Source organism: Chiloscyllium plagiosum, unplaced genomic scaffold, assembly GCF_037043375.1.
Source record: "Chiloscyllium plagiosum isolate Xiang-an unplaced genomic scaffold, Cpla_swu_hap1 HiC_scaffold_52, whole genome shotgun sequence".
In the NCBI taxonomy this organism is placed as follows: Eukaryota; Metazoa; Chordata; class Chondrichthyes; order Orectolobiformes; family Hemiscylliidae; genus Chiloscyllium; species Chiloscyllium plagiosum.
The window spans coordinates 14,915,878-14,987,966 of record NW_028270190.1 but is presented as its reverse complement, the minus strand read 5'-3'; the positions used below and the strand labels follow the sequence as shown (position 1 = coordinate 14,987,966).

General features: G+C 43.1%; 1 protein-coding gene across 1 annotated transcript; it reads right to left on the bottom strand.

Annotated features, from left to right (window-relative positions):
• Positions 1 to 24,200: 24,200 nt before the first annotated feature.
• On the bottom strand, positions 24,201 to 56,983 carry LOC148134807 (neuropeptides capa receptor-like). Its single transcript, XM_087985390.1, has 3 exons — positions 56,880 to 56,983; positions 26,804 to 26,958; positions 24,201 to 25,108 (listed from the first exon to the last, which is right to left on the bottom strand). Exons 1-3 carry the CDS (start codon positions 56,981 to 56,983, stop codon positions 24,201 to 24,203), a joined length of 1,167 nt encoding a protein of 388 aa, XP_087841516.1.
• Between the last annotated feature and the right edge of the window lie 15,106 nt (positions 56,984 to 72,089).

Here is a 72,089-nt window from a genome sequence, read left to right as displayed (position 1 = left end):
CGTGGGCCCCTCTTCACCTATTCTCAAAGGTTAGCTATACCCTGTAACTCCTGGAATAAACTCCAATCTTACCCATGGGAAACTTCTGCTTAATTTATGGGCAAGCACCACCCAGGCCGATAGAGAGACATTTTTTGTTTGCCAACATGTGTGTCCCTGTATCTCTTGCACCCGCTTGCCAATGCAATATGAATTGAACAAGTTGTTTTTCTCATCCATTTCAATTTTTTCTGTGTTTTTCGTATAGTACGGTTCAAGGATACTGACAAATCTCAAAATTCGGACACTCCCCCTGTTCCTGTTGGTGCTGCTCACAATCCCCATTTCAGATGCGGCTATCCAGAATAACAGTGCCTTGGCTCCCACTGTCATCGAGGAGGTGTCAGTGAAACAGATCTTTCCTGACCAGCTCTGTAAGCTGGGGGCTGTGATCAATGTTAGGTCAAATCGGAGCCTGGTTGCCTGGAGCAGTCTGCTAATAAATGGAGAGGACACGGCAGGTATCTGGAGTGCTCTGTAGCTGGAGGAAGTAAGTGTCAGCCCACGAACCAGAGCTCTCATTATTTCGTGAGGAACAGACGTTCAGGGAAACCCCAGATTTGCTGGGGTCACATTACAAAGAGTGAAATCGATAGCATCCGCTGACCACGAAATAAAGGAGAGAACTAAATACATCAGAGTGAGGTTTTGAAAGAAATGCCTAAATTCCACACACAGGCAATGTTACTGTTTGCTGAATCATCTCACTCACCACTCAGTTTCCCTTTGTCTCTCTCTTCCTCCTTCGCTTTTATTCCCACTTCCAGTCGGCCTGCAGTCTTTTTTTCTCTATGTCTCTTTCTCTGTTCCCTTGCTTTTTAGTTGCTCTACACATTGTCCCAATGCCCCAAACTTTTTCTGGTTTACAATTCTTTCAGGATTCTCTCTACCTGCAGCTCCCGCGGACTGTTTCTGAAGCTTTGATTCACTCTCTCTCTCCCTGTCTCTATCTATTTCTCCCCATCACTAATGGCAAAGGGCATCAGTCAAAGGACCTTAAAATAAAGTTACATTAAGTTATCAAGAAAGCTAGTGGCATTCTGTGATTCATTTCGGGAGGATTTGTAAAAATAAAAGTGACAATGTTCTGCTCTCTGTCACATTATCCTGATTCTCCCTTTAAACCTCTCGTTGATCCCATAATTTATTCTGATAGGGATAAAAAGTGAATAAACATTGACCTTTCCATGCATGAATTTGAAAGGTGAATTGTCGACTTTCACGATGTCTCTAATATGATGGGAATTCTTCCAAGTAACTCATCCCAAACTGGGCCCACTGACACTGCACAATGAAGGTTTAGCCCAAAGCCTGTCCCTTGACTTTACCCCTTTCAGTTTCCACAAGGAAGCTGGGCTTTGGGTGACTGATTACGGGAGAGAACATTTCATCTTACTGGTGGCTTTACCTGCTTCCCAGTGTGGAAATCCCAACTTACACGTAGTTTGAAACCAGCGATTCAACATGTCCTATTATAACCTCCAATGTGAACGCTTTTCGAAACTACCCAGGCTTAAGTTAACTCACTGTCTTCCTGAACAGCGGCAGTCGTTGCCCAGGAAGTAAATTGCCAAACCCCGCTCAGATCAATGGGAACCACACCGCGGCTCAGCTTTTTGAAACCCTGCTGAATAACAGAACCCCGCACAATAATCGGCCAGTGGGCTGTATTATTCTCTACATCACATATAGCCCATGCCTAGATCACTGTTTCAGTAACACGGGGTATTGTGAGATCATGTCTGTCTTGCCAAGTTCCCCATTTCAAGACATATGGACTGAACCAGACATTCACAAGTATTTTGCCTTTAGTAAAACACTTGCACATGATGCAGATGTGAGGTGACACTAGGCAATCTGGTTGTAGTGGAAACTACTGGGTTCCAACAGGAGGTGTGATATAGAGGCTCTAATCAGGTGTACAGAATGCTCTGTAACGGAATACTGCGTCATCCAAGTACCAAGGATTCAACAAATATATTATGGCATCTGCGAATTTCACTATCAGTGGGTCATGCCTATTCAAATACATCTCCCACATTTGAAATCAGAAGAAAAATCAGAATTTAACAATGATATTCTCTCTGCTTATAATTCAATTAATCAGACAAAATGTCATTGGAGAAAAATAGTAATTCATCAATTCAATAAATTCAGGAATCCCTCACAGTCAAAATCAATCTCATTCACAAAATATTTTACCAATCCATCAACACTTCTGCAAATGCAAACCAGCATTGGTCCCAGAGATGCTTGACAACAATGGGAAGCATATACAACAATGTTCAAACCCAGTGCTGGAGACGTGTGTAAAATAACTACACTGAGGCTAATGGCCACCTCACAGTCACCCTTTATTCATAGATAAACAATGCTTGACTTCACAACTGCCTGAAACAGCTATCAGATTTTCAGATTTTCTGACAGTCCCCCTTGTTATCTATCAGACAGAACTCCCTGATTGATTCACCTTCCTGATGGTTTTCCCTGATTCCCAGTCTCAATCAGGGAACTCATATTCTATGAGGTCCAGCTCGCTGATCTGGTCACAACCACTGCAGTATGTCCCATGGAAATAAAGGACACACGAAAAAGAAACAGTTCCATAACTGGGTAAAAGGAAGGGATAAGTCCATACTGGGGAGAGAAAGGGTGCTCAATGTTAAGGATGGCTCAGACAGTGGAAAAAAAATACTGAATGGGAAGGAGACCAATAAAGAATGAGGAAGATCTGTTTAATTGTCTAAAGGAAGCATTCCATTTATGAAATGGTTTAGGCGTTTGGGTACAGAGCATGCCTTCAGTTTCCCCGATCTTGATTTGTAATCCTCTTTAAGTCATTGAACGCTACTGTTTCTATATCATTTCCAAATGTTCTCTGTCAAATGCTGTGCTGTTGGAATTGGTTGAAAAGCTGAGATATCACTTCTTTGCACACTGGCATTCAGTGAAATGGATTGCATGCTTAACTACACATACTTTTTCCTGCTTCTTAAAAAACCCAGACACATTCGTAGACACGGGAGATAATACCGGCGCCACAGTGGAGGCTCAATGATGGTTTTACCTCACATGGTGATGTAACTTATGAGAACACATCGACCAGCTCAGAGAGAAACCTTACAATCTGCACCTCAACCTGAGCTAAAAATCTTCTCAAAAATCACATCTTCCTGCTTCTGTTATATACATATAAAATAAAGTTAATTCCACCGGTGAACACCAATCTGCATTCAGATGTATGATTTATCTAATTCACCTGTCACTTACTCCTGTTGACAAGTCATGTTTCTGTTTTGTGAGGAAATATGAACAACCTGGAGAAGTAATGGCAGTGCCCATGGTGGGGATTCTCCAACACTGCAGCTGGATTGTGGGGTCAGTGAGGGGATTGGGGTTCACCAGAACTATTCAGGATAGAAAGAGCGAGAGAGGTGGTGTACATGGGAGCACCAAAACACTGAAGAGTATAAAATGTGGCCTGGAGGGGAATCTGGCTACATTCCCAAAGGCAGGGTCTAAATGGAAGAGGACACAAATGATTCAATCACAGGAAGAGAAGATCAGGCCAGGCTGACTGTGAAACAGGCCACCGACATTGCGGAGTTACTGGTCGGAGTACAGGCTCACTGTGATACTGATTACAACCATTATATATTTACTGGGTGGTGTGCACATGCTGTCAGACTCATTGTGAAACTTGTTGCAGTCACTGATTAGATTTTGGGCGGTGTGTAGATGAGGCCAGGCTCATTTCGAGACAGTTTAATGTGAACTTACAGTTATTGGGAGGGTGTTTAGCTGAAGGCAGGCTGTTCACAGTTTCTTGTTAATTAGCGAGATGTGCGTACCTGAGGTCAGCGTCAATGTGAGACTGTTTAAAATTACTGTATCTTTACAGCAAGGTGTGTAATTGAGGCCAGGTACACGGTGAGCCTTTTTGCAATCACTGTGTCGATAAAGAGAGGTATATAAATTAGGTCAGAATCACTGATCACAGTAACTGAATAGTAGGAGGAGCATGGGTAAGGCTAGACTCACTGTGAGACATTTAACAGTTACCATATTATTATGAGGAACTGCATATATACCGCCAAGCTTATGTGTAAGCCCCAGTGATAAAGTGTGACCGGCTGGCAGTTTTGCAGCAGCTCCCACTGGGGAAATGCATGGTAACAGGAATAGGATGAGGGTGGGTCTGGGTGAGATGCTGTTTGGAGATGATGGGTCTAATGACCTCGTTTCACATTTCAGGGATCCCATGATTCTGACTGGCGAATTCAAAAGCATCTTCGATGTGGATGGTTGATCCAGAGGTGCTGACAGTGAACAAGACTCCACATCCAGATTCACACTGGAAAGGGTTAAAGTCGCCAAGCTCCACAACCTCTTCAGCATCCCCCTGCAGACGGAGTGTAGTGTAGGTACACCTGGTCCCAACCAGGCCAGTCTATCCATTCAAGGATAGATTTCCTGTTTATGTCCCGAAGATTCTCGGACAGATCCATCGATGCTAAGCCGATGTTATTCTCTGGCCACTGCCACCTGCTGGCCAGCTGTTTACAGGATGGCCAGCCTGCCAGCAAGGGAATATGGAAGCCGAATGTGAAATTGTTGAACCCAGAAAACACTGAGGAACTTAAAATGGATTATAGGTGTTGGAGAACCTTGAAACCTTTCTACGAGTCTCCACTGGCCTCGAGGAAAAGATTGAAAGGGAACAGGTCCTTTATCCTCACAGGTGTTCACAAGGCGAGAAAGAGAGAGAGAGCAGGGAAAAGTTGTTCAAACGCACAACGCCATGCAAAATCTATTCCTGCTGTAGACAATGGGGGCTGATGTGACAGACGATCTCCAGGAAGCGAAGAGGCAATGAGCCTCGCTCTCTGCCTCGGAGGCCAACAAGCTGCTTTTCCGGTCGAGGGTCCACACCGTGGAGGAAGATGAGACGTGCTTCTATCTGAAGGTGCACAAGTCGAGCCCTGTGCACAGCAGCCTGAAGGAAGAAGTTGGTTTGGTAACGCCATCTCAATCTGACATCCTGATGATCAGCAAATCCCTTTATGCCAGTCTGTATGACATGAAGCCCACAGACAATGCAGCCTCCCAGTTGTTCCTGTCATCTCTCATAGAGGTCTTAGTAGCACACTGGGGAGGCTGGATCACTTTTATCTCTGGCTGAGCTGACAATGGTCCTCGAATGCTTAGAAAAGATTAAAACTCCTGGAAGTGATAGCTTACCGGAAAAGGTTTATTTAGCTCTGTTGTATTCAAACTGGCCTTAGGAGCGAAGATAAATCAAGGGAACGAAAAGGCCATGTTCTTTGGGAACTTGACCGACTGATGCCCTATCCCCTTGATTGCTGGGTGGATAGAACAGCCTGCTTCTGGCAGGTATCATGTGCGAATCCCATGAGGAAAGAGATCATCACCCTCATCAATTAAGCAGAATGGGAGAGGAAGGAAATTAGAAATTGGCAAATCATATCATTGCTGAATGCAGTCCACAAATTCCTGTCTCAAGTCAGCCCCAACCGGGTCAGGTCTGCTCTGGGATTGGTGATCCACATCAACCACACCTATATTGTGCCAGGCAGGACTATCTCTCTGAGAGCCTTGTGCTCCTCAAGAATACAATCAGCTCACATCGAGCTTGGCTTCTTTTTATTTCAAAATTATACTTTATTCATAAAATATCACTTTGAATGCATTTTTACAAAAGCAAGTTTGGTTCTGTCCAGTTACATGTCAAACTCTGTTAGATTTAAATTGTGATTAAAAGGATAGATCGGACCTAAAAGTTAAAGTTCTAAATTGGAGGAAGTCCAATTTTTCTTGTACTATTTAAGAACTTTCAGAAGTTGTTTGGGGCCGGATTTTCAAGGTAAAGTGATGGCTACAAAATGGGAAGCCTTCAAAAATGAGATAACGAGAGTCCAGCAACACAATGTTCCTGTAAGGATGACGAGTAAGACTAGAAGGTGGAGGGAATGTTGGATGAGAAGAGAAATGAAGATTTTGATCAAGAATGAGGAGGTAGCATATGTCAGCTATAAACAGCAACAATCGAATGAATCCCGAGAAGAATATAAAGGCAGTCGGAGTATACTTAAGGGTGAAATCAGGAGGGCAAAAAGGGGACGTAAGATATCTTTGGCAAATATGGTTAAGGAAAATCCAAAGGGATGCTACAAACACATGAAAGGCAAAGGGGTAACTGGAGACAGAATACGACCCATTAAAGATCAGCAAGGCTACCTATGTGTGGAACCGCAGGAGATGGGTGAAAAAAACTAAATGTTTTGCGTTAGTGTTTACTGTGGAAAAGGACATCGAAGATACAGAACCTGTGGAAATAAATAGCGACATCCTGAAAATGTCCATATTTCATAAGTTGGACGTTGCAAAACGCATCAAGGGGGATACATCCCCGGGACCTGATCATGTGTACCCAGAACTCTGTGGCACGTTAGGGAAGTGCTGAACTATTTGTCTCATCAACAGACAGGCGTGAGGTGCCAGAGGTTGGCTAATATGATGTCATTACTGAAGAAGGGTGGGAAGGAAAAGCCAGGGAACTGTAGACTGGTGAGCCTGATATCAATGGTGAGCAAGTTGTTGGAGGGATTCCTGAGGGACAGGATTTATATGTACTCGAAAGGCAAGGACAGATGAGGGACAGGCAGCATGGCTTTCTGCATGGGAAATTGATTCTCGCGAACTTGATTGCAGTTTTTGAAGAAGTAGCAAAGATATTGATAATTGATGAGCTGTGCACGTGATCTATGTGGACGTCAGTATGGCATTCAACAAGGTTTCCCATTGTAGACTCGTTAACAATGTTAGATCACATGGAATAGAGGGAGAACTAGCAATTTGCATAGAGAACTGGCTTGAAGGCAGAAGACAAAGGATGGTAATGGACGTTTGTTTTTCCGACTGGAGGCCTGTGACCAGCGGTGTGCCACAGGTTCAGTGCTGAGTCCACTGTTATTTGTCATTCATATAAATGCTTCGAATGTGAAGGTACGACGTCCGGTTAGTAAGTTTGCAGATTACACCAGAATTGCAGGTGCTGCGGACAGTGAAGAAGTTTATTTCACAATCCTACAGGAACTTGATCTCATGGGGCAACAAGTCGAGGAGTAGCAGATGGAATTTAATTCAGAGAATTGTGAGGTGCTGCATTTTGGAAATGCAGATCAGGGCAGGGCTCTCCACTTAATGGTAAGGTCTGGGGAGTGCTGTTGAACCAAGAGATCTTGGAGTGCAGGTTCTTAGTTCATTTACAGTGTTGATGCAGGAAGACAGTACATTGAAGAAGCTATTTGGTATGCTTGCAAAGGCTTTTCAGGTCTGGAAGAAGCTCCTCAAATAGGGACAGCATAATGTCCTGGAGACTTATTCACAGGGAAGGAAGTTTGAAGAGCTGAGCACATTTAGGGAGGTTTGTATTGGAAGAAGTGTTTACAGGGATAGGGATGATTGTATCGACTGGAGAAAATTATTCTGAAACAGTACATTTGCGAGACTGAAGAAGCTTACAGGGATAGTACATGTGTATGAACTAAAGGAGGTTACGGACAGAGAAAGGTTTGTCGACTTGAGAAGTGGTTACAGCGGTAATCAGTGCTGGAGTGATGGGAAGACTTTACAGCGATCATGAGGGTTGTCGACACATGACAACATTGTTCGGATAAAGACTGTTGTAAGGACTGGAGCGAAGGCTGCAGCCAAAGGAAAGTGTAGACAAGCGAGATGGGCTTGCAGAGACAGGGACAGTTTTAGAGGCTGGTGGAGGTAACAGAGAATGGGGAGTGCTGTAATTAATGACAAGTATTCGAGTCACAATTGTTCCCCAGGATGGTAAGAGGTTACAGTCGTATGGAGGATGCAAGGACAGGAGAAGTTTATATTGACGAGAAGTATATTCGGAATTATACAATTTACAGAGGCAGAGAGGGTAGTAGGAACGAGGCAAAGTAAAAAACAAGAGAGGGATGACAGAACTAGGGGAAAAATTAATTTAATTGAGTTTTTGGAAAACATGTCTCAATATATTGATTAGGATAGTGCAGTTGATGTGGTTGACATGGACTTAAGTAAGACATTTGACAACATCCCACATGGTAAACTGGTACAAAGTGCCCAAGGCATCCAAAACAATTTGGAAAACTGGATTCAAACTTGGCTTACAAATACGGGACAAAGGGTGTTGGTACAGGGTTGTCTTAGCAACGCAAAGCCTATGACCAGCAGTATGCTACATTGTTCAGCGCTGGGATCATTGCTGTTTGTTCGTTGTGTTAATGACTTGGAAGACTGGTAAGAGTGTAAAGCAGATCTGAGGATGTTGCCTGGGCACATAGGCCTGAGGTGTAGGGATAAGTTGGTCAGTATAGAAATTTATTCCTTGGAATTTCAGAGAATGAGGGGTCACCTCACTGCGGTACATAAAATCATGAGGGGCATAGATAGAATGATTGCATATAGTTCTTTTCCCACGGATGTGGAACTGAAAACTAGCGAGCATTGGTTTAAGGTGAGAGGGTAAAGATTTAAGAAGGACCTGAGGGATAACTTCATCAGGCACAGGGTGGTGCACATATGGATTGAGCTGCCAGAGGAAGTGGTTGAGGCAGGTACAATAGCAATACTTAAAAAATAATTTTAATAGGCGCATGGATGGGAAGGGTGGAGACGGATATGGAAGAAATGTGGTCACTTGGAATAATCTTTGTGGGCGTCATAGTCAGCATTGCCCAGTTTGGAAGAAAGGACCTGTTCCATGCTATATCACTCTCTGACTCTACGTGAGTGTTGAAGCTGAAATAAGAAAATTTACAGATGACACTTTGAGGACGCTGTTGAAAGTGAGGAGGATAGTGGCAGTCTGTTCCTGATCAGCTGGTAAGTTGGAAAGAGAATGGCAAATGGAAATTAAGGAAATACCCAATAAATACTTAATTCCTAAGGGGTCGTGGCGTACACGTCTATAGATCCATGAAGGAATTAATGCAGGCAGACAGGTTGACAAAGCTGGCGTCTGGGATGCTTGTCTTTATTGTCAGGTGTCGGGACTGTTGTTCTGGAAAAGCAGAGCAGATCAGGCAGCGTCCGAGGATCAGGAAAATCGACGTTTCGAGCATGAGCTCTTCGTCAGGAATGACTGATAAAGTGAGACATTGGTGACACAACATCTGGAATATTGTGTGCGTTTCTGTTTGCCACACGGTCAGAAAAACATGATTGCATTGGAGAGGGTGAAAAAGTGACCCATCAGAATGTTGCATTGGATGCAAAAAGGTTCAGTTATGAGGGGTGACTGATAGGTTGAGATGGTTTTCGTTGGGGCAGAGAGGCTGAGTGAGGAATCTGACCAAAGTTTCCAAAATTATGGGAGATCCAAACAGAATAGATTATGAGACTTTCTTCCCCATTGCATACTGTCATACACAAGAGGGCACAAGATTGAGATGAAGAGTGGCTCGGTGGCTTAGTGGTTACCATTGCTATCTCACAGCGCCAGCAACTCGAGTTTGATTCCCACTTCGGGCGACTGTCTGTGTGGAGCTTGCATGTTCTCCTTGTGTCTGTGTGGGTTTCCTCTGGTTTCCTCCTAAAATCCGAAGATGGGCAGGTCAGGTGAATTGGCCATGCTGAATTGGCAATAAAAAGGGGAATGGGGTGAGTGGGTTACTCGTTGGATGACTGGTTGGGCCAAATGGCCTGTTTCCTCATCGTAGGTAATCTAATTTCAGCAGGTGAGTTGGAGGAAATTTGATACTTTTTTGTAACCCACAGGAACGCTTGCCTGAGAGCATAGTGGAGGTAGACAATCTCACAACATTGGAGAAGCACCTGAATGAGTAATTAAAATTCCAGAATATTGTAGCTTATCGACCAAGTGCAGGGAAATGAGATTAGTGTAGTTTGCTGCTGGTTGTCTGCAGACATATTATGCGCTGAAGGGTATGTTACTATGCAGTATGACAATAAGATACAAAGATACAGACTGGATAAGGTTACAGAGTTCATAAAGGTTGCAGGGACAGTAGGAGGAAGCAGATGTAGTATGTAGTGCAGAAAGAGGTTAATCAATTAGAAGGATGGAAGAATGTTAGAACAATAGGAAGGTTGCAATCGATTAGATATGGGGTCGGTGTCAAGTCTGGGTGAGGATAATGACATGGAGAGCTGTAGACAATGTATAAGGCTACAGAGTTTGCAACGTTTCTTCAGACTGAAGGAGGTAAGGAAGGAAAGAAGGACAGCAGTAGGGACTGGAGGTGATTACCAAAATCAAGAGAATGTTGCAGGAACATGGATAGCTTTAGCGGCTGCAGGAGATTACAGCTTTAGGAGGCTAGTCGTGACTGGAAGAAGTGGAGATGGGGAGCAGTGTATCAACAGGAGTAGGTCAGAGACAGAGAAGATTGTAGAGACTGAATGAGTTGACAGACATGGGGAGGGTCAAGGTGGCTACAGATGTTGACTCGAATACTGAGTGTACTGGAGACTGGAGCAAGTTTCACGTGGAGGGAAGGATGTAATGTTTGGAGAAGATTAAGCAGTTCAGGAGATTTCTATTAACGGTAGGAGATTACAGAAGTAGTGAGTTTCTGTGGGATGGGTGGAAAGAGTGTTGCAGGGACGGGAGGAGGGAGCACAAATGAGGAAGGTTGTAGGATTTTACAGAGATTGGAGGCAATGGGAAAGATAGTGACTACTGCAGTGTCTAGAGGACGAGATTGCTGAGATAGGGCATGTTTTAGATATCGGAGCAAGTTACAGAGATATGGAAAGTAGCCGGGACTGGAGGAGGTTACAGAGATTAGGACTGTTATAGAAGCTGGAAAGATGAAACACGGAGGATTATAAGACGTGGCATAAATACTGTGTTGAGGACAGAGAACGGAATAGAATAAAAAAGATATCAAACTTTATTACCAGCCTCTCATAAGAGGCTTGCTTTCACCTGTTGAACTGAGCTACGTTAAAACAGCATGTGACAGCATGTCATGTTGTTAAAAAAAAGCCGACCCTCAAACAAACAGGCAGAACCTCAGTACTGACTCTCTGATAGACCTGCAGTTACCCAGTACTGAACATCAAATTATGAGGCATATCCTTATTTGTGACTCCCTTACAAAGATGCACTCCCTTGACTGGAATGCTGATAATGAGTCCCTCCATCAGTCCGACCCTCTGACAGTGCTGAAATACCTTGGTCATTAACCCTCTGATCAGAAAGCATTCCCTTTTTTCTAACCCCATTGCATTGAGGCACTGCCTCAGAATAGATCCTCTTCAAAGTGGCATACATTCAAAACTGAAATTGGCAATAACACAACTTCTCAATATTTCCTCTCTGATCATAAGGCACTTTCCCTTGTACTGATCCTCCCACAGTGCAGCACAAGCTCAGTGCTGGCCTCCTGGCAGAACTGCACTACCTCTAGATGTGTGACGCATCCTCAATTCTGACTATCTTACAATGAGGCATTGCCTCATTGTTTACCCTCAGACAAGGAGGCACTTATTCAGAATTGACATTTTGATAATGAGCAACTCCCTCAGAACTGACCATCGGACAATGAGGAACTCCCTTAGAACTGTCCCTCAGATGGAGATGAAGCACTCCCTTACCACGAAGCATATAATTGTGATGTACGTTCTGAGCTCTGACAATGAGAAACTGCCTCAGTACTGACACGCTGGCTATGAGATCCTCCCTCAAAAGCAATCTTCTGAGAGTACTGCAATTCCTTGTTACTTATAATCTAACAATCCTGATGTCATTACAAAGAGGACCAGGCTGAATGTTGACTCATTGTTACCAATGCAATGCCTCAGTTCTGACCCACTGATAGCGACAAGCTCCCCAAGTACTGACTCTTTCATAAACAGGGGCTGCCTCACATTGACCCGATGACAATGAGGCATTCCTTCACTACTGACCCTCGAGAAAAAGAACCTCCAGCGACTGTATGTGTGGAGAATCTCTTCAAATCTACGTAGGTTTGCTCCGGGTGCTACATTTGCTTCCCACAATGCAACAATGTGAAGGTCACGTCAATTGGCTGTGAGAAATGGCCCATGGTTTTCAGCGACGTGTGGCTTAGGTACATTAGTCAGAGGTAAATGGAGAGCAATAGGATAGGAGAATGTGTCTGGGTGGGTTAAGCTTCGAAGGGATGGTGCTGATTTGCAGTCCATAAACAACAATTACCTCCTCCAAATTTCATTTCTGCCTGTCTCTGTAACATCCTGCAGATTATAAACAACTATTACCTGTCAAAGATTCCAATCCTGCTTTGCGCCAACATCCAGCAGATCGTAAACAACTGTTGCCTCTTCCAGATTTCATTCCTGATTCCCTCTGTAGCATCCTGCAGACCATAAACAAGTATTACATCTTCAAGACTTGACTCCTGCCTTCTCCGTAACATCCTGCATTCTATTAACAATTATTACCTCTTCAAGATTTCACTCCTACTTGTTTCTGTAACATTATGCAGATCATAAACAGCCATTATGTCTTCCAGATTTCATTCCTGCTTCTCTCTGTAGCATCCTGCAAATTATAAACTACAATTACCTCTTCAAGATTTCACTCCAGCTTGTCTCTGTAACATCCTGCAGACCGTAAACAATTTTACCTCTACCAGATGTCACTTTTCCTTGTCTCTTTAACACCTTGCTGTTCATAAACATCGATTATTTCTTCCAGATTCCATTCCTGCTTGTCTCTGCAACATCCTGCAGGTCATAAACATCAAGTAACTCTTCAGGATTTCACTCCTGCTTGTCTCTGTACCATCCTGCAGTTCATAAACAAATATTACCTCTTCCAGATTTCATGTCTGCTTGTCTCTACAGCATCGAAAGAATTTAAGCAACTATTACCACTTCCACATTTCAGTCCTGTGTTCTCTGTCTGTGCCATAATGTTTAGACTGATTCTAATCTAAAAAGTGAGAAAACTGAGTCTTACATGAATTCATGCAGTTTTTGAGCAAAGTACAACGTAACTCTGCAAGTACAGTTTCACCCCACAAACGTATATGTTGTATATGTGTGCATGTGGGTCTTTGTTTGTGTGTGTATGTATGTATGTAGGACTGCGTGTGTAGTAGTGTCTGTGTGTAAAGAGTGCAATGTGGTCACGTGCAGATGTCATTAACCGAAGGTCCCTGTTAAGGCCATTCCTATGGTTATGGAACTTAGCTCTCAGCCACTGCTTGGCTACATTTCGCTGCTGCCTGTCCAGAAGTCAGCCTTGGAGAATGGTCACCCGAAGTTCCGAGGGCGAATATCCTGGACAGTTGAAATGTTCCCCAAGCGGGAGGGAACACATCTGTCTGTTGACTGTTGTGCGGTGCACATTCATCCATTGCCGTAGCCTTTGCTCGGTTTCCCCAAAGTGCCCTGCCTCAGGGCATCCTTGGCTGCAACCTTGGCTGAGTCACATGAGTACCTGCCATGTACATGGTGGGAGGTGTTCCCACGTGTAATGATGGCATCCATGTCTATACTCGGACACTTCTTGCAGCGCCTACCGTGACAGGGTTGTATGGAGTTGTCCTGAAAGTCGGGCAGCTTGCTACGATCAATGATCTGTTTGTGGTTTGGCGGTTGTTTCAAGGCAAGCAGTGGAGGTGTGGGAGACTTCTTGGTGATGTACTCATCCTCACTGATAATGTGTTGCAGGTCACGAAGAACATGGCATAATTCTTTTCAGTTCCCTGGGAAGGACTAAACAATGAAGTGTACCCTGTCGGTTGCCGCACGTGTCTGTCTCCTGAGGATGTCATTACGGTTCCTTGCTGTAGCATGTCGAAACTGGCGGTCGATGAGTTGAGCATCGTACCCCGTTCTTATGAGGGAATCCCTGAGTATTTCCAGGTGCCCAGCACATTCCTCCTCATTTGAACAGACCCAGTGTACGCATAAGGCTTGTCCATAGGGGATCGATCTTTTAAAATGTTTTAGATGGAAGCTGGAGGAGTGTAGTATTGTGAGGTTGTCTGTGGGTTTGTGGTAGAGTGTGGTGCTGAGGGGTCCATTCTTGATGTAGATGCATGTGTTCAAGAATTAGACAGACAGTTGAGAGAAGTCCATGATGAGTTTTATGGTGGGATGAAACTTGTTGATATCACAGTGTAGTTGTATCGGTGACTCCTCGCCATGAGTCCAGAGGAAGAAAATGTCGTCAATGTATTTGGTGTATAATGTTGGGTGGAGGTCCTGCGAAGAGAAGAAGTCTTGATCGAAACTGTGCATGAAGCTGTTGGCATACTGAGGTGGAAAGTTGGTCCCCATAGTTGTTCCATGTGCCTGGATGAAGAACGGGTTGTCAAAGGTGAAGACGTTGTGATCGAGGATAAAGCAGATGAGTTGTAAGAGCTGCAGTAGTGTCAACTTTCTTTGCAAGTCCTCCTGCTGTCTAGCCAGCTTCTTTTCATCTTTCGAACGCATGGACCACATGATCTCTGAATCCCTGGCGGGCCATGGGCATTAGACTCACTACTTCCTCTAAATTAGATTTGAATTGATAAGCAGTGCCTCGATAGTAGCACTCCAGAACCTTGTGGTTAACAGTTGGTTACCTCCCATATGTCGTTCTATCACAAGACTCGGGCTTTTTAGATTGTTTTCTGAATAGTATGCTGGGTTTTCAATATCGATGAGTGGATCCCTTCTCAAAGCTTCGGGATTGATCTTAGATGGGTAAAAGTCTAAGGCTCTAATCCACTTTCCCGCTTTATCATGTTAAACTGGGCAACATATTGCTCAGCCCTCCCAGATCCTGGATTCCCCAAGGAATGTATTGTGGCTGTCTTCCCCCTTTAATAAGCAATGGCAGTATCTTCCCCTGCTTGGGCTTCGTTCCCTTGTTTAAACTGCTACATGTTTTCCTCATCAGTTTCCACTTCAGACCCTGCCTCTTTCTCTTCTCATTCTTTTTCTACTTGTTCTGCTCTGGTCCATTTTCCTGTCAACATTATTGCTTCCTCTGCTTTCCTATCCCGAACACTTTCCCTATCTATTTCAGTATTACTGCCCAGTTGTTTCTGCCTAACATTTCTGCAATGATTTAAATATGCTTCATCATCCATCCGTTAACTTAATGTGTGTAGTCCCCGAATTTCACATTGCAATCTCTCTTTGTTGAGGGCAAGAGCTTCTAATTCTACTTGCATCCTCGCCTCTTCTGCCTCTCGTTTTATTCTTTAAACATTCTGTTCTGGGTCAGCTTCCTCCCAATTAAATTTCCCTCTGCCTCTACTGAACCCTTATTACAGGACAAAATGTTACATTATCTCCACGTAATTAGGCGGGGTGGGGGAGAGTTTGCAAGTCTTCCAACCTGGGATATATAAATGTTGTCCCCTGCTCGAACTCCATGCATGAAGGCTCTTTGTTCTGCACTGAGCAGGTGGAGATGTTCTCATCCCCAGTCTTTGTGTAGAGAAAACACTTACTCAGCTCTCTGGCATCTCCATCAATTGTGGTGCCTGGTGCCTGAAACACTTTCCGCAACTCCTCTCCTTCAACTCGAAAGAACTTAAAAATTTCCACCTCCTGTTCCCTCTTCAATATTGTCTTCTTTGATTTATCCTCAGGTGTGTAATGCTTAATTAACACATCCATTTCATTTCATCTATTCATTGCAAACGTATCGTCTTTTGGCCATTTAGTTAATACGTCCTTAAGTCTTCTTTCCCACTTTTCAGAATTTTAACGATATTATTTCTTGCTACTCGATATTTCTTACTCAGTGTTTCAACTGCACGTCCATTAATCATTCTGACTGATATTTCAATCCTGCTAATCTATTATCTCTGTTCTCACAGTTCACTGGAGTCCAGTAGCGCCTCGACAATTATTATAAGTATTCCCTAACTCTAAAACTTGCAATCGTCCCTTACCAATCTATCAGTTCCTGAACTGCTTTAGCTTCAGCTAATTAATAAAAACGATCTGTTCTCGTTCTTTCTGCTTAGATTATTGCATCTGTAGAATGCACAATCATTGAAAAACCTCTTATAAATAACTTTGTTAAGATATTACAATGCAAAATAAAATCAAAATACTTCTGGATCTCGAGCTCCCTGAAACAAAACACCAACATTTAACCACCAAATGTGATTGTGCATATGATCTGGATCACAATGTTGAAACTCGAGAGAGTCTCTCTCTGTCTCTCTCTCTCTCTCACACACACACACACACACACACACACACACACACACACACACACACACACACACACACACACACACACACACACACACACACACACACACACACACACACACACACACACACACACACACACACACACACACACACAAACATGCACGCGCACAAGCACAACCTTTCTGCAAGTCAGAACTACTCTGTCTCTCTCATGGACACATATGAAGCCTTTCTGCAAGCCAGCGCTTTCTCTCTCACACACAAACACACAGACACGCACAGCCTTTCTGCATCCAGAACTTCTCTCCCTCTCTTTCTTCCTCTCTGAAACAGACACAGAACTTTTCTGCAAGCTCAACACTGTACTAATTTCTCTTTCTCTGTCTTTCTCTCCCTCCCTCTCTGCCGTCCACATAGACCCTTGCCTAAACACTTTGTTCATTTCTAAAAGTACAGTCTAATTCTCATGCAGGCCTTCTCTTAAAAAATCAACAGTCTACTAGCAATTTAACACTATGACTACTGTCTACTATTTTACTTTTAATTATCAACTACCAATCTGACGGCTTTCAAATGCATCCAAAATCATTAATACAAACAACAAAGCAATCCTGACCTGTTTCTGCCCATTCATTCCCCTATACTTTCTAAAGATATAGTGATATCCATACAAACTTAAACACACCACATCGAATTTTGTCTCAGTCTCTTTACTCTGGACCTACTCATCCCCTGCACAGTTTTCCTGAACAATCTTCTGCGTTTCCTCAAACTTTAATTTATCAAAAACCTTTTGATTCTTCGGATTTGTGTGTTCCACCAGCAGGTTTCTTTGTACTTACGCATTTTCGAGAACCTCCTTATTTCAGAGAATATGGTCCAAATTAGCAGCAAAACGTTAACTCTTTCTTTTGTGGGTGGCCAACTCTTTTATTCTGTCTGCCTCAAGAGAGCCTCAGTTCAACAGGGAAATGTCCTGCAGCTGCACCCTCTTTTCAGAGGAAAAGGTCTCTTCCCGGTCCAATCTGATGTGCAAAACTTGTTGTGAATGAATCACTCAATGCTCTATAAAATATTACCAGGACACACAGTTGATCCTTCATGAAATTAAACTTTAATATTGGAAAATTAAATATGGGTAGACAGAAAAGTATCTTCCTTGACTGCCCACAAGCTCTTTGTTCCTCTGCGGTTTATACAGTTGTTGTTCCCACACTTATCATTTAACATTAGCTTCACCAATCATGCTGGTTTGCTTTCTCTTTCTCAACTATTCATCGTCTGCCACACTGGTCCCCTACATTACATTTAATCTATCGCATTACATCACCATCCTCTTCAGTATTAGCTCATCTATCAGTGATTTAACTAGCCTATCACAGTGCACTACCATTATCTGTTACTGGAGCCAAATAATATGATCCTGCGCATGCAATAAACCACTAAGTTAACTATCTGTCATTCTCTCTGTCTTCCTCTGTCTGTCTGAATCTCTGAACCTGAGTCTAGCTGTGTGTGTCTCTGTCTATCTGTCTGTCTGTCTGTCTGTCTCTCTCTCTCTCTCTATATATATATATATATATGTATACATACCGTGCCTGTCTCTCTGCATACCGAAATATATCACTGACAGTCATGGTCTCCCTCTGTTTATCTCTAACTGTATCTCACTCTGCCCAATCTAAATTTGTGATTTTCGCTTTCCTTCTCCCGATTTCACTGGGCTGTGAGTGTCTATGCTGTGAATTTGCAAAGAACAAAACTGGTTTAGGATTACGTCATGGAAGTAAGAGTATTTTGGCCTTTCATACGAATCAGTGCAACTCACCATAGTCCTCGATATAACCAGGACCTGGTTTATATTTACATTCTTTACGATCTAATTTCTGTTGTTTATGATCCCTGTGTGCATGTGAATACTCCAGCCTGGATTGTAGTGCTATTTTCGTATGATCAGTTCTATTTTCCCAGAATGTTCTAGATCAGCCCTGACTGCACAGTTCATGATTGTACATGTTAATGTCTCTCAGAATATTGCAACATTTTCCCAGAGTCAATGACATCACATACAACACTTTATTCGGTGTGTGTACCTCTGATTCACTACCAGTACCTTTCATGTGGAGGATATTTCTCAGAAGAGATTGAAGAAGTGCCTAGGACTGTATTGTCCCAGTCTCAGCGACCGACGAGCGGTGCAGAAGAAAGGCTGATGTTAGCGAGTAATGTAGGAGCATCCAAAAAGAGGGCGAGATTGAGGAGTGAATGAGGTGGGTTCGGGGACAGGTCGGTTCAGTCACCGGTGACACCAAGGAGTGAATAAACGAAGCCAAACTCGAGAGGAGCGGCCAGGTTACAGGAGGTTGAAGTCAAGATGGGAGTACAAACTGGGCTTCAGTGAGGCGGGCGATCAGCAGTGTGATAAGGAGGAGGAGCGAACTATTTCTGTTGCTGAAGGTAGCAGAGCAAAGTAGAAGAAAGAGGACATTTACTCGTGAAGTCACAGGCATCAGGTAAGTGAATGGTAAGATTCCTACAATCCTTCTTTCTTGCTATTGCTGCCATTGTTGTTAACTTAAGGGTTAAGGCACGCAGGAGTTGCGAAAAACATGTTACGCTCTTCCTGTGGCAATTATGGGACAAATCCGATTTCCCTGACTCCTTCACGTCCAGGAATGTATGTCTCAGCTGCAGTTCCTGTCTGACCGCTTGACAGCTCTGGAGCTGCGGTTGGATTCATTTTGGTGCGGTCCAAGCTCAGACAAACTTGGACCGCACATTCAGTCAATTGGTCACATCACAAATAAAAGAAAAGAAGGAAGAGGATGGGTAACACAGATAGCGAAAACGGAGATAAAAAGTGCAGTGGTCCTCTTGAACTACCTCCCTCCGTCACAGGTATAACCATTTTCGATACAATTGGAGGAGATGGCTCATCAGGGGAAGGTGACCAGGTTCGTGGCACCGTGGCTGGCTCTGCTGTCAAGAATGGCGGGAAAAGCGTGGCAGAGCTATCGTCATGGGGTAGTCAATTGTAAAAGGAATAAATTGGTGTTCCTGCAGCTGTTGGAGAGATTCCCAGATGGGATGCTGCCTTCCTGGTGTAAGGGGCACGAACATTTCAGAGTGACTGGAGGACATTATGGAGGTGGAGGGAGTGAAGAGCCAACTGTCGTGATACATATAGGCGCAACAATATCGGTTAAAAAAGACAAGATGATGTCTGACAAGCTGAATTTAGGGAGTTAGGCTTAAACTAAACAGAATGTAGTAATCTTAATATAAACACCAGTGCCACGTGCTAGCCACAGTGGGAATGGCAGGATAGCTGAGATGAATAGATGGTTTCAAGGCTGGTGCAAGAGGGAAGGATTCAAATTCTGGGGTCATTGGAAGCGATGCTGGGAGAGGTAGGTTCAGTACAAAATGGGCAGCTTGCACATGGGCAGGATTGGAACCAATGTTCGAGGAGAGGTACTTGTAAGTGGTGCTGGAGAGGGATTAAATATGTCTGGCAATGGGATGGAAAACAAGGCAGGGAGTCAGAGGGAAGGAACAAGAACAAAGAACAAAGGAAATTACAGCACAGGAACAGTCCCTTCGGCCTTTCAATCCTGCGCCAGTCTAGATCCTCTATCTAAACCTGTGGCCTCTTTTCTCAGGCTCTGTATCCCTCATCTCCCTGTACATTCAATTATCTGTCTAGACACATCGTAAATGACGCTCTCCTGCCCGCCTCAACTGGTAATGCGTTCCAGGCACGCATCATCTTCTGCGTGAATAATTTTGCCCGCATAGCTCCCCTCAGCCTCTCCCCTCTCACTTTCAACACGTGACCTCTAGTAATTGAGTTCTGCCATCTGGGAAAACCCTCCTTGCTTTCCCCCCTGTCTATACCTCTCATGGTTTTGTCGACCTCAGTCAGGTCCCGCTCAACCTCCGTCTTTGCAATGAAAATAATTCTAATCTATTCAAACTCTCTTCGTAGCTCGTGCCTTCTAAACCACGCAACATCCTGGCGAACCTCCTCTGCACCTCTCCAAAGCACCCACATCCCGTTGGTAATGCTGCGAACATGACTGTGTGCAGTATTCCAAATGTGGCGGAACCAAAGTATAATGCAACTGTCACATGACCTGCCAACACTTATGCTCATACCACGTCTGATGAAGGAAAGCATGCCGTCTGCCTTTTGCCCAGTCTATTGACCTGCGTTGCCACCCTCACAGAACAATGGATCTGAATACGCAGATACCTCTGTACGTTAAGTTTCACCAGGACTCTTACGTTCATTGTAGAGTTCACTCTGGAATAAGATCCAGTCTGGATTGCACTCCGTCTGCCGTTTCTCCGACCAACTCTCCAATCTATCTGCACTTTGCTGTATTCTCTGACGTCCCCTTCACACTCTGCTACTCCACCAACGTTCGTGTCAAATGTGAACTTGCTAATCAGACCACCTACACGTTCATCCAGATCATTTATGTATATTACAAGCAATAGTGGTCCCAGCACAGATCCCTGTGTAACACCACTGGTCACATTTCTCCATTTTGATCAACTGCCCTCCACTATCACTTTCTGCCACCTATTGCCCAGCCTTTCCTTTACCTATCTAGCTCGTACACCCTGGACACCATGCTACTTAATCTTTTCATCAGCGTACTATGACGATCCTTATGAAACGCCTTCCTGAAGTCCATGTATATTACATTTACAGCGCTTCCTTCATGTATCATCTTTGCACTTGCTTTAAAGAGTTCTTTTAAGTTGTTCAGACATGTTCTTCCATGCCCAAAACCTTGTTAGCTATCATAGATGCGTCCATGTTTTTCTAAATTGGAATAGATCCTAACAATCAGTATATTCTCCAGCAACTTCCCATCCACTGACACCGTGCTCACAAGTCTATAATTACCTGGATTATCCCTGCTACCTTTCTTAAACAAGTGGACAACATTAGCAGTTCTCCATCTTCCGGGACCTCATCCATGTTCAAGGATGCCGCAAAGATGCTGTTAATACCTCAGATATTTCCTTTCTCGCTTCCCTTATTAACTGGGATAGGTCCCATTCGGACCTGGGGACTTATCCACCTTAATGCCTTGGGGAATACCCAACACTTCCTCCCAACTTATGCTAACTTGATCTGGAGTAATCATACATCTATTCTTAAAGACAACATCTATCATATCCGTCTCCTCGGTGAATACGGATGCAAAGTACTCATTAAGTATCTGCCTCCATGCGTAACTTTCCTCCCTTGTCTTTGAGTGGGGCAATACTTTCTCTACTTACTATCTTGTTCCTCACATATGTATAAAATTTTTTGGGATTTCCCATCAACCTGTTTGCTAAAGTTATCTCACGATCCTTTTTAGCCATTTTAATTCCACATTTCAGATTGGTCCAACATTACCGATAATCTTCCAAATTTCCGTCCATCATCAGTCGCAAAGACCTTATGTATGTTAAACGTTTCCTCTTAACTGGTCTTACAACGTTGACTGTCATTCATGGTTCTCTAATCTTGACATTTCGATCCCTCATTTTCATAACAACATATTTGTTCTGCACTCTAATCAACTCTCTTTAAAAACAGCCAACATTTCATTGGTGGAACTACCCTCAAACAGCTGCTTACAATCTACATTCCCCAGCTCCTGCCGAATTTTGGTGTATTTGGCCTGCCACCAGTTAACACTCTTTCTTTAGGGTCACTCCCGTCTTTGTCCATGGGTATGCTAAAACTGACGGTGTTGTGATCATTATTCCCAAAGTTATCCCCTACTGAAACTTCAATCACCTCTCCGGGATCATTACCCAACACCAGGTCCAGTATCACGCCTTCCTGATTTGGAGTATTTACACACTTCTCTGTAAAACCCCTCTGGATACTCCTTTCAAGTCCTACTTTATCTAGACCTCTAACACAAAGTGAATTCCAGCCAATGTTGGGAAAATTAAGATCTCATTTCATCACCAATCTGTTGCTCCGACATCTTACCATAACGTGTATGCATATTTGTATCTGTATCCCACGTTCGCTGTTGGGAGGCCCGATTACAGTCCCAACCTTGTTACCGCATCCTTCCTTTTTCTGAGCTCTGCCAATGTTTCCTCATTGCTCGAGTTTGCCATAGTGCTTTCCTTCAGCACAGCTGTGATATCCTCTCTGATCAGTAAGGCAACTCATTCAATCCTTTTATGTCCCCCTCTAGCCCGCCTGAAGGATCCATATCCTGGGATATTTAGTTACAATCACACACTTCACTCAACAAATTCACAATCATACTCCCAGGTACTAATTCAAGCCGTATGTTCACCTGCCTTACCGACTTCTCACATTAAAAGACGTGTCCATCAGACCACCAGACTCTTTGTGTTTATCATTTGCTCCCTGCCTCCTCTTTCACTTCATCACGATGACTTCAGTTTCTCATTCGTTAGAGGCTTTAGTTATTACCTTATAACTAACCTTGTCGTTTACTTCTCATTTCCCTGTCACATTAGTTTAAACCCTCCCCAACAGCTTTAGTAAAAGCACCCCCTAAGACATTGCTTTCAGCCCGGTCCAGGTGTAGACTGTCCAACTTGTCATAGTCTCACCACCCCAGAACCAGTCCAAATGTCCCAAAAATTGGATCCCCTCCCTCCTACACTGCCTATCAAGCTACGTATTCATCCTACCCATTCTTTCATTTCTACTCTGACTGGCGCACGGCACTGGTAGATAACTGATTTCTTTTAATTTGAATAATATATTAGCTGTGTCAATCAGAGGCTGGTTTCACTGTTTGCTGTTCAGTTTGACGACGCCAGTCAAGCTGAAGACTCTGGATCCAATCCATTCTGTACCAATCCACACTGTACCACACTGTACCTTCAGCTTCAATGCCAAACTGTTCCAAAGACAAAGGCCAATGATCCAACACCCAAGTTGCTCCATCTCAAAAACCTACCGCCCAACAAATATTCTGTTCCTTTACCAAGACGCTTTATCCTCTATCGTCTCAAGGAATATCATGTGGACTCCACGCCAACTGTTCGCTAAACAAAGGAAGCTGAGATCGGAACCGAGGAAGAGAGTATTTGAAGGTGTGAGAGGTGCATACAGATTGCAAGAGGTAGGAGGAGCGAGGAAAAACGGGGTGATAGAGAGGGGCAGTGAAAAAAAAGACTAAAAACTGAAGGAGGCCAGAGAGTGAGAGAGGTGCAGTGTGACCATGGGAGGACGATACGAAGGGGAGAAAAGTAGGGAGAGCGATGAATTCTGCCGAGGCCCAGTGGGAGTGGGTGACCAAGAGGTGAAAGCAAGGACAATGTTCCTTAAACATAACTCCTGAACTCGGAACTCCTGTGCCCTTTCAACACCAATCTCTGATAATTTGGACGTAGGGAACAGTCTATCTCTCCACTCTCAACTTCTTCATATTGTTAATTCTGCTGCTTATCATGTCTTAATGAGCATTTTAATCCTTTGCAAATTGAAGTTGTTGATATCTCCCTTGTCTGCTGGTTTGATAGTGAGGTTGGGGTTGGAACGGCGGGAGTGGAGGGCTGCACGTTCCGAGGGTGAGAGGTTGGAGTGGGGGAGAGGGGTGGGGGAGTTCAGGTGGCGGTTAATGTCGCGGCGGCAGTTGGCTATGAAGAGGTCGAGGGCAGGTAGGAGGCCAGCACGGGGTGCCCAGGTGGATGGGGTGTGTTGGAGGCGGGAGAAGGGGTCGTCAGAGGGTGGGCGAGAGTCTTGGTTAAAGAAGTAAAGAAGTTGTTGATAGTCAATGGGATGGGATGGTGCTTTTTCTGATTGGCCCCTGAGTTGAGAGAAATATTAAAATGTGGCCTTCTGACCCACAAGGGGATAAGGCTGGAGTCTGTTCAATATGTTGACATAGTGACAGGTTGCTTTTCTGCTGAAATATTGAATTGAAATCTGAAATTCCCGGATGGATTGATTAATGAGTGAATTGGATTGATTGATGAATTTGGTTAAAGGGATATTTCAGCACATTCTTCAGCTGCTGTCTGAACTTAGTCTGGGTCACGGCATAAATCGCGGTGTTTGTGCAGCAACTAAGGAGCTGCAGTATGAAGCCCAATTCACGCACATACTCATTCAAATACACAGACACATTTCCAATCCAGTCCATCCGATACCATATAAAATAAATCATTAACAATGACCATAACAGGAAGAAATTTGCCGAGATCACTAAAAGTAAAACAATGGACTTTCTTCGATTTTGCATCTCTGTGTCAGACTGAACGTCCCTATTGGTGTGAGCCCGGAGTCTCCTGCGGGCTCTGCTGGTCACTAAAATGTGTCTGACAATGAAAACATTGAGGAGCAGAATCAGGAGAAATGGGAGAACCGGGTTTAGAATGTGGTGGAGGAACTCGATTGTGACCCAGACACGGGAGTAACGAACAGCGTCTGTTACATCGCAAAACCAGGGCATGTTCGCCAGCCGATACCGAGCTGTGAGCATAAAATACCAGAAAATGTTCTTCAAACAGCTCAGCACAGTCACGGCTCCCAAAACCATAATCGCTATTTTCTCACTGCAATATTTACTTTTGAACTTCTTGCAACAAATGGCCACAAATCGATCAAAGGTGAAAGTGACGGTGAACCAGACAGAACAGTCAGTGACTGCATAAAGCAGGACGGCGTGGATATTACACATGGGGATGGACAACAGGAAATAAAATTGTTCGTAATAAACAATTGGAATTTGCCTCAATATCAGGTCGAGGATAATGACCAGTAGATCTGCTGCTGCCATGGCCCCCAGGTAACGTCTGACACATTGAGACAATCCACAGTCTTTGCAAAGCAGAATGAAGATCGTCACTATATTAACTGTGAGGAAGAAAAACAAACAAGTTATACATCAGCCTGGTGTGTCAGTTATCAGTTTAGTTGAGAACAATGTGAGCTATACAAACGTATTGATCTATTCAGATATGTATTGGAGTAATTGAAACTGAAGTAATAAATCATAAGTTCTGACTTACATCAATGCGATGTAAAATGCCAGAAACCCTCCCTCCCCAAACATATAGATGCAGATCCATAAGGACAGGTGATTTCTATAACCTTCCAACACCATCAGGTCACCTGCAGATACAGGTCACAACATAACAGTTCTTAATACAGAGTGTGAAGACATTGCCGTCGTGAAAGACTATCTCCCAGTTAATTGAAGAAAGATGGAGCTTAGAAGTTTAGGTGTTTTAATCTAAATTGTGGTCAATCCTCTATCGTGACACTACAAAACTGTGTCTCTTGGGATCTTTACTGTTGTTCATTTAACTGACATGCGATGATTGACAAATTGTGCCAGTTGCAGAACGCTCTGGAGCATGTCGATGATAAAATGTTCCACAAAATATCGTTTGCAGACTCGACCATAGAATATCAATCGTGGAACGTTATCGAATTCTAAAGATCAATAGAAAAGGGCCCTTCTTCCCAGCCACTCTGCACCAGTCCAAAGAACGCACCTACCGGTGTTCCAAACAGGATCCAGCTTCCGAAAGATGCCACATGAAAAGAAGCAGAGATGGTTCATTACTATTACAGGAACATAACATTTAGGCGCATCAATTGGCCCTTCAGTCCGTCAAACCAAGTCGACTATTCAATAAATTGCGGCTAATCTGATTGTGATCTGACCTCGGCCAAACCTGGGTAACCACTGACTAGTTTCTATTCCTGAATCCATTTGCCTTCAAGTACTCAATAAATTCTACGTCCAACACTCATTTGGCAATAGAGTTCCAAAGACTCCTCATTGGAACAGAAAATAAACTAAAACTCCTCGTCTCTGCAATAAATCGAACATGCCCACCTCAAAACGCATACGTTCCCGACGTGTAGTCTCTCCAGTTTATGAGGTGTGTTGTTGGGGTTAGATGCACTCTCAACCATGGGAGGTTCATCTTTTCAATGACGCCATATTGTTTTTCTTGACCGGCATAACGTTTTGCTGACCATCCTGAAAGTCTTGCTTAAATGCCTGTTACGGTTCCTAAGACCATACGGTATACAAAGAGAATTCGGCCATTCGACCTATCAAGACGGTCCTGCTACTCAATTTTTAAATAAATCCCATTCCCCTGACTTATTGTTTATCCACCGAAATTCTCCTGCGTGTAGTTTTATATCCCGATCGAGTCAGATGTCCGTGCCTGAGCTCAGGGGAAGTCCCTACTTGTGTACCTACCAAGCAGGAGGATCTCTCAGTCCATTCCACAGCGCCAGTTTAGGAAAGCAGCAATTTCCCCTGCCTGCCACTTACAACGTCAATATGATGGACCATGCAAGATAGCTCCACATGGACTGTAATTGTTCAGGGGCACTATGGGCTTTCACAGTTGGCACCAGTGGCAAGGATGCTGGTAAATTTCTGGCGCTCACTGAATTCCAGTTGAGTGACGATTTTTTTCTGGCAATGACGTGCTGCAGAAAGTTGTGGTACCCAACGTGATTTTTGCTGTGAGAGTTCAAATGCCAATTATTGCGGGGAGAATAATCAGTTCCATTTAATCTCACAGGAGACATCTCTCCCCAAACTCGACTCAACCCGTACTTTGCAAACAAGCTTCAAGGCAATAGATTGATAATTTGATATAAGATCCTCTTTCACAATTCCACAGATGATATCCATCATTCGGAGATCAACCCCTCCTTTTCCCTGTTGTCCAACCCTGCCAAATGAAAATGTTCATGATATTCAGGACACAAAATTGATCATTCTGCAGCCAGGTGTCTCGAATGTTTTGAAAGCATATCCATTTAACTTAAATAGACAAAGTATCTTCCTTGCTGTGGTGGAGTCCAGAAGTAGAGGGCATAGGTTTTGGGTGATAAGGGAAAGATATAAAAGAGACCTAAGGGGCAACTTGTACACGCAAATGTACGTTTGTGAAATGAGCTGCCAGTGGGCGTTGTGGAGGCTGGTAGAATTGCAACATTTCAAAGGCATCTGGGTGGGTATATAAAGAGGAAGGATTTGGAGGGATAAAGGTCTTGGTGCTGGCAGGTGGGACTGGATTGGGTTAGGATATCTTCTCGGCATGGGCAAGTTAGACCGAAGGATCTGTTTTCGTGATGCATGTCTCTATGACTGAATAACGTAAGGAACGCTGCGAATTCCTCAATATTTTTGAAAATACGACACACATTCGCATGGAGTGCCTTCCATTAAATCGTTTGAAAGAAATTACTCTCAGTTCTATTGTCAACTTTATTCCCCATTTTGACTGACTCAAAAAAAGTCTTACATTGTCATACTCACACAAGTTGAACTACTGGATAAAGTTTCATGGCACCATCACCATTCCGAAATATATCCTGTCCCATCAGCAAACAGGATCCACCACTGGTGGTGGGGCCCTTGTATACAGTCAGGAAAGTGGTTGCCCTGCAATTTCCGAAATATTGATACCAGAAACCAACTGGTTAGCAAAATGAACAGACTATAAACAACTCCTGCCCTCTACATCACTTATCAGCCATAAGTCATTTCTCCTCGGTTTTTAAAACCAGTCAGAGAAAGCATTGAGAACGACAAGGACACAGAATGCACTCTTAATATGGTACTTCAATGTCGATGGCCAAACAGTGTCTCCACGGGCCCATTACTGACTGATCAGGGTGAGGCACCAAATACACAGACTGCGGAAGGATGAATGAACCAACTCGTTGGAAATATTGTCACTCAACTACTTGTGAAGATAGATCTGTCTCGAACAGCATTTCACAGCACACACTCCTGACTGAGGAAAAGTTTCAGCCTCATACTGGATAGACCACCCACTCTGTCATGTGGCACTATATGTGGCGAAATAGGGCATGCTTATCAAAGACCGAGTAAATGGAAAATGGGTATCCATGAGGCACTGTGGGCTATCACTAGCTGCAGTACTAATGGCCTTCACTCCATAGCAAAGTCAGAAGTGGCTGTTCACTGATGGTTTCGAAATGTTCAGTACTATTCAGAACTACACCTATACAGAAGCAAAGGATTCAATCCTTCAAGAGCTTCAAACAGGAAGAGAGTGAAGTCATTCAATTGGAGTAGATCTTTAATCATTCATGCCTGTTCCACAGGAAATTAGGATGCAGCAACTTCCACCATACTCTCTGCATCTTCCCCTCGTGTTCGCAGTTGCCCCACAGGGATAGCAAATGTTCCACAGAATGTGGTTGAACATTGTTCGGCAGAATGCCATTTCTGGCATCTCCTGGAGCATGTAGTTCAGAGAATCATCAGGATAATACCTGAAACAAATCTCCACGTCAGGAAATTGTCAATTTTCAGAACGTAACACATAAGATCAAGGAGCCCAGTTGTGCCATTTCAAAACCAGAAATAAATAAAAGGCCATCATATCGTCATTCAGCGCTGAAAACCTAATCAAACATTGAATAACATAATGGCTGTTCTGAATGAATCTAGAGCTCCGTTATACACACAGAACATCAGGAATTCACCCCCCTGGCTTCCTCTCAATGACCAGCCGACCTCGGACGCTTCACCGTACAAACAATTTCTGGAAATCAAACTCACTGTCTACCAGGTACTCTTTGTCAAACCTATTATTTTTAATATTCTCAGGGAAATTCAGCAAACCTTTGCATGATTTTACAAGACAAAGCATAATTTCCGCTTAACCAAACCATGTTGGCCTCTGGTGGAGTTCAGCTATAGTAAGTGTCTTGTAATTCCTCCCTTAATAAGTCTAGCAGATTCCCCGCAATAATTGGCAGACTGCATGGCGCATAGTCTCATTTTTTCTGTTTTTCTCACATGTGAGTGCAGGTGCCACATTGGAGGTTCTCCTTATTTGATGGAACGCTCATGCAATCCAGCGATTATGGAGAAGCTGGGTCCACTACTTTTCATTATTAATAGAAAGGAAGTATCATTAGAAAGTTTGCAGATGACACTAAAATTGGACTGCGAATAATGTTACACCAGATTACAACGGGATCTTGATCAGATGAGCTGAGAAGTGACAGATGGAGTTTAGATTAGATAAATGCGAGGTGCTGAATGTTGGTAAAGGAAATCTTAGCCGGACTAGTGTTAAGGCCCTAGGGAGTGTTGCTGAACAAAGAAACCTTGGAGTGCAGTTCCATAGCTCGTTGAAAGTGGAGCCGCAGTTAGATAGGAGAGTGAAGAAGGCGCTTGGTATGCTTTCCTTTATTGGTCAGAATATTGATTAAATGAACTGGAAGGTCACGTTGTGGCTGTACAGGACATTGCTTCGGCCAGTTTTGGAATATTGCGTGCAATTCTGGTCTCATCCTATCGGAAAGATGTCGTGAAATCTGAAAGAGTTCAGAAAAAGATTTTAAAATTCGTTGCCTAGTTGTAGGATTATGATACAGGGAGAGGTCGAATAGGATGGGGCTGTTTTCCCTGGAGCCACGGAGCCTCAGATTGACCTTACAGAGGTTTATAAAATCATGAGCGGCGTGGATAGAATAAATAGACAAAGTCTCTTCCCTGGGGTGGGGGTGGGTTGTAATCCAGAACTAGAGGGCAAAGGTTTAGGGTGAGAGGGGAAAAATGTGAAAGACACTGAAGGTGCAACTATTTCTCGCAGAGGGTGATATGCATATGGAATGAGCTGCCAGTGCAAGTGGTGGAGGCTTGGACAATTGCAACATTTAAAAGGCATCTGATTGGGTGTATGAATAAGAAGGATGTGGAGGAATATGGGCCTGGTGCTGGCAGATGTGACTAGATTGGGTTGTGATATCTGGTCAGCATGAAAAATGTGGACCGAAGGGTCTGTTTCCGTGCTGTACATCTCTATGACTCTATGATTCCGCAAGCACTTATTTTAGGACAGTTTATGAGTTGCTGCTGACGTTTTATCAGAAACCTTGTTTATTTCGTTAGAGACAGTCTGAGAACTTTTCTCCTGCTCCCATGTTGTTTATGTCATTGAAATACTTTCAGTGTCTTCCCTTGTGAGGACAATGTAAAATACTTGTTTAAATTCTCTGCCTGTTTACTGGAACCAGTAGGCACAGTGAGGAGGATGGTGATTATAAGCAAACTCATCAGAGCCAAATGTGTTGCCTAAGTTATGAGGTCACAGCAGCTTTTTCCAATTCTTTTGAAAGAGTGGCTTAAAAAAAGTGAAGTGGGTGATGACATTTCGTGTTGTTTATTCAAATTAATTTACCAGTATTGTATTCGCATTACTTTCAGACGAGACATCTGCGGAACACATTGAAGTTGTAAATGTTATCCTAAGCGCATATAAACTAGTATTGGACACGTACAGAAACGTTTCGGGAATCAAAGATAGGGACTCTGGTCAAACATTACCTGAAACAGAAAGAATCAAACAAAGTAATTTTGATCACTTTATTCAAGGTAATTTGGCAAGAGCATTGAACATAGATGGAGTCATAGAATCATAGAGACGTACGGCACACAAACAGACCCTTCGGTCCAAATGTTTCATGACGACCAGATATCCAAACCCAATCTAGTCCCACCTGCCAGCAACCAGTCCATATCCCTCTAATTCCTTCCTATTTATATCCCCATCCAGATGACTTTTAAATTCTGCAATTGTACCAGCCTCCATCACTTCCTCTGGCAGCTCATTCCATACACATACAATCCTCTGCGAGAAATAGTTGCACCTGAGGCCTCTTTCATATATTTACGTTGCACCCTAAACTAATGCCTTCTTGTTCTGGACTTCCCCACCCCAAGGAAGAGACTTTGCCTATTTATCCTATCCATGCCCCTCATGATTTCATAAACCTTTGTAATGTCACCCCTCAGCCTCCGACGATCCAGAAGAAAACAGCCCCAGCTTATTAAACCTGTCCCGATAGCTCAATCCTCCAACCCTGGCAACATCCTTGTAAATCTTGTCTGCACACTTTCTAGTTGCACAACATTCTTCCGATAGGAAGGAGACGAGAAATGCATGCATGTTCCAAAAGTGGCCTAACCAATATCCTGTACAACTGCAACATGACCTCCCAACTCCTGTACTTAATACTGTCATATAACTTTCTAAGAACGATGCTTACTTCAGAGGAGTTCACAGATGCAGCTCCTAAATGTGTCGGAATTCAAGTGGAAGAGCAGAGATTGAAAGCGAAAAGATTAGCAGAAACGCTGAATGATTATGACTTTGTTCATAATTTGATGTACAGCTTCCAATGCCAATGTGTATCTGTGAGAGATAGAAGTTCGGGCAAAGACAAATCCTCAGGTGGTAAGGGAGAATGGGATCGCACTGAAGACAGTGAAAATAGTTTACCATAGGGTAAAAAGGAAACCCATGAGTTGAAAAGAAAAGTAAAAATACTCAGTGTTTTCATAGCAGGAAAGTAGGCCATATGAAGACACTGTTGGTGGTTCGATAAAGTACTGTGCAGACGGATGTGGAACGCAGGATAGGCCAATGAGTTTTGTTGAAATGTTAAAGGAAAGTACAGGGGAAGCGAAAAGTCTGCAACAGAATACATAGCCTGGTCAGGGGTTGGATGAAAAGAAAGTGCCAGAACTCCTTCAACAATTTATTTGCAGGGGTAAGGTTTACAAGTATATGCTAGAAGGAGCACGTAAAGAAATTTTTGGCGATATGGATGCAAGCCAATCTTTGATGCTAATAGATGAGGGGAGACGTAATTCAGAAGTCCAATCGCCAGAAGGAAAGGTGTTAACATGTGCAATTCATGGTGTGACAAGAAGAGTTCCATTAAAAACGTTAGGTTGGAGTGTTCGATGAAAAGTGAAGGATTGGTGGGAGGGGAAACGCTTGGATCCAGGAATAAAACTTGCCCTTGGTAATGATAAAGCTGGACCATGCGTCGGAATGCAGCCTAATGTGGTTGAAGACCCCGTAGAAAATCAAGAAATTGCGTTATTGCAGGATGTATATACTAGGGATTCTCCTGACTGTAATAACAACGTCGCAAAGAGTAAGGCTGAAGCAGCAGGCGAATTCTAAGAATAAACAAACAACAGCCAAATATCTCATACCTGAAGTGCAATGTATGACTTGACATATCACTCCTTGTATATTAATAAAACCTTTAGTTATCGAAGGCCAAAGACACGGGAAAAATCTAAATTCTGCATTTTAATCAGCAGCTACCACGAAACTCATGAAAGGATACAACAACAATAACTAGTTTTAAAGTTGTTAATTTTTTGGTTTTAAATCCTGCGTCTTGAATCTCTTTATTATGACAAGCTTGCAATTTCAAATAGACTTGCCGAACTGCAACCTGGTGTCATTTGATTTCTGACCTTGTCCACTGCAGTCCAACCAAGCACTTCCAAATTGTATTCATTGCAGACTAATTTGATCAATCCGTTGAGATAAAAAATAAAAAGATGAGGTGGAGGTAAAAATGGATAATCTTAGTGCCAAGAAATCAACTACCTTCCAATAGAACGATGAGAAACTAAAGCAAATGCATCAAAAAGCAGACAGAGAAGGGGAACCTGACATCCAGAATTTTACTGTCTTGGAAATGACGTCTTGATGAGGAAATGGACACCATTGCACATTCAACTGGACAACAAATGGGCAGAAATGAATCGTGTCGTATCGTAGAAACTGTCGATAATAGAAAGGATGTGTTGCAGGAAACATATTAATTACCAGTTGAAGGTCATCTGGGCATAAGGAAAGCTGGAGACAAAAGACAGAAAGATGTCTGATGACTTGAACTGCATATTTATGCGTTTGAATTTTGCCAGACATATCATAGGTGTCGGGTATTGAGCAGAGAAAATCAAAACAACACTTTCAGTATCAATTCCTGCCTTTCAGGAAGCTTTAACAAGTGTTCTAATAGTTTGTGTGTTTCATTGCTAAAACAAAAAGTGGGAATCAGTATTTGCTGACCAGGATAGCTGTCTCTGCTAGATTTCCAGAAGACATTCCATTACACAATATCACAGCTAAAAGGATTGCACAATGGTATCTCAATTTCTTTGACTAGATATGAACTACCCACAGAGGTACAATTAGGTCACGGTTCAAATTTCACATCAAAGCTATTCAAGGAAGTTGTGGATAGCTCAAGAATAAAACAGGCCACTACCACAGGTCTATCCAGAAGTGCAAAGAACATTAGAATGATGGCATCAAACTTTAAATACCACTTTGGAGGCTATCAAGATTATCCAGTGGATTTGGATAAAGAAATTCCGTTTGTCATTTCTGCAATTAAGGTAGACCAAATTAATCAACCAATTTCCCTGCATTTCAATAAGTGTTTAGCGACGAGGTGGGAGGACCACTGCATTTAACTAAGTAGATATTGATGAGCACACCATCAATCTGTTACAGGAGATACAAAAGTGGCCATTCTATCCATGAAACACGTAAATCATTCATTCTATCTTAGACCTTTTACACAGGAAGAGGAACAGGCTTGTCACTCTCTCCAGTTTGTTGCATAGGCGGAGGACGAGGCCATTCAGCTCCATGAGTCTGTTCGACAGGAACAGGTTACTCAGTCTCTTGAGCCTGATGCAAGGTAATAGTAGGATGAGGTCATTCGGCCTCTCTCGTATGTTGTACAGAAACAGGCCGAGGTTGTTAAGCGATTCAGGTCTGTCACATCGGAATGAGACATGCGATTCAGCCCCTCAAGCCTGTTCAAGGGAAAGAGGAGATGCCATTCAGTTTCACAAGCTTGTGACATGGAGCAAGAAGTGGCTCATCAGCCTCTTGAGTGTGTTGCACAGGAGGCTGTTCAGTCTCTAGATCCTGTTTAGGGCAATAAGAGTGGAGGCGCGTTTCGTCTGTCAGCCCTGTTGCAGATAACAAAAGCAGGTCATTCAGCCTTTCGAACATGTTATGCCAGAACAAGAGAAGGTTTGTTCGCTGCTGGTGTCTGATATACATTTACAGGAGGAGGCCAATCAGCTGCTGGAGCAAATAATACTGGACTCCGAGTGAACCATGCAGCACATTATCCTGGCACACAGCAATGGGATCAGTTTATTCAACTTCTTTAAATCATTACCACAGCAAATTGGAGGGATCATGAAGTGACAGGCGATTGTTATACTGGAACGAAAGGAGAAAATTCAGTCCTGTTGCAAACAACAAGAAATGGCTATGAAACCGCTGCGCTGTAGACATTTTATGCAAAAAGACAGGGTACATGTCTGTTGTTGGAAACAGGCAGAGACCAGAAACTCCTCCGATTCCACTGTCGGGATGTGGGAGGAGATTGTTAATTTTCAAAGAGATCTTTCAGCCCCTTCAAACAATTGCACATAAACAGGAGTATTCTATCCGCTTTAAAACCTATTCTGCAACAAGAGGTGAAGGGCATCCAGATGTTGGGCCTCACTCAGGGACAGGAGCGAGACTGTCAGGTCCTGGAGGTGGTAACACTGAAATACAACGAGGACAAAGGAACAGAAGGAGATCATTCAGCCACTCAAGGCCCCTACACATCAATCAGAGCACAAACTGTGACAATTACACAGGAAATTGAAGGGAACATAAGAATTATAGAAAGGGAGGAAGCATTTGAACAATCATGGCCATAAAGAAAAAAAAATATTGAGAAGCTGACTGGGACTGAAGGCAAGCTAATTAATAGCACAACATTTGCAAAGCCAAACTGCAACCTAAGAGACAGCATGGTTCTGCGGAGGGGTAATCATGTTTGAATCATTTGCTCGAGCTCTTCAACAGATTTGACAGGCAAGGCAGAAAGTGAAGTTCCTGTTGATGTTATGGATCTGGATTTCGAGAAGGCATTTGACAAGGTGATGCATGTAAGGTTAATCCATGATGTATATTAAATACATTTAGAAGATACTTAGATCGAGAATTGGGTAAACAACAAAATGCAGACAGAACGAATAATTGGTTTCATAAATGTCACAGGGTGATAGAGTCATAGAGATGTCTAGCACAGAAATAAACCGTTCGGTTCAACTTGGCCATGCTGGCCAGCTATTCCAACTCAGCTAGTCCTACCTGCCAGCACCCGGAACATATCCCTCCAATTCCTTCCTAGTCATAGACCCATCCAGATGCCTTTCAAATGTTGCAATTGTACCAGCCTCCACCAACTCCTCTGGCAGCTCATTCCATACACATTCCTCTACGTGAGAAAGGTTGCCCGTTAGGCCTCTTCCACATCTTTTTCATCTCACCCTAAACCTATGCCCTCTAGTTCTGAACTCCCCCAACCCAGGGAAGACGCCTTGTCTATTTATCCTATCCATATCCCTCATGATTTTATAAACCTCTATAAGGTCACCCCCTCAGCCTCTGATGCTCCAAGGAAAACAGCATCAGCCCATTCAACTCTCCCTGTACGTCAAACCCTCCAACCCCGGCAACATCATTGTAAATCTTCTATGAACCTTTTCAAGTTCCACAACTTCTTTCCAATAGAATGGGTACCAGGATTGCACGCAGTATTTCAAAAGTGGCCTAAACAATGTCCTGTACAGCCGCACCATGACCTCGCAACTCCTTTGACCAATACTCTGACCTATCGAGGAAGGCATACCAAAAGCCTTCTTCACTGTGTGGAAGATGTAACGAGTAAGGCACCACAGGGTTTCAGTCTTGGAGTCCCCAACCGTTTGCAGTCTATATTAATGACTTAGAGACGGGATAGCAAATCATTTTGACAAATTATGATGAGACCGAAGTTGGGGACATGGTAAGTTACAATGAAGAAACAAGACATATGGAAATTAATATATTTTTAATTAATTTAAATAATTATATAATTAATATGTATCAAAAGTTGTTTGACGACATAAACGTGAATAAGTATGAGATCATCCATGTTTGTCAGAGTCATAGAAGGAGCAGAAAGCGAGGACTACAGATGCTGGCGATCAGAGCTGAAAAATCTGTTGCTGGAAAGGCGCAGCAATTCAGGCAGCATCCAAGGAGCAGGAGAATCGACGTTTCGGGCATAAGCCCTTCTTCAGGAATGAGTTATAGAAGGTCAACTGATTATCGAAATAGAGAGAAATTTCAGACTGCTTCATTAGAGAGGGTTTTCGGTTCTGGATTAGTGGTGCTGGAAAAGCACAGCAGTTCAGACAGCATCCGAGGTGCAGTAAAATCGACGTTTCGGGCAAAAGCCGTTCCTCAGGAATACAGGCTGATTGCCTGAAGGGTGAAGAGATAAATGAGAGGAGTGTGGTGTGTGGAGAAAGGAGCATAGAGTACAATAGGTGAGTTGGGGAGAGGATGAAGGTGATAGGTCAGGGGGAGGGTGGAGTGGATAGGTGGAAAAGAAGATAGACAGGTAGGACAAGTCAAGGGGACAGTGCTGAGCTGGAAGTTTGAGACTGGGGTGAGGTGGGGAAGGGGAAATGAGGAAACTGTTGAAGTCCACATTGATTCCCTGGTGTTGAAGAGTTCCGAGGCAGAAGATGAAGCGTTCTTCCTCCAGGCGTTGGGTGGTGAGGGAGAGGCGGTGAAGGAGGCCCAGGACCTCCATGTCCTCGGCTGAGTGGGAGGGGGAGTTGAAATGTTGGGTCACAGGGCGGTGTGGTTGATTGGTGCGGGTGTCCCAGAGATGTTCCATAAAGCGCAATACTAGGAGGCATCCAGTCTCCCCAATATAGAGGAGACCGCATCGGGAGCAACAGATACAATAAATGATATTGGTGCATGTTCAGGTAAAGCTTTGATGGATGTGGAAGGCTCCTTTGGGGCCTTGGATGGAGGTGAGGGAGGAGGAGTGGACGAAGGTATTGCAATTCCTGCGGTGGCAGGGGAAGATGCCAGGACGGGAGGGTGTGTTGTAGGGGGGCGTGGACCTGGCCAGATAGTCACGGAGGAAACGGTCTTTGCAGAAGGCAGAAAGGGGTGGTGAGGGAAATATATCTTTGGTGGTGGGGTCTTTTTGGAAATGTCGGCGGATGATTTGGTTTATACGAAGGTTAGTAGGGTGGAAGGTGAGCACCAGAGGCGTTTATCCTTGTTACGGTTGAGGGCTGGGCTCTGAGGGTGGAGGTGCAGGATGTGGACGAGATGCGTTGGAGGGCATTGTTAACCATGTGGGAAGGGAATTTGCGGTCTTTTAAGAAGGAGGCCATCTGGTGTGTTGTGTGGTGGAACTGGTCCTCCTGGGAGCAGATACGGCTGACGCGAATGAATTGGGAATACGTGATGACATTTTTGCAGGAGGTAGGGTGGGATGAGGTGAAATCCAGGTAGCTGTGTGAGTCCGTGGGTTTGTAAAAAATGTCAGTGTCAAGTCGGTCGTCATTAATGGAGATGGAGAGGTCCAGGAAGGGGAGAGAGGTGTCAGAGATCGCCCAGGTAAATTTAAGGTCAGGGTGTAATGTGTTGGTGAAGTTGATGAATTGCTCAACCTCCTCATAGGAGCACGAGGTGGTGCTCATGCAGTCATCAATGTAGTGGAGAAAGAGGTGGGCAGTGGTGCCGATGTAATTACGCAAGATGGACTGTTCTAAGCAGCCAACAGAGAGACAGGCATAGCTGGGTCCCATACGGGCTCCCATGGCTACCCCTTTGGTCTGGAGGAAGTGGCAGGATTCGAAGGAGAAATTGCTAAGGGTAAGGGTGAGGACCAGTTCTGCCAAACAATGAGAGTTTTGGGTTTCCTCGTGTATGAATCACAGAAGACAAGTATGTAGATCTTGCAGATATTAGAGAAGGCGACTGGAATCCTTGCATTTATTATAAAAGGAATACGGGACAACAGTAAGGTATTCCTGCCACAAATACACATTTGTGAAACGAAAACTGGAGCATCGTGTATTTTGATCGCTCACTTGTATAGGGTTGAGTTGCATTGGCAACAGTTCACAAGATGTTCAGTCAAATCTGCATTGTGAAGAGAGATTGAGTAGTTCAAGCCTGCACTCTCTGCAGTATCGAATAACGGGAGAAGATCTAATTTAGAAATTATAAAGTTGTAAAGAGCATTGACAAACTAGAAGTCAGGAGACTGTTTCCATGTATGGAGCAATCGAAAGCAGAGATCAAAGCCTGTGAATAAAGGGTAGATGATTTTTTAAAACAAAGAGATGATTTGCGAATTGGTACAATTCATTGCCACAGAGTGCAGTGCATTCGGGGACATTGAACAACTAAGGGGTGATTTAGAGCAGGGAGTAAAGTGGAACTGAAGCAGGCATGACATCAGCCATGTTCGCCTTTATTGGTGTAGCAAGCTGGAGGGCTGAATTGTTGTTGCATGCTTCTGGTTCTTAAGTGTTCATGTAACACAGAGCCCAACAAATGTGCCACAGAATACTGAATGGTTACCAAACTGGAAGCAGATACAGGGAAAATCAATCTTGCTACGTTTGACGGCATAAGCCATCGTCCTAACATCGTGATCAGTGTTGGGTCCTCAAATATTTACAATCAACATCCAAGATCTTGATGAGTGGAACAAATGTAATGTAACAACATTTGGCGATGGCATCAAGAAATTAAGTTATTAAGAGGAAGTGGAAAGATTGCACATGACTATAAAGAGCTCATGCTCTGATTTACAGGAAATGGGGTTCGCAGAAAGTTATGGGGCCACTATAACTCCATTGCACGAGGACAAAGGTACAGGTTCAGAGAGAGTGAGAGAACGTTTGTGCGCGTTTGTCGGGGAGTATGGGTGGAGGGGACGTTGGTGGTGGTAGGTGTTGAACGATGTTGATAGATGTTGTTTGAAAGAGAAGATACTGGGAGGAAACGAGTTTTAGTATGTAGAACTGCCAGAGGTTTGGAAAGAGAGACTGATGGAGGTTTCATAGACAGATGTGATGACGTGCTTGAGAATATTAAAATAAAGGCATCGCCAGACCCAGTTACAGGACTGAAATTAACAGAACTGCACATGTTGTAACTCAGAAACAAAAACACAATTTTCGAGGAAAGCTCAGCACATCTGGCACCATCTATGGAAAGAAATCTGAGTTAAGGTCTCGGGCCGAGTGTACAATCCTGGAATACCAATATAGATCAGTGCGCACAGGAATAATGAATCGATGGGAGTTTGGTCTGAGTTCAGATACGAGCTGTGGAATATCGACTCAGATTTACTTCTGCAGGTAGGAAGCTGGGAGAGTCAGTAGCAGATTATTAGTTTCATTAAGACTGCATTTTGTAGCTCAAGGATCAAATAGCAGATGTTACCAGGCAGTGAATACAGTTCTGGATATATCAGTAGTTAAAATTAGGAAGGGTTGGTTGTGATGTCAGGAGAACGGATCACCTTTTGGTTTCAACCTTTGATAATGACCCTGGAATGGAATAGAATTAGAGGAAGAAAATTGAGTTTGTAACCAGAACAGAAGAGAGTGACCTCCTTGCTCCTAATATTTAAATGACAAGGGGAACGATGCAATAAATCAAGGTTCCATGAGAAAAATGAGTTGTTCAAAATTTAGATTCACGGGGGACACTGCCAGAAGGAAAGATGAAGAGAGTGAAAATTACGCTTATGCAGTTAGTAGTGGCTTCGAGAGTGAATATCTGGATTCAGAGCCTCAGCAGGCACAATTTCAGTCACAAGAACTAGAGAGCAAATCATTTAAAAAGTCATATAATTATACATGGTTTAAAGAAATAATAACGGGACAATGATACTTACCAGGGACACCAACGATACCCAGGATTGGATAATAAAAATGTTGAATAATGGAAAGTGCAACGAGGATCCGCGTTGATATTGACAATTGATCATAATACGTCGAAAACACCCACAAATTCCAAGATAAACTCCTGTGCATTGTTGTAACATTAGCATCGATGTTTCTCAGATTCGGACCCATTGTTAGAACATTCAAGTCCGTTGCTGTGCGGTTTGTTCTTTTGTTGGAATATTCCCATGCAATTTCGTCAGACTCTGATCTCTCTTTTTCCCTCACTGGAGCTGTTGATCCTTGTTAGTGTTGGAGCTCCCACTCGTATTGTGGGAAAAAACAAACTGAATGGAGCCCATTTATCATGAAAATATAGAAAGCTTCACTGGGGAATATGAATCCATGGAAACTGACATTTATCACACTCACCGAACAAACAAGTTCAACTAACCCCTTCATTGCATCGACGTTTGGATGGAATGTATGAAGGTTGCTGAGGGATGAACGCTAAACCTTTCATTTTTTAAAACCTTACTTGCTTGCGTATGGGAGTAATGCCAGAACACTACGGCATTATGATCCACATTGTTTAGAAAAGGAGACATGGATAAAGTAACTGACCAGCTGCAAAAGAAAAAGATTGGCAGGAATCTTTCTGGAGACCATAAAGCATGATAACGAGATATTTGTCACGCACTGACTTTGTGTAATGCTGCTCCTAAGATTAAGTGCCCTGTTACCAGATCCTTGAATCTTGGTGAGACATCATTAAGATTGCTGCTCAGGTACTGAATGAAGTAAGTCTATCCTCATGTGACTGTTACAATCGGACTGGAGGAGGCCATTCATTCCAGACTAATGCACGACCACTTGAAGAGGTCGAGGCTTAAAATTGGCTCATTTGGCAAAGAGAATCACTGAAAACATTAAAACAAAAAGTGACTGCAGTTGCACGAGATCTCACTGAGGGGACACAAAGAATAAAGAATAAAGAAAATTCCAGTGCAGGAACAGGCCCTTTGGACGTCCAAGCTTGCGCTGATCTAGATCTTCTATCTAACTCTGTCAGCTACTTTATCTGTATCCCTCTGCTCCATGCTTCTTCATGTATATGTCTGGATACATCTTAAATGACACTATCGTGCCCACCTCTACCACCTCCACTGGCAATGCGTTCCAGGCACCCATCAACCTCTGCATCAAGATTTTTTCCATGTATTTCTCCGCAAAACCTTTTCGCTCTCAATTTCAATTCGTGACCCCGAGTAATTGAGTCGCCTACTCGAGTAAAAAAAAGCTTCCTGCTGTCCATCCTGTCTGTACCTCTCATCGTTTTGGCAACCTCAGTCAGGATCCCTTAACTTTCGTCTTTCTAATGAAAATAATTCAAATCTACTCAATGTCTCTTCTTAGCTGGCGCCTTCCATACCAGGCAACATTATGGTAAAACTCCTCTGCACTCTCTCCAATGCATCCACATCCTTTTCAGTTTACTGCATAGTTCACTTTTCAATTGGATCTTCCAAAATACATCACCTCGCATTTGCGAGAAGGGACTCCAGCTGCGATTTCTCCGCCCATATCTCCAATCTATTTACATTCTGCTGTATTCTCTGACAGCCCCCTCCAGTATCTGTTCCTCCACCAATCTCGATGTCATCTGCAAACTTGCTAATCTGATCATCTATACATTCCCGCAGATCATTCACGCATCTCACAAGCAACAGTGGTCCGAGCACGGATCCCTGCAGAACATCACTGGTCACAGTTTGCCATCTTGAGAAACTTTTATCCACTACTACTCCATGTCTCCAGTTGCACAGCCACTTCTTTATCCATCCAGCTAGGACACCCTTAACCCCATGCCACTTCACTGTCTCCAGTGTGTGAATAGTATAAAACAACTTCCTGAACTTCTTGCACATGACAACTATAGCCCTTCTCTCATCAATAATCTTTTGTCACTTCCTCAAAGAATTCTATTACGTTGGTAAGTCGTGACCTTCTCTGCAAAAAAAACAAGTTGTCCATCATTTAAAAGCCCACTTTCTTCCAAATGGGAACAAATCCTACCCCTCAGTATGTTGTCCAGCATTTTCCCTCTCACTGACGTCAGGCTGACTGGTCTACAATTACCTGGACTATCGCTATGACCCTCCATAAAGAAGGGGACAACATTAGCAAGTCTGCAGTCCTCCGGGACCTCAACCATGTTTAAGAGTGCTGCAAAAATATTTGTTAAGGTCCCAGCTATTTCCTCTCATTAACCTGGCATAGATCCCATCTCGACCTGGGTCCAAATATAAATGCCTTCTGGAATACCCAACACGCCCTCTCTCCTTATGCTGACTTGACCCGGAGTAACCAAACACTGGAGTATGTTGTAGTATTTGCACTTCTTTTTGTAACTGAGAAGGAAAGGAGCATCATCTGATACAATTTGAGGGTTATTCATAATGCGGGGGTTGATGTTTCATTTATATGCGTCGACCCTGTTACGTTTAGCGTCTTGAGTCTATTACACAAGAATAATAGGAGGCCGTTCAGCTCATTGAGAGTGTTACGCGGGAAAAAGTGTGTTCCTTTAAGCCTGTTAATGGGAAGAGGAAGAGGTCATGCAGCCTGTCGAGTCTATTACATGAGCACATGCGAAGATCATTCAGCCACTCGTGCCCATGACATAGGAATTGCAGGAGGACATTCAGCCTACCTGCAATTATATTGGAACAGCAAATCATTTAGCCTACCAAAAATGTGAAACAGGAACACAGCCTGCCAACTCAATCTCTTGAGCCGAGTATGGGGAACAAGAAGAAGATATTCAGCCTCTCGAGTCTCTTACACACAGTAAGAAGGATGCTATTTGGTTTGTTCAGCCTGTTTCAGAAGGGCAGGAGGAAGCTTTCCAGTCAATCTAGTCTGTTACACATCAACAGGAGAATGCCATTCAGGTTCCCAAATATTTCTCATGCACAGCCACTCAGCTTGCTTGCTTAATTACAGGTAAAAACGCTCAAATACATTCTTCAAGTTTTGATGATGTTTTGCAGAAAAAATTGAAAAGCTTTCACTCAATAGAAGATGTAAGGAGAAGAAGCAATTCAGTTCATCAATTCCATTGCACAGCAGCAGGAGGAGACTACGTAGCAATGTGAGCCTGTTACTCAGCAGTGGGAGGAGAACATCCATTTTCAACAACCTAGGGCACTGAAACAGCAGGCAGTCATTCAACTGCTCGGGATTGTTACAATCAAAGTCTCGAGGCCAGTGAGCCTCCATGGTCTTGTTGACCAGAAACTGAATGAGGATGCTCACTCTCCACTAGAACAGAGGTAGAATTGGCTTGACACAAACAAATGTAAATGAGTAGCTTGCATGAGCGGCCTATTTAATTCTGCTCCTCCAATTTCAACAATTCTCTGATCCGTTTCATTTATTGGTCACATTTCAGAATCAAATACTTCAATAACAATCACTATGACCTATCCAAAGTGGGTCACCCAAAGCCTCTGGTTTTCCCGAATGTGCACAGTGGTTTTCAGCACGACAACCTGGAAATTATTGCCAAATTTTTCAAAAAAAATCCAATAGCAAGACCAAGTCAAACAGCATTTAACTCCATGTTCGAAGGCTGCCTGAATCAATAGCACTTCCTTATGTTTTCCATAGAATGCAATCAACACCCTGTGGAACAGGACATTCGGCTCAACAGTTCACACTGACCCTCCAAAGAGCATCCTACACAGATCCATTTGCCGACCTGCTTCCCCGCATTTCCCATGCCTACCTCAGTTAATCTACACACCCATTAACATGATGTGCTATTTAGCATTGCCAATCCACCTATCGTTTGCATCTTTTGGATGGTAGGACGAAACCAGAGCACTAGGTAGAAACTCCACTGAGACACAGGGAGAGCATGCAACCCCCACACAGTTGCTGGAGACTGGAATTGAAAGGGGTCCCTTACCACGCCATGTTACAGAACACACCATCAGTAGAGGGACAAGCGTACAATCGGCAGGCATAGAACTAGTTACAAGTGTGTCAAGGCTACTGACAACACTGTGTACCAAATGAAGCAACGAGCAGGATAACACGAAATGAATGAAAGAAAAAGCTATGTTTTGTTTTTGTTGTTTCAGCTCTCTTTAACAGTGGAAGCCGGTTCAACACCAAAGGCCAGAAAAGGATACAGGACAGTAGAGGGTAATGGTCATTTATTCAATGGATAACAAACTGCAAATGTATGGGGTAGACAGCGAAATGCGACTAGGTGAAGGGGTTAGACTGTGGAGGGTCCAATCATAAGACTGAGAACATAAAATAGAGGCATTGCCACATCAGCAGAAGTGCTCAATTAGAACCATGTCCTCAATCCACCTCATAGAGCCAGCCCAGATGCTAGGAAATCCAGGTGAAATACTTATTCAGCACGGAGGCATGTGCAGATTAGCCTAGTGTTTTAGTAAATACAACGGGCAATCTATCCAGAACACTGTGGCGATTATACCAGTGCATTGATCTAAAAAACAAATAGCTGTCCAATATAACGTGCTTTACACTGCACAAGAATGTGTTAATCAACAAAACCAGACGAGATATTACACCATCTCAGCAGCTGCAGCAATCGCACGAGTGCATTGTTTGAGAAACACGCACGAGACACATTTCTCGTACCGGAAGATGTGGGGCCCAAGCAAATTCATTGGTCAATAAACCTCGATGAGATACCTGACCAGCACTGGGAAGTATGCACCATCCAGCAGTATAGCTCTGTGATGTCCTGGATCTGGGAGTATTAGAGTGCGGCTGTGTGGGGGTTGATTGTTTTAAATTGAACTGACTTTGCACATGGCCTGTACATTTTACAAGAGCCAGTGTAGTCAGGGGATCAATTTGTGTCTGAGTCTGACTGTCCATGTACAGGGAATGTTTGATGTGAGAGGAGAGATGAAGCTTCAATTTACATATGACCTCGTGCTGAATCTGTTCTGGGATTGTTTGCAATGAATAAACTGAATTGGATTGAATTTATTGTCATGTGAACCAAGGCACAGTGAAACGCTTTATCTTGCGAGCAATACAGGCAGAGAACCCAGTTAAATAGCATAGATAAGTAAATAATGTGCAAACAGCGGCAATAAACCAAAATACAGGTACATGCAAATGTTAACACTCTGTGAGTTCATTCAGAATTCATAAGGACAATGCAGAAAGAGATAATAGTCTGTACCTAAAACAGTGATATATCTGTCCTTCGCCTGTTAATGTGGACAGAACAAGTGATTATTTAATAATTACCCGATGTTTACCATGGGGTAAAAATGTTAATACGACCTTCAAACCGTAACAAGAAATCTATCTGTCCTGTGAGTAACTGACGAATGGCAATGTTGATAGAGATTGAATCTGTATCGAATCTTATATTGGGCCTGTCCTTGGAATATTTGATTGGGATGAATTCAAGGATGCTTTAATTTGTATCTGACTCCGTGCTGCATTTGTCCAAGGAGTGTTTGATGGGGGTACAGTGAATAGTTCTTTACTGTCAGCTTAAAACTGTAAAAAAAAAGTAGTTTACGTTCTCGTAAGAAGAGTGGCAGATGATTGACTTTCAGTTTGAAAGAGTAGAAGCTGAACATGACCTTGGGTTTGAAAAGCACGACGTCGCTGGCTGCTCTCCTCTATACCTAACACGGCTTTGTACTTACCCTGAATGACTTAATATGGTTTGATGCAGAATGAGCTCCACTCTCTGTCGACTAAGTTAGATTACTTACAGTAAGGAAATAGGCCGTTCGGCCCAATGATGACCGCCGACCGTCCAAAGAGTAATCCACCCAGACTCATCCCCCTACATTTACTCCTGACAAATGCCCCTTACACTGGTCAATTTAGCATGACCAAATCACCTGACCCACAAATTATTGGAGAAAACCGGAGCACCAGGAGAAAACCCAGGCAGGCACAGAGAGAATGCACAAACTCCACACAGACAGACACCCAAGATGGAGAACTAAACCTGGGTCCCTGTTACTGTGAAGCAGCAGTGCTAGCCACTGAGCCAATGTGCCACCCCAGTTCGCATGCTGTATTGCCCCTCAGTGTTTGATGATGACAATGCAGATCGGCTTTTTTTCTGTATGTGATGCTGCACTGCAGCTATTCAGAAATCTGTTGATGAGGACAGTGTTGGGTCTGATTTAGTTAATATTTACGATGTTGAATATGTCTTGTATATTTGAAAAGGGCCAGAGTAGATTACCTTTACTCTGTATAGAACACTACGGTATGCCTATCATGACAGTGTTCGATGGATCAGCTTGCAGAATCAACATACTGCTGTATCGAGCTACGTGCTGTACCTTTTCGGACGCTGTTCAATAAGGACACTATCGAGGGAGGTTTATTCTGCATCGTGGGGACAGTGCAGACTGAGTTATATTCTGTATCTGACACAATGGTATGACCATCATTGCAGTTTTTGATGGCGGAGATGTCAGAGACAGCTTTATTCTTTATCTATTCCTATGTTGTCCCTGCTATGAAATTGCTTGGTGAAGAAATCGTACAGGGAAATTTACTCCAAGTTTGAAAGAGTGGAGGGACCCTTACTGTCTACCTAAACATGTCCCTGTCCTAATGCGTTTTTTTTTTTGCAATCAATATGGAGGGAGCTTTATTTAAATTTACTTTCAGTTTAAAACAATGGCGGGTGCACACCACACTGTCTAATCTCTTGCTGTCTCTACCATACCAGTGTCTAATGGCGTGATACCGAAGGAAATTTACTTTCATTTGGAGATTAGAGAGAGATTAGTTCCATCGTACCTTGTGCTATATATGGGAATGTTGGATGGAAACAATCTGTCGCATGATTTGGAAAATATTTAATTGCATGTTAAAATAGACCTGTGAATTTGGAAACAACTAATGCAGCGATATCTTCAGCTGTAACTATCTACATGCTATATCTATTATGTCGTGTTTGATGTGGACAGCAAGTAGGAAGGTATTTTTCCACTTAGTTTTACTTTAAAAGAGAAGGATGTTTACTCTCTAACTAACAATGTGCTTCTCCTGACCTTGAGGGTATTCCTTGGAGAATAGTGTGCCTGTCCTGAAGCTGTTTGATGGCGATAGTGTACAATGGCATTTACTCTGCATCTAAACTTATGTTTTACTTGCCCTTCAGCGTTTCATGGGGACTGTGCAGTGTGTCCTTCAATCTGTGCCTGGTGCTGCAATTAAATTGCTCTGAGAATTCCTGATGTCGGAAAATTTAGATGGTATTTTACCTTATATCTTTTTCTGTCCTGTACTTGTCCTTCAGTGATTGATGTGCACAATACGGGGCCTGATTAAATTAATATATATCCCCATGCTTTGCGTAGATTGGAAATTTGAGAAGCGCTGGTCTGTTGAAATATTCACTCTGGATCTAATCCCGTGCTGTTCCTGGCCTTCAGTGGTAGTTGATCTGCTGAATATTTTAAACCATGCTGAAAGTGCCCTTGAAATTTGAATAGGGCTAATATCCAATTTTCTTTATTTTGAGTGGAAAATTGTACTGTCCCTGTCTTGGAGAGACAATGGGGGCAGTGGAGTGTGAGAATTATTCTGCATTTAACTCTTTACTGTACTTGTTCCGTTTGCTTGTATCAATGCAGCTTTATCTCTCATCAAACGACACTCAATTGCAGCAATGTCTACTATCTACAAGAGCCCTGCAGAATTTACCAAGGCGCCTTTTACAGTACTTTTCCAATTAACGGCAATCGAGAAAGGCATGGACAGCAGATGCATCGGATCACCAATATGTTCAATTTTGTTCCAAAGCACTGATCATTGTAACTTGCAAACTTGTCGCCGTTTATTCAGTGTCACTGTTTCAAAATTGTCCTCCAATCTCTCTGTAGGACTTCCTTAACACAGAGAGATAAATGTTCAAGAAGGCAATTCACCAACATCTTCACAAAAGACTCGAAGAAATGTGAAATGAATCCTGGCATAACTAGAGATGTACACATTTTATAAATGTTTGTAATCCTATATGAAGATATGGCACGAAGTGTTGGGTTTTGGTAGAGCAGGCTGGTTGGGTCCAGTCATTGTATTGCTTGTTGTGAGCAGCTGGCGGGATGTGTTATTTGAAATAACGTTAGTTTTTCAGAGGCATGGACCATACAGCTAACGTCACAAGGCCACTGACAATCACATACCACACCTCTCAGTTGTGAATAAGGCAGGATAATTCAAATTGTCCTCGTACCTGGATTTTAGAAATGTCGATACATTTTTGGACTTGAGAGGAAAATGATTACATGTGAATATTTGCATACAATGTTCGTGCAAGGGAAATTATTGTATATTTTCAAAGTCCTTCTACTTAATTATTGTTTTACATTGTATGCAAAATTATATGAATCATTTCAAAGTACTTTATTGTTATTCATGCATTGTTTTCATCATGAGACGATCATAAAACTGCACAAAAGAAATGAGTGCATTTATTCTATTAGAAAATGGAAAAGTGGGTATTATAAAGCGATGACAAATCTGCAGGGATGAATATTTACTGTCAAACGTCAGAATAATGTTAAAAACAATTACAAGGTAATTTCTATTTCGAGTCATTCACAATCATAGCGGACTGCGTTCCTGATTGCCATCAATGTAGTTGTACAATTCTGTTCAAATCCTGAAGTTGTGGAGCTGACATTCACGGTGTATAGTGCATGGCGGATTCAAGGAAAGAGTTCATGTGTTTCAGAAGTCTATCAGCTCCATTCACGATTGGGTCCAACGTGCAGAATAACGTTGCTTAAGTGGCACACAAGAAATCAATAGATCTTTGTGTGAGGCATGTGTTCTTGACTGGGCCAGAGTACTCAAAACATTCTTAAGCAAGCAGGCCCAGACCATAATTTTGCAAATTACCCAGAATAAGTTAGCTAGGTTGACTGCTAGATTTTAAAACAGACAAAAATATATTCGCTAAATTACAAAATGAAACACAAAGAACAGAATAACTAACCTGGACAGAACTAAGCCGACCCGGCTCGACTTAAGTATGCTGTTCTGATTACACGCAACAGTCCCAATAAGCAAAATCCTTTTAAAAACCAGTATAAATGGAACACATGCTTACAGGTTGAGGTTAGAAGGACAGAAAGTCGAAGGAGTTTCCACACAGCTTCCTATTCAACTTCCTAGTTCAAAACTGAACTGAAACTGCTCAGCTCAGCTAGCAAAAGAGCTGACCAATCCCCTCTCTTTACACAGGTCACTTCGAAAGCATGGCCATTTTAGCGTGAAGTCTAAACTGTTTACATACAAAAAAAAAGGATTCTCAAAATCCTTTTCATCTCTACCAAACCAGACTGATCAGAGTTCGGGCCAGTTTATTGCCTCTCCGAGAAAATCAAGGACAGAGTCTCCTTGAGCGAAGGAACAGCTTTTTTGAAAAAATGGGCTTATTGACACCTTCCCCCTTAAAAATGAAAGAACCATCAATACCAAAAGATAGCTTTATTTTAACCCATCAAATCCCGCTAAGTAGTCTAAACACGCATATGCACTACAGTAACTATAAACATGCGCAATCCCATTCGAATTCAGGCCACGGCACACCCGCCACTGAACACCTCTGTACCACTTCAAGTCTTGATAATCACATTTTTGTGAACTACCAGATGCACGAATTGTCAGATTGAATGTCTGCAACAACAAGCTCCATCTCTGGCATTTTTGTCCTTATATTTTTCCACAAATGTCAATGGGTTGTGATCAGTGCATACGATTGTCTCAGATGCATTGCTGTTAATGTCAACTCTGACATGTTGTAAGGCCAACAGCAAGTCTCTTTCGCCATCGTTGAACACTTCTGTTGATGAACGCTCCATTTCCTGCAACAATACTCAATGGATCATTATATCCCTTGGTCATCCACCTGCCGGAGCACCGCGCCGACACCCACATTACTGGCATCGATAGCCAACCTGAAATGCTTTGTGTAGTCCAGTGTGGCTAATACTGGGGCAGTGGTCCACACAGTTTTTGAGGCTGTCAAATGCCTTTTGACAGTCCGCCGTCCACTGAAACTTGTTGCCCTAATTCAACAAATCGGTGAGTGGAGCAGCCACAGTACTAACGTTTGGCACAAACTTTTGGTAAAATCCATTCAATCCCACTAACCATAGTACCGCATTTTTCATTGACGGTACTGTTTCACTGTATGCTTGGTACTTTGAAACGCTATCCCGTCAACTCTCCAGCTCTATTTAATCTTTCCCTAAAATTTGACCACATGGTCCAAACCGGTGGTCGCTGAATTCTGACTTATTAATTTCTGCTTTTAATCAATTATAACTGTCCTCTTACTTCATGACCCAAAATTAAATCAATTGTATTGAATTTGTTCCATTTATTTGGTGCTTCTCTGATCACAAAAGTTACAAACGGAACTCCCTTACTCCAATTATCTGGATAATCCTGACCATAAGTCCTCAACATGTTTTTTCATGTCTGATGCCATATGCCCAGTGCTCCCAGTGATTCCTGATTTTACGCAGTAGATTTGAATAGCTTTATTTCCAAGTTAACCGTTATCTCCTTGAATAGTTCGGATGTGAATTTTGATCCTTTATTTGACTGAATTCACTGTCCGTATTGAGTAAAAAAGAAAAAGTAATTATTCTCTAAACCTTTTAGCAGTGATGTTGCATAACGTGATTGCATCTGGAAATCTCGTCGACCCATCCACTATTGTTAATAAATGGTTATTCTCTCTTTTTGTTTGTGGTCTGGGCCTACGCAATCAATCAAGACTCTTGTGAAAGTTTCCTCAAATGTTGGAAGAGGTGTTAAAGGTGCAGCTTTTATTACTGCCTGTGATTTTCCAATTTGCTGACGTATATAACACATTTGCCAAAATTCAACTACATCTTGGTGTAGTCCAGGCCAGTAAAAATGTCTTTGCATTTTAGCCTGTGTTTTCCCCAACTCTAATTGACTTCCAAGTGGTATCTCATGTGCCACTCCCAGCATCTCCTTCCTGTACCTGATTGGCATACAATTTGATGAATCTCCGCCCATGTCTCATCTGCTTGAATATGTGATGGTCTCCATTTCCTCTTTTAGAAATCATTTGATATGTAATAACACACGGAGTGCATTCTCTTTCTTTATTTTTAAATTGCCTTTTGATGTAATTGTTTCAGTTCCTCGTATTTCTGATCTATTTCAATCAACTAATCAGAGCAAAAGATGCTTGCATGCTTACCGATTTGCTCCTTCTCTGTTCCACTTAAGTGATCAAAGCCGGTTTTGGATTACACTGCGTCAGCTTCCTTATCTCTGCGTTTTGGTCTCTCCTGATTCAACTTGTACCTCTATTTTCTTGTGATCATTCAATCACGGAAAATTCCTGGATAAACATTCGCCAGATCTTCAGCTGCCTGTGTCTCCATTGGCTTTTCAACTTGAATAGGTAGCAAACCTATTGGTTAATCAGTTATGTCATTTACAAGGACAAATTGCATTCCTGGATCTGCGAACTTGTCGAGCAATCCTACCACAAATCCTCCACTCTTCTCTGGACATTCCAACCTCACTTCACATAATTGAGTACTTTTTTGTCTCGCCATGAATTACTGTTAACAGTATTTTCTGTGGCAATAGTCTGTCAGGGGTACGTATCGCATCATTCTTCAGCACTACAGAGTGAGAGGAGTCTGTGTCCCTTCACATTATAACCTCCTTAACTGCTGCTCCTGGCCTACATGAAGAAACTCTACCCTTGCATGTATACGTTTTGAGCAGATCTGACATTTCCTCCTTAATCAACCTCTAATCATCTTGTGCACTCTGAGGCAGTTGTCTAACTTCCCTTGTGCTTTTTGTTACTAGTCCAACAGGCATCTAGGGTTGGCTGGTTTTCCTAAATCTAGCTTTCTCTTCGCCCTCCAACACAGTGATTTCGTATGGCCAACTTTATTACAATGAAAATACCAGAGCGTTTTAACTTTTTTGTCCCCGTCAAGGGTTTCTTTTTTAACCTGTCGTAAGTTTTCCTTATGATATTCTTTGATATCTACCTTTCCCTTTCCACGTGAGGTTTCTCTTTATGCCAGTTTCTGACCTTCATGGACTGAAATGGATTCTGAAAATCAAACCGAGTTTTATGGATCAGTTCATAAACAACAGCCACTTCAGCTGTTAACCTTATTGTTTACCTCACTGCTCTTCCACATGAGTTCACACCACTTCCTCGCGAAGGCTACCTTCAGCTTTTATCTCCAGTCTTTTAAGGTGTCTTTCCTATTTCAATGTCAGTTTCTCAAGTTAAAACGCTCTCTCCTTTGCTTTCTCTACTGCTGCTCTCTGTGTTCCTCTCTGTTCTGCTGCTCTTGTCTTTTCCTTGTCTTCTGTTGCTGTCTCTTTTTTTCTCTTCTGCTTTTAATCGTGACTCAGAAAGTTTCATTTCTGCTTCCCTTTCCTTATCTCTCACTTTTCCATCAAGCCACTTCATTTGCAATTGCATTCTTGCCATCTGTATCTATTTTGAAGGTTTCCCCAGAAAGTTTAACTGCTGAGGTCCTGATGTACTTATATCTACTTTTCTCACAAAAGCAGGCAGTTCCAACCACAGCTTGTCTGCTAATTCATGCAAGTTGGTTTAAGTCACCTTTTGCAAAACTTCCAATGTCACCACATCCAAATCTAGAAACCTTTGGCGATTCAAAGAAACATTACTATCCTATGCTATGTCTACCCAACCAAACCAACACCAGAAATAAAGACGCTAGCACCTACCACTCGCTGTTTAATATCCCGCAACGAGCTGCCAATCTGTTATGGACAAGGCCAGACCACTCAGAACATTCATGAACAGGTAAGTCCAGATCATAACTTTGCAATTTGTTTTGGTAAGTGGACCATGAAAATTACCTGGAATAAGATAGCTAGGTTGACCTCTAGATTTCTTAGCAGACAAAATAAAATCGCAAAATTACACAATGAACCACAAAAAAAAACAGAATAAGGAATCCCTATCAAACTCATTCTATCCAAACTGTATTCAATTATGTTGCTCTGAATATGCACAACACTCCCAATAAGCAAACCCCTCAAAAACAGTGAAAATGGGCCAAATACTTACAAGGTAAAGTTAGAAGGACAGAAGGAGTGAGAGAAAGTCTAGCAGCCTGTTCCCATACAGCTGAACTGCTAACTAGATGTGCTCTGAACTGCTCAGTTAGTGAGCCGACCACTCCCCTTTCATTATACAGGTCACTTCTAAAACATGGCCCTTTGAGCTGAAGTCTCATCTGTTCACGTATAAACAAGAAGGCCACTCAATACCTTTTAATCTTTGTAACAAACTAATCTAGTAAGAACCAGAAAAGTTTTATGACCCCTCTGAAAAAAGTCAAAGACACAGTATCCTTGAGAAAAGGAACAGCTTTTAGAAAAAAAAGGAACCAGATTTGTGACACTTCATTGCTAACATCTTTTCTTTAAGAACATAATAAGACAGGAATACGCCCTTCAGCCAAGCAAGCCTGTACTGTCACATCTTGCCTTTCTAAAGCTAAAAAGAAAGCTTTTGCTTCTATGTATTCCCTACATACTCAACGCTGTGGAAAGATACCTTTTAAACGTAGCTTTTTTAAAATCTTCACCTCTGTCAGAAATTCCATGCACTTTCACATTCTGTCTGGAATAAAAACTTGCCGATCATATCTCACTTTAAATCTCTCCCTTTTAACTAATGCTTCTGGCTCCTAGTCATTGATATTTATACTCTGGGAAAAGAAACATCTCTAACTGTACTTTATCTATGCCTCTGATAATTTTGAAAATGTATATCTGGTAACTCCTCACACATCATTCTCTTGGTGTGGCAACCATTACTATACACATGTTCCAAATGTGCCTGAACTACATTTTTATACGGCTGAAATATGGCCTGCCAACTTTTACATTGTATGTTCATATGGCTGTCCGCAATTTTTCCATAAGTCTTCTTGACCACCTTATCAGCCCGTGTTGCCACTTTCAGGGAAATGTGGAGCTGTACACGGAGATCCCGTTGACTAATTGTTTTTCCATCTACTTTATACTTCACTACTGCATTTGACCTTCTGAACTGCATCATATCACAACTGTCCTGATTAAACTGCATCTGCTTTTTCTCTGTCCAAGTCGCCAGCCAACATATATCCTTCTGTATCCTCTGGCCATCACCCTAATGATCCCAATCTATTAACTGATCTCCAATGAAAAAAGCTCTCTTCCACTACTACTGTGTCTTCTATGACCAAGCATGTTTCTCTCCACCTTACCGACTCACTGTGATCCCATTTGACTTCACCTTCTGTTTGAACCTGCTTTAAGGATTCAAATCAAAGGCCTTACTAAAGTCCATATTGAGAAATTCCAGCTCCAGGCTCTCATGAATCACCTTTGTGACTTGTTCAAAATATTCAATCATGTTTGAGAGATTTGATCTTGCCCACACAAAGCCATGTTGCCCTTTGCTAATATGTCTATATGTTTCCAAATATGAGTGAGTTCTATCGATAAGAATCTCCAATAATTTTCCTGCCGCTGATACATGAGTCACGACCTGAAATCACTTGTACTAACCCTTCTTCAACAGAGAAACAACATTACCTTTTCTCCAATTCTCTGGAACCTCTCCTGCGACTGAAGACCATCCGACGAGTGTGCAAAATGCCTCAACAATTTACTCCCATCTTCCCTCAGTATTCTGGGACTGATCCTATGATATCCTGAAGACCTGTCCGCCTTATTCCTGTTCAAAAAGCCCAGGGCATCCTCCATTGCTTTTTTAATATCTAAAACATCTGGAATATTAACATCACCTTCTATGGACTCATCATCCACCATGTCCTTCTCCTTTATGAATACCAACGTAAAGTATTAGTTCAGGACGTCACCCAGTTCCTTCAGCTCCACGTATAAATTCCCACCTTTGTTCTTGAGTAGACCGAGTCTTTCCATGGCTAAACTCTTAATCCTGATAAACCGACTTTGAATTTTCCTTAATCCTGTTTGCCAAATACATTTCCTGATCCCTTTTCGCCCTAACTCCTTGTTTACATTTTCCCTGCTTCGTTTTTGTGTTTTTAAGGCATTCCAATGCCACAAGTTTCTTTCATGTACATCCTTTTTCTCTTTGACTGAGCTCACAATTTTTCTTGTCATCAAAGATTCCCAAAACATTCAATCATTACTACCTTCGAGTATGTGGCGCTGGAAAAGCACAGCAGGTCAGGTAACATTCGAGCAGCAGGAGATTCGACGTCTTGGGCATAAGCCCTTCGTCAGGAAACGCCCAAAAATTTGATTCCCCTGCTCTTCGAATGCTGCCTCACCTGCTGCGCTTTTCCAGCAACTCACTCGCTCCTCTGCTCTCCAGCATCTGCAGTCCTGACTTTCTCCATCGTTACCATCCTGTCTCGGCGACTGGATCTCATATTCTTAAATTCAGTAACATTGAGAATGGTCTGATGGGCTTCTCAGACAGTTCTCCCCAGATTCATCAAAATAAGCCAGACTGTTGAGCTCCCTTTTAGTTTCAAGCCAAATTCAGAACCAAAACAAATCTTGACATGTGGTTTCTATTATTTGCCTTTTATATTCTGAACACATTTTCATTTTTTGTATTGAAAAATAATCTGCGAAAGATCGGCTAATATTTCTTGCCATCATCATTTCACACATACTGTTTGCTTTCTAATTTCATTTTGAGTCTCACCCCTCCACAGACCACACTCCTCTCAGGTTTCTGTAGTATTGAATTGGCACTGTCTGATGTAACCTTTCCTGTTCTGTGTGTTTCTAGATTTCCAGGAGTTATGGATTTAGCAGCCTGATCCCTTTTTTACTTTTGGGAATATGTTTTGTCTGAGCCATAATAATCTCCCTCAGAATATCTATCACTCCTCAGATTCTGACTTATGTTGTCATTATTGTCTCCTATTCAATTGAATGGATCTCTTCTCAGCTTAATGAAACAAGACAGGGTCATACAAAGACTCGAGTTCTTAGTCTAATTGTCTCTTTACAATTCGTTTATTCGAATCGAATGAATTATGATCAATATTCCCTAAGTACTGCTCTTTTCCTTCCAGATTGAATTGAATTGCAATTATTTTTACTGTACCAAGGCACAGTGAAAAGCTTTGTCTTGCGAGTAATACAGGCAGATCGCAAAATTAAGTAGCATAGATAAGTAAATAATAGGTAAACAGCGGCAAAACAAAATACAGGTACAGGCGAAAGTTAATAGTTTGTGAGACAATCAGTGCTGTAAAACAGTAGAGTTGTGACTGTTTCAAAACTGACAGGTGCGTGTGTGCAGTACTTTCTCCCCGATGATAGAAGTTGGAGAAAAACATTTCCAGGGCGGGATGGATCTTTGAGAATGCAGCGGCCTTTCCTTGACGGATAGGGTCTACACATGTGAGGTTGGCCTTTGTGATTGTCTTGGCCGCGTTCACCACTCTCTGTAACCGTCTCCAATCTCCATCTCCAATGGTAATGAGTGTGGCAATGAGGGTGGAAGGTGCTGTCTAAGGAGTGCCATTCTCAAACCTTTTTGCTGAGTGTCGGCCCTGGAGGGGGAGAGTGATTGTGGATTGGGATCATTCAAATGGGCTGCTTCGTCTTTAATCGTGTCAATTCCTTTGAGTACTGTTGGAGCTGCAATTATTCATAAAAGTGGGGATTATTCCATCATATTTTGAGTTGAACCTCAGAGATAGTAGACAGTCTATCGAAAGACAGGAGAAATGTCACTAGCAACAGAATACCTAACTTCTGACCTGATGTTGCAACTATCGCAGCTACATGTTCTTAGAGAAACCTGATAATGTTGTTGCCAATGGACTCATCAATGGTGATGTGTTTGGATGTTGAATAGCGATGAGATGGCTGATGATGGCCCTAGTCTGATATTGGTGTGCCACGAATGTTACTTACCACTTTTCAGCCCCCGAGATTGGCTGTTGTCCAGGTTTTGCTACACTTGGACCGATGTTGTGATCTGAAGAGTTGAGAATTGTGAACTCATGAGCAAACGTCATCACTTTTGACCATATAAAGAAGCCAGTTCGTAAATTTTCCAAAGTACCCGCCTGTCTGTTCTTCTCGATGCAGTTGATTTTGATGGTGCTGCCTGATAAGACAGCAGTGAATCTTGTAGATGGTATACAGTGCTACTGCTGAGCATCAGTGATGGAGGAGATGGATATCCGTGGAAGTGATAACAATTAAATGGGCTAGTTTTGTCCTGGCTTATTCCTGGGATGCAATCCATCACAGGCTTTGGGGAATCAGCAGGTGAGTTAATGACTACAGAATCCCGAGCCTCTGAACTGCTCTTGAAGACAGTGTTGCAAATGTAGCCTGTCCAGGGAAATGTTTGGTCAACGATAGCACCAAGGATGCTGATGAACACCGTGCTGAGACTTCCTGACAGTCATGCTACTTAAAATCAAAGAAGGATGTTTTAATCCTTCATTGTCTTATTTGTCGAATATTTACGTTGCGTGAACATTACTTGCCATTTGTAAGACTGAGCTGGCAATGTGATCAGGAGCTGTGTGAGGTTGACAGAACACTAACTGAACATCCCTTCATAGGTTATTGCTGATTGATTACATTACTGCTGACAAATGTGCTTGTTGTATTTGAATATGGACACTTTCAGGAATGGTATAATCAGTGAACATTCACACGTCTGACCTGATGATTGAATGAAGGCTATTGCAGCACCTGGAAAAGATTGAGCGTTGAACATTCTCGATCCTGAGAAATAGTTGCAGAGTTCTCCTGGAGTTCCAATTACAGACACTGACAAAAATCATATTTTTTCTGGTGATAATTCCAAACAGGACAGTACCTCCCCTACATTCCAAATCATTAAAATTTTATTCGGGATACAACTGTCACACACTGTTAAATGGTTCCTCGATGTTAAGAGTAATTATTCCCACTGCTGGTTTGTAATTCCTTTGTTTCGAACTGAGCTGGCAATGTGGTCAGTAGCTGTGTGAGCTTGGCGGGACACTAACTGAACTCCCCTGAGTAGGTTATTGATGATTGATTACATTACTGCTAACACCTTGCTTCACATTTACATGGTCGACCATACAACGATGTGTCAGTGACTGGCTGCAATGCAAGGCGTCCTGCTTTTATTTACAGGACATAGTTGGGCCGTTTATCAAACTGTTGGTAGGTGTCAGTGTTCTTGATGGAATGGAACAGCTTGGCTAGAGATGTGGCAATCTCTGGAATTCAGTCACAGTTTCCAGTGTCTCGAGTCATTTCTTGATTTCGAACGGAGTGAACCGATTTGTCTGAGGATTGTGGTCTCTGACGCTGGGTCCTACTGAATGAGGCCGAAATGGATTACCTGCTCAGTCCTTCTCGCTGACGATTGAGTTTTTTCTTTCATTCATGGTGAGGCAGCATTTCTTGCCCATCGCTAATTGCCCAGAGTAAGAGTCAACCACCTTGCTGTGTGCCTGGGGTCACATGCAGGCCGAACAGGGAGGGATGGCAATTTCCTTCCCTAAAGGACATTCGTGGCCCAGATGGTATTTTTCTGACAATAGACAATGGTCCACTTTAGACTCTTAATGCCAGATTCTTATTGAATTCAAAGTCCACCATCTGCCCAGGTGTGATTCAAAACTGCATCCCCAGAACATTCGTGGGGCCTCTGGATGAATAGTCTCTGGATGATAATACCGCGAGGTTATCACCACCCCATGTTGTAAATACAACAATTTTATTTGTTCCCTGACGTTCCCCCATAAGCGGAGATTCCATTGTTGGAGAGAAGCCTCCTCCTCCAATGTCCATTATATTTAATGACTACATGAGGCAGGAACACAGATCTGAACCATTGTATGTGGGATCATTGAGCTCTGCCCAACACTTGCTGCTTATGCTTTTTAGCATGCATGTCGGCCTATTTTGTAGGTGAAGACAATAAGAGTTTCTCCAGTTTTACCCCACATCTCAAGGTCTGGGCTGGCGCTGCTCCCGGCATGTCCTTCTGAATTCTTCACTGACCAACAGTGGAACACACTGCCTTAACGGTTACCGCAGAGCGGGAGGTATGCTGAGCCGTGAGGTTGCAGACTGTATGAGTTGTGCAGAGCATGATTTAGCTGCTGCCGAAAACGCACTTGCACCTCATGGACGCCTCGTCATTAGTTGCCCAATCTGGTTAAAGTCTGTCCATTCAGCACATATGTTCCTAAATGGCATGGTGGGGAGGATCGACAAAATGTGAAGGTGGACCTTCCTACCCACAAGGTCTATACAGTGGCTAGTCTTGGCGATAGATCAGATGGAGAGTTGTACCTACAGCAGTCCAATTGGTTATGATGAGGTCAAATATATGTTTCCCTTTTACTGATTCCCCCATAATCTGCCCCAGAACAGTCCAGCAGCCACAAGATCCAACATCAATGCTGAGCACTTCATTGACTATGTACCAAAGAGCTGCCCCCCTCTGCCTGGCTGCGTCTTGTCAGTGGGACAAACCCGACCAGAGAGGGTGGTGATGTTGTCTGGTACATATTCCTGCTCAGAGAATCCTGCATTACACACAATGTCTGACTGTTGTTTGATTGGTCTGTGGGAAATATATGGCAGGTCACTTTTACACTTGAAGAGATAATATCACATTATTTCTTATGTATTTTTAAAAAAATCAAACATCATTATTTTCGGACAAAATTGGTTGAATTGTAAAATAATTAAATTACCAGAATACACAGCTCGCTATGACACAATTCCTACTATCACACAACTCAGTGACTGTCGTAAACAGCTGATTCATGTTCAGATCAGTGAACACATCATCTTGCAGTCAGCAAAGCTGTTGAAAATGGCATTGATGAGAGCATCAATTAAGACACAGTGCCACTGAGCCTCACCACGATTTCTATGTGACCATCTACAAAATCTGTCCAAACAGCTTTCAAACTGGACCTGGACAGTTATTCACACAATCCCTCAATACGTTTTATGACCATAATATGATGAAAGTCGTGTACAAATCACAGTAAGGGCCTTTCAAATGATGGGTCTCGTTATCACACCCAAGAGTAAATTATTCTTAAGTGCAAGGACTTTGAAAATGTCCGAACATTTTGCTTGTACTAATATTGTGTGTTAATAGTCACACAAACATATTCACAGAACAGCAACACTGTGTGTTTGAACATTCTACAGTCGCATACGAATACATTTTCAAACGATTCTATCAATTTCACAACTCAGTGACATTAGATTAGATTACCTACAGTGTGGAAACAAGCCCTTTAGTCCAAAGAGTCCACACCAACTGTCCGAAGAGCAACCCAGCCAGACCCATCTCCCTCTGACCAATGCAACAAACACGATGGGCATTTAGCATTGCCAATTCACCTGACCTGCACATCTTTGGACTTTGGGAGGAAACCCACGCAGACACAGGACGAATGTGCAAAGTCCACACAAACAGTCCCCAAGGCAGGAATTGAACCTGGGACACTGGTGCTGTGAGGCAGCAGTGCTCACCACTGAGCCACCATGCCAGTCAATATGACATGTGAATGTCAGTGTCTGTGTGATTCTTAGTATGCAAGCCATGCCTCTGAACAATTGACAGATTGTTTCAAACAGAATATCACTTTAGCAATTCACAACAGGCAAGACACTGACTGAAACAAACCATCCTCCTCTCACAAAAAACAAAATACAGTGTCCAGTATTGATCATGTTTCGGCAACATTTTCCATTCTGATTTATTCATGGAAGGTCATTGGGCCAGTATTTACTACCTGTCCCTTGTTGCCCCTGAGAAAGTGGGATTGAGCTGACACGTTGAGCCGCTGGATGTGCTGTCGGTCATAAGTGAGTGAAGTTGAAAGAACAGAAGTGTATTTCCAAATCAGCGTTGGAATGGAACTTCTATATATCTGTTGCCCTTGTCCAATTATGATGGTCGTGGTTTCAGAGGGACTTTGTAAGGAGCCTTGGTAAATTTCTGCAGATTACCACGGAGATGGCAGGCACTGCTGCTACTGTGTGTCAGTGGATGAGGAGTGAACCTGCATTCAGCCAGACAAATGGGGGAATTGTGTATTAACACACATATTCAACTTGTGTCTTATAGATGGTGGGCAGGCTTTTGAAAATCATGATGTAAGTTATTTCGGCCGAATTCCTAGCCCCTGACATTTTGTTGTTATCAATGAATGTATATAGGTCAAAATGTGGCGGGCTGGAAAAGCACAGCAGGTCAGACAGCATCCAAGGTGCAGGGGGGTCGACGTTTCAGAGATAAACGCTTCACAAACATGGAGAATTAGTTATCTTGTTAGTCCAGTTCTAGTTAACATTAATCCCCGGGGTATTGGTAGTGGATGATGGTTCAGTTCTGTATCGTGTGTAATGCAGATGTCACTTGTCACTTTTGTGCACACGCTTGCATGTTTTGCATACATGCATAATCGCGAACATTGTCAAATCGTGATCATTGTGCAATCATTGGCGAACACCCACACTTGTGAGTTTATGGTAGATGAATGGCTATTTATGAAGCACTTGAAAACTGCTGGGCCAAGGACAGAGGGCACTCTTATATCTCACTGATAGTGTCCCTCCATCAAATCTAGGAAGCTTTTTTTTAGATTCCCTACAGGGTGGAAATAGGCCCTTTGGCCCAACAAGTCCACACTGACCCTCCGAAGAGTAACCCATCCAGACTCATTTCCTTCTGATTAATGCACCTAACACTATGGGCAGCTTAGCATGGCCAATACACCTAACCTGCACATCTTTGGACTGTGGGAGGAAACTGGAGCTCCCAGAGGAAACCCACGTAGAAACGGGGAGAATGTGTAAACTCCACACAGACAGTCGTCCGAGGCTGGGAGCGAACCCGGGTCCCTGGTGCTATGTGGCAGCAGTGCTAACCACTGAGCCACCGTGCTTGCTTCATGTTCAGTCTGCTCCAAAGCTGTGTAATAACATTACTGAAAAGATTAATATTCAAATATCTACCCGAAGGAGCTGAGTGGGGACTTGGTTAGCTCAATCAGGTGGATGTCTAGTTTATCTTACAGGTTAATGCCAAGAGTGTGAGTTCAATTCCAGCATTAACTGAGATAACTAGAAGGAAAGTCTTAAATAACCTTTCCCTTACTTGAGGCATGATGACTATCCAGTTAAACTGCCACCAGAGGTCTCTGTCAAACGAAAGAACAACCCTATCAAGCCTGAAGAGTATGGTGCCTTACTTTTCCATTTCCCAAACCCACCAAATCCGAACACCTTCTTTTGTACAACATATATCTTCAACCAGTGCAGATTTTTCTCTGTTTTCCCATTTGCTCTTAATCCTTGATGCCACAGGTGGTCGAATGCAAGTATGATGATGTTAAGTGCAGTGACTCTTGCCTCACCTCTAGAATACAGCTGTGTGTTTTCTTGTTGTCTGTCTTTAAATCAAGGCTTGAATGAGGTCACAGGATGAGTGGCCCTGGCAGAACACACACTGCGCTTCAGTGAGCAGGTTAGTGATGAGGAGTTGCTGATGACGCCACTGTAGATGACATCTTCCATCAGTTTATGAATGTGGATGAGGATAGGGCAGTTGACGTGGTATACATGGTAGGCTGTTGTAGAACATGCAGAGACATGTAATTGAGGGTAATTTAGCAGTTTGGATTAGAAACTGGCTTTTTGAAAGAAGGCAGTAAGTGGTGGTTGATGGAATATATTCGGTCTGTAGTCCAGTTACTAGTGGTGAGTCACAAGGATCTGTTTTGGGACCACTGCTGCTTGTCATTTTTATAAATTTGTTTAGACGCAGGCATAGGTAGATGGATTAGTAAATTTGCAGACGACACTAACGTCGGTGGAGTAGTTGACAGTTTGGAAGAATGTTATCGGTTGCAGGGGGAGTTGGATCAACTGCAGAATTGAGCTGAGAGGTGGCAAATCGAGTTCAATGCAGCTAAATGTGAGGTGATGCACTTTGGGAAGAATAACAGGAAGGCAGAGTACTGGGTCAATGGAAAGATTCTTGGAAGTGTAAATGTGCAGAGGGATCTTGGAGTCCATGTGCACAGATCCCTGAAAGTTGCCACCCAGGTGAGTTGTGCTGTTAAGAAGGCATATGGTGTGTTAGGTTTCATTGGTAGAGGGATTGAGTTCCGGAACCGCAATATCACGCTGCAACTGTACAAAACGTTGGTGCGGCCACACTTGGAATATTGTGTACGGTTCTGGTTGTCCCATTACATTAAGGATGTGGAAGCATTGGAAACGGTGCCGAGGAGATTTACCGAGATGTTGTCTGGTCTGGAGGGAAGGTCTTATGAGGAAAGGATGAGAGACTTGGGTCTATTCTCAATGGAAAGAAGAAGGCTAAGTGGGGATTTGACAGAGACATCCAAGATGATCAGAGGATTAGATAAGGGAGACAGTGAAAGGATTTTCCTAGGATGATGACATCAGCTTGTACGAGACGGCATAACTACAAATTGAGGGGTGATAGATTTAAGACAGATGTCAGAGGCAGGTTCTATACGCAGAGAGTGGTAAAGGCGTAGAATGCCCTATCTGCTAATGTAGTCAATTCAGCCACATTAGGGTGATTTAAACAATCCTTATATAAGCACATGGATGATTTTGGGATAGAGTGGAGGGGGAGTAAGCTGAGAATAGTTCACAGATCGGCGCAATATCGAGGGCCGAAGGGCGTGTTCTCTACTGTATTGCTCTATGTTATTTGTTCTAAACCAATAGGGCAATCATTGATTGTCTGATGTTTTGTCTCTGTGTGTCCAGTTTCCCAACATTGTCACGAAGGTGCCAGTGCTGAAGTCGAGCAAGAACAGCTTGAATGGAATGTTTTGGGGGCCCAGTGCTTTTGCATTCTCCAATCTCTCCAACCGCTTGCAGATACCATGCAAAAATGAATCGATTCAACTGAAGACTGTCATCTGCAGGAGACTAATTTAGGTAATTGCACCGACACTTCTGTCTGAACATTTTTGTGAATGTTTCAGTATTTTGTTTTCTAATGTTGTGCTGGCCTCTTCCACCATTGAGGAAGTCAATATTTGTGGATTCACTTCCTCGAATGAGTTGTTTGATTGTCTGCTACTGTTCACCTGTCTGCATGTGACAGGATTGCAGACATTAGGTGTGATTCATTGGCTAAATCTTTGTATGACTTGCAGTTTACGCGATTTGGTGAGTATGCGGTCCTGTTTGGTAAATTCACCTCATTTTTAGGTGTACCTGGTACTGCTCTTGTCAGGCGCTCTCCATTCTCCATTGAGCAAGGGTTAATGCACTCGCTAAATGGTCAGTGTAAAGTGATGGTCAAAATTGTGCTGGAGCCAAAATCTGCTGCTGTTGGTACTGACCCGAATCATCACATACAGCCAAGAGTTGAGTTACTAGATCTATTCGAAATCTGCCCCGTTCAGCACAGTGAAAGTGTCACACAATGACAGAGGGTATTTACAATGTCAAAGTGGGACTTTGTCTCGACAAATGCTGTATGCGCTCGTCACTGTTATCAATATGGTCACTGAACAATGTGTCTGCAGCTGTTAGATTGAGGTCAAAGATGTTCCCTCCCCTTTGATGCTCGGTCCCCATCAAGCAGGTAAAAACAATGACTGCAGATGCTGGAAACCAGATTCTAGATTAGAGTGAAGCTGGAAAAGCACAGCAGTTCAGGCAGCATCCGTGGAGCAGTAAAATCGACGTTTTGGGCAAAAGGCTGAGCACCTCTTGGTGGTGGTTTTGAAATGGCCAACCCAGTATACAGTTTCCACTTTCGCTACTCTCTCAGTGCTTCCTGTAAGTGTTTTTCAACATGGAGAAACACTGATCCTTCAGTTGAGGGAGGGGAGTCAGCAAGAGTTTCTGTGTCGCTGTTTGATCTGAAACCTTGTAGCTGATTGAGGGGAGTCAGCAGGAGATTTATGTGTCAGTGATTGATCTGACATCGTGAGGCTGACGGAAGGGAGTGAGCAGCACGTTTCTGTGTCAGTGTTTGATTTGACCCCGTGAGGGTAATGGAGGCAAATCAGCAGTAGGTTCCCGTGTCGGTGTTTCATCTGGCACCGTGAGGCTCAGGGAGGGGAGACAGCAGGAGGTATCCGTGTCAGTGTTTGATCTGACACCATGGGACTGAAGGAGAGGGGTTTCCAAGAGGTTTCCGTATCAGTGTTTGATCTAACACCGTGAGGCTGAGGGAGGCGAGTCAACAGGAGGTTCCCATGTCAGTGTTTGATCTGACATCGTGAGGCGAAGCAACTGAAGACCTGGAAAGTGTTTATCCAGGAATCTTTCCTGATTGCGTGACCACAGATCACAGAGGCATAAATTGAAGCAGGAGGGTTCAAAAGGCACAAATAAATAAACTGACTTCGTGTTATCCAAAACCTGTTTTGATCACTAAAGTGGAATAGAGAAGGAGCAAACAGGTTAACATGCAAGCATCTTTTGCTTTACTAAGCTGATTGAATTACAGCAGTAAGTTGCAGAGTTAGAACACTTATATCAAAGCGCAGTTACCGAGAAAGAAAATGAATGCATTCCTGTCTGCTATTACTTAAAATATGATATCTTAATGAGGAAATGCAGACAATCATGCATTAAAGCAAATGATAATAGTCAGACATTCATCAAATCGTTTTGCCAATCGGGTATAGAAAGGAGGTGCTGCTAGTGCTGCATGCGCTACTACTTGAGGAAAACACAGGCTAAAATACAATGACATTTCTACTGGCCCGCACTACACAAGGATGTAGTTGCATTTTGCCAAGTGTTTCACCCTTGTCAGATAAACGGAATACCACAGGCAGAAATAAAATCTGAACGTTTAAAATTTGTTCCAGCATTTGAGGAACCTTTCACACAGTCTTGTTTGAGTTTTTTGAAGAAATCATAAAGAGGATTGATGAGGGCAAAGCAGTAGATCTATATGGGGTTCAGTAAGGCGTTGACAATATTCCCATTGGGAGACTGTTTAGCAAGATTAGATCTCACAGAATACAGGGAGAACTAGCCATTTGGATACAGACCTGGCTTGAAGATAGAAGACAGAGAGTGGTGATGAAAGGTTGCTTTTCAGACAGGAGGCCTGTGACCAGTGGAGTGCCACAAGAATCGCTGCGGGGTCCTCAACTTTTTGTCATTTGTATAAATGATTCCGATGCGAGCATAAGAGTTATGGTACGTAAGTTTGCAGATGACACCAACATTGGAGGTGTGGTGGACAGGGAAGAAGGATATCACAGATTACAACGGGGACTTGATCAGATGGGCCAAAGGGGTGAGAAGTGGCAGATCGTGTTTAATTCAGATAAATGAGATGTGCTGCATTTTGGGAAAGCAAATCTTAGCAAGACGCCTACGCTTAATTTTAAGGTCCTCGGGAGCGTTGCAGAACAAAGAGACCTTGGAGTGCAGGTTGAAAACTTCTTGAAAGTGGACCTGCAGGCAGATAGGATAGTGAAGTAGGCGTTTGGTATGCTTTATTTTATTGGTCAGAGTCTTGAGCCCTGGAGTTGGGAAGTCATGTTAAGCGCATTGGTTAGGCCACGTTTGGAATATTGCATGTAATTCTGGTCTCCTTCCTATATGAAAGATGATGGGAAACTTGAAACCGTTCGGAAAAGATTTACAAGGATGTTGCCAGGTTTGGAGGATTTGAGTTAAAGGGAGAGGCTGAACAGGCTGGGGCTGTTTGCCCTTGACCATCGGAGGCTGAGGAGTGACCTGATAGAGGTTTACAAAAGTATGAGGGGCGTGGATATGATAAATAGACAATGTCCTTTCCCTGGGATCGGGGAGACCAGAACTGGAGAGTAGAGGTTTCGGGTGTGAGCAGAAAGATATAAAGAAGACTTAAAGAGCAACTTTTTCACGCAGAGGGTGGTACATGCATGGAATGATCTGCCAGAGGATGTGGTGGAGGCGAGGACAATTACAAAACCTAAGAGGCGTCTGGGTGGGTATATGAATAGGAAGGGTTTGCAGAGCTATGGGCTGGGTGCTGGCAGGTGGAAGTAGAGCGGGTTAGGATATTAGTCGGCATGGACCGAAGGGTCTGTTTCCATGCTATACATCTCTATGACTCTATGGCCTCCCGTTGCAGCTGACAGTTCCTAAAGCTCGCATTCTCTCTCGTTCTATCTCCCTGTCTCTATCTATTTCTAATCATCACATGTGGCATGTGGCATCAAGTAGGGCATCAGGTAAAGGAACTTAAAATGAAGCTACAGCAAGTTATCCAGAATTAGTGGCATTCTCTGATTCATTGCAGGAGGATTTGTACAAAAATAATAACATTGTTCTGCCCTCTGTCACATTACCCGGATTCTCTCTTTAAACCCCTCGCTGATCCCAGAATTTACTACAACATTGATATTGGGATACAAAGTGAAGCAACACTGACCTTCCCATGAATGAATTTGAAATGTCAATTATTGACTTTCCCGATGTCTCTAATAAGACGGGCGTTGTTCCGAGTAACACATCTCAAGCTGGGCCCACTGACACTGGACAGAGAATGTTTCACCCAAAGTCCATTCCCTGACTCGCACCCTGAATTTGCCCCTTTCAGTTTCTGCATGGTGGCTGGGCACCGGGCGTCTGATTATGGGAGAGGACGTTTCGCCTTCCTGCTGGCTTTACCTGCTTCCCAGTGCAGAAAGATAAGCTTAGATGTACAACTGAACTCCCGCATATCAAGACATGTTTTTATTATCTCCCATGTGCACATTTTCCTGAACCAACCAGGTGGAAATGACCTCGCTGTCTTCCCGAACAGCGGCAGTCGGTGCCCAGAAAGTAAATTGCTGAACCCCACACAGATCAACAGGAACCGCACCGCAGCTCAGCTTTTACAAACTCTGCTGAATAACACAACCCAGCACAATAACCAGCCAGTGGGCTGTATCATTCTCTACGCCACCTAGAGCCCATGTCTAGATCACTGTTTCAGTAACCCGGGAATTGTGAGATCATCCCTGCCTTGCAAAGGTTCCATTTCGTGACATATGGACTGAACCAGACATTAACAAGTATTTTGTCTTCAGTAAAATATTTGCACATGATACGGATCAGAGCTGACATCAGGAAATCGAGAAAACCTGGCTGCAGTGGAGAATACCGAGTTTCATGTCAGAAGGTGTGATGTGGAATACCCAATCAGGTGCAGAGAATGCTCCGCTCCAGAATACTGCATCGAACAAGCTCCAAGAATTGATTGAACATGCAATGGGATCTGGGAATTTCTGTAAATGGGTGCCGTGCGTATTCAAATACATCAATAATATTTCACTTCAGTGAAAGAAAATTACTAACATACATTGATATTGTTTCTGCTGATCGGTAGAAGACGTCATCAGAGAAAAAAAGTCAGTTATCAACTCAATAAATTCAAGAATCCCTCACAATAAAAATCAATTCCATTCACAACCTTGCTTTCCCGTCCATCAACGCATCTGCGAGTGCAACCCAATACTGGTCTCACATTATCAGTCTCAGTCTTACAGAGAGAGACAGAACATAGATACATAATGTTTGAGAGATGGAACTAGCTTACAGAGATAGGGTGTGTTAGTACATAAAACAACACAGCGCAGTACAGGCTCTTCGTCTTTCGATATTGTGCCGACTTGTGAAATCAATCTGAAGCCCATCTAACCTACGCTACTCCATTACCTTCCATATGTTTATCCAGTGACCATTTAAATGCCCTTTAATTTAGTGAATCCTCTACTGATGCAGACCGGACATTCCACGCCCTTCCTACTCTCTGAGTAAAGAATCTATTTCTGATATTCTGTCCTATATGCATCGCCCCTCAGTTTAAACTATGCCCCTTCCTGCTAGCAATCACCATCCGAGAAAAAAGGATCTCACTGCCTGCCCTGTGTATTCCTCTGATCATCTTGTGTGCCTCTGTTAAATCACCCTTTAACTTTCTTCTCTCTAAGGAAAACAGCATTAAGTCCCTCACGTTTCTTCATAAGACCTTCTCTCCGTACCAGGCAGCATCCTGGTAAATCTCCACTGCTCCATTTCCAAAGCTTCTATATCCTTCTGATAATGGGGTGACCAGATCTGTGCGCTCTCCTCCAAGTGCGGCCACACCAGAGTTCTGTACAACTGCAACCTGACCTCATGGCTCCAAAAAGCAATGCCTCTGCCAATAAAAGTTAACACACTGTATGCCATCTTAACAGCCCTTCAACTTGGGTGGAATCTTTCTGGGCCTTAACATGAACACTGTGATCTCTGCTCATCCACACTTCCAAGAATCTTACCGTGGGCCCAGTATTCTGTATTGCTGTTACTCCTTCCAAAGTGTATCACCTCACACATTTCCACATTAAACACCTCTCAGCCCATCTCTTCAGCTTATTTATGCCCCTCTGTACCTGTAACATCCTTCAGCACTGTCCACAACTCCACCAACTTTAGTGTAATTCGCAAATTTACTAACCATCATTCTACGCTCTTCTCCAGGTAATTCATAAAAATTACAAACAGCAGCGGCCCGAAATCAGATCCTTGTGATACATCACTAGCTCCAGGATGAATAATTCCCATGAACAATCACCTTTCAGCTTTCAGCGTTCAGTCTTCTTTCAGCTCGCCAATTTCTGATTTTAACAGCTAAATTACGCTCAATCCCATTCTTCTGTATTTTCTGCGATAACCTACCACGCAGAACATTATCAAACGCTTTACTGAAACTGAGGTATGTGACAACAATAATCGAAAGGTTCATAAAAGGTTTCCAAGGCTGTTGCCAGGGTTATGGGGTTTGAGCTGTCAGGAGAGGCTGAATAACCGGCTTACCATGAGGAACCTTGTCAAACGCCTCAGTGAAGTCTATCCAGATCACATCCACCACTGTTAAAAACCATTTGGATGGGTATATGAATAGAAAGGATTCTGAGGAATATGGGCCAAATGCTGGAAATGAGACTAAATTAAATTCGATATCTGGTTGCCATGGACGCTTTGGACCGAAGGTTCTGTTTCTGTGCTGAAACTCCATATGACTCTCTGACTGTGACTCTAACAGGAAGGATACGCAGTAACTTTCAAGCCCAGTGCTGGAGATGCACGTGAAATAACTGCACAAAGACTGGTTTACTTCTCCAAGTCACCCTTTATTTACACATGAACCGTCCTTAAATATACTACTGCCTCATTCAGTGACGGCATCTCTGACACTGACCCTTCTTATCTGTCAGCCAAGTCTCCCTACTTGGTCCAGAATATCAGTCCCAATCAGGGAACTCATATTAGATTAGATTAGATTCACGGACAGTGTGGAAACAGGTTCTTCGGCCCATCAAGTCCACACCGAACCTCCGAACAGCAACACAACCAGACCCATTCCCCGACATTCAACCCTGACTAATGCACCTACGACGACTGGCAATTTTAGCATGGCCGTTTTCACCTAACCTGCACATCGCTGGACTTTGGGAGGAAACCGGAGCACCCGGAGGAAACCCACACTGACACGGGGAGAATGTGTAAACTCCACACAGATAATTGCCCGAGGTGGGAATTGAACCCGGGTCCCTTCCACCTATACTCAATGATGTCCAGCTGACTGTTCTGGTCACAACCACCGCAGTATTTCCCCTGAAAATAAAGCACACGCTAAAAAGAAACAGTTACGTACCCGGGGTAAGGAAGGCATCAGGCCCTGATGGGAACGAAAGGGAGCTACACATTTTGGGTGACCCAGAGAACGTCAGAAAATCGAATGGGAAGGAGTCCAGTAAAGAATGACGAAGACAGATTTAATCGCCTGAATGAAGCCTTCCATTTGTGAAATGGTTTAATAGTTTGGATGCAGAGCATGTCGTCAGTTTCCCCTTAACTGACCTACACTTTGTGCATCATTTCCAAATGGACTCTATGCAATGTTGTACTTTTGGAATGATTTGATCAGCAGAGAAATCATTTCTTTGCACAGTTGAATTCAGTGAAATGAGTTCCATGTAATATTTCTGCTTCTATTATATACATATAAAATAAAGTAAATCGCACAATTCAACGGTAATCTCCTTTCAGATGTATGATTACTCTCATTCACCTGCCATCGATTACTGTGGCTGAGTCGTGTTTCTGTTTTGTGAAGAAATATGAATGAGCTGGAGAAGAAATGGCAGTCCCCATGGTGGGGATTCTCCAACATTGCAGCTAGATGGTGGGGTCAGCGAGGTGGGTGGGGGGTCACAAGAACTATTCTGGAGGGAAAGGGAGAGACTCATGGTGTACGGGGGAGCACCAAGGCAGTGAGGAGAATGAAATGCGGCCTGTAGGGATCTCTGGCTACAATCTTAAAGACAGGAGCTAAATGGAAGAGGACAAAAAGGGTGACACACAGGATCAGGCTAGGCTGACTGTGAAATATGCAAGAGATATTGCGAAGTTACAGGGAGGAGTGTGAACAATTCAAGCTCACTGTGAGACTGTTAATAATCACCATATAGTTACTGGGAGGTATGCAGATGAGAGCAGGCTCACATACAGTAATGCCCCAGTGAGACAAATTACCATGGGGGTAAAAAGTGAGAGGTTAGCCATCCTGCAGCAGCTCCCACTGCTGCTGGCAACCTCCAGGACGGTCGTTCTGACCAAAGTGTTCAACTGCATCATCGATGTGGATGGAACATCCGGAGGGGCTGACAGCGAACTGGACTCCGGTCAGATTCCTGCTGAAACAGGTAGAGTCACCAAGCTGCACGATATCTTCAGGACTCCCTGCAGGCGCAGCGCAACGTCGATACACCTGGTCACAACCAGCTGGGTCTATCCGCTCAAGGATAGATTTCCTGTATGTGTACCACCCATTCTCGGTCAGATCCATTGACGTCAACTGGTGCTCTTCACTGACCACTGCCTCTTGCTGGCTCATTGTCACCTTCAGGTCGACCGGGGGCTGGCAAGGGAACGTGAAAGTTGAACATGAAACTGCTGACCCCAGAAAATGTTGAGATGAAGAGGGATTATATGGGTTGGAGAACCGTGAAGCGCATATGTAAGTCCCAAGCGGACTGCTGGAATACAGTCAAAGGGGACATCTGGAGGTGTTTTATCATTAAAAGGTTTCAGAAGGTG

Coding starts and splice junctions, on each gene's coding strand:
- LOC148134807 (XM_087985390.1), bottom strand. CDS start 56,983: ATGACGTTTGCTCATGAGTTCACAATTCTCAACTCTTCAGATCACAAC. Junction 26,959..56,879: donor ATCTCGGGGGCTGAAAAGTG/GTAAGTAACATT, acceptor TTCATTTGGCAG/GGTTGGACAACAGGGAAAAG. Junction 25,109..26,803: donor TTTGGGGAGAGATGTCTCCT/GTGAGATTAAAT, acceptor TCTTCCTCACAG/TTAATATAGTGACGATCTTC.